This window comes from Prorops nasuta, unplaced genomic scaffold (genome assembly GCF_024137725.1).
Source record: "Prorops nasuta isolate Cenicafe-Biocafe unplaced genomic scaffold, Cenicafe_Pnas_1.2 PNAS00005, whole genome shotgun sequence".
NCBI classification, from domain to species: Eukaryota; Metazoa; Arthropoda; class Insecta; order Hymenoptera; family Bethylidae; genus Prorops; species Prorops nasuta.
The window spans coordinates 2179071-2251159 of record NW_027116802.1 but is presented as its reverse complement, the minus strand read 5'-3'; the positions used below and the strand labels follow the sequence as shown (position 1 = coordinate 2251159).

Sequence of the window (72089 nt, the reverse complement as noted above, 5' to 3'; positions counted from 1 at the left end):
TTTTTGTTTTGAGGTTCTCCTTTGTCGGCATCTCCCTCGCGTGTTCGTTCGCGTCTCGAGGCGTTTACCGCGCATTTGTACAAAAATTCATACATCTTCTCAAGATCAGGATATTCGTCTCGGTTTAGCAACGATTCCCATTGCCTTAATGTCCCTTTTGGTAATCGCGATTCTAAAATACACACTGCTATTTCCGGTGTCATTTTAACCTCTAATGTTTCTAACGACGCGATGTGCTGCTGCATCTCATCAGCCAACGTCGTAAACCCTTGAGTGGATTCCTTTTCTAAATGAGGTGAATTCAATATTAAAGACAAATGCTTAGAAATCAACACCCTCTTTACCTCGTAAGACCTTTCTAATATTTCCCACGCTTTGTTATAGTCAGTACTGCTAACCGAAAATATTGTTATCTTATTCGCTGCCTCCCCAACTAATGCAGATTTTAAGTACTGCAATTTATCAATATCGGATACGTCCGTGCGAGAACCTATTAAACCTTGGAAGGCATTCTTAAATGTTAAACATTCCTCGAATTTCCCATTAAATACGGGTAGCGTTATTTCTGGTAATTTTATTCTTTGTTTGTCCGACCTTGTTGTTACCGATGATTCTTCGCTACGATTTTCATTAACACTCGCGATGCTTATCTCACTAGAGGTAACGAGAGGATTTATCAAATTTTCTACTCTACTAGCTAAACAATAGAATCTTTCCTGCAAAGCTTCGAAATCTAACTGATACTCTTCTTTTGGTTCTATAATCATTAATTCGTCTAATAAATCTTCAAAACCGTTGTATAATTCTGTTAATCTTTTCATACGAAGTTTTATAACAGTCGTATCTGTTGAGCCGCCATCGAGGATGTTAATCAATGTTGTGATCTGCGCTTTTAATGCGGTCCTTTTTTGTAGGATCAATTTTACACGCTCTGTCATTTTATAAGTTAATCTGATCCAAAGACTTACCCCTTAATTAACTTTGAAATGGTTCACAAGTCCTTGACAACCTCACAGGAGGCACCAAAATGTTATGTGTATTAATTTCGCAATCGTTCTGTTTCTTAATTCCTTTATTTTTGAAACCTTTAATAAAACAATTGGTATGGTACGATGGTCTTGGTAGGTTATGGATCGAGATCCCTGACACAGTCCTTTCTATCGAAAAACTAGACGACAAGTGACTCGATCTATTAGTCCACTCGGCGGCCCACCCCTCGCGAACATTCCCGAATCCTTCGTCACGTGACCGATCCAACCCGATAATTCGACTTCACGCGTCGTGCATCAGAGACCTCTACCATTCCTAAGGTGTATTAAGAGCACGGAGATACATCGATCATAACATCTGTGTCTTTGCTCGTTTTATGTGTGTATTGTACAAAACATTTTCCATGAAGATACGATACTTTAAGGGTATCCATGCAGTATGTACTCTAAATACAAAACTATTCATATACTCCATTGTCATAGATTTATTAAGTAATATTTTAATATATGTTACGTGTAATCGAATAATTTATGATACTTGAGCATACGAATTTATAGTTTTGTATCTAGAGTACTGCATGGATACCCTTAAAATATCGTATCTTCATGCAAAATGTGTGTGCTTCATATTAAAGCCATAATAAATTTAGTGTAATGATGCTGTGGAAATAAATGTATTTATTATTACAGCTGATTCTTGATCGTTTGTGACGAGTTAATGAAGAATTGTAGTCGCTCTTTAAAAGGCTGTTTTGCTTTTGGTACACCAATTGAGCGCTGTAACGCAGACGGTAAGGTGGCCATTTTGTCACGCCACGGGCTCAGGTTCGAGTCTTGACGGAGTTAAAATTTTTTTTTTTTTTTCATTATAAGAGATTTTTATTTAATAGTCATTAATTTATTGGACTCTATAATAAATAAAAAATGCATTTGTTGCAGGATAGTATAAAAACATTGAGTTTATTATACCTCAATTCACATTATTTGTTATAATAAGAACGCATTTTTTGTATTTATTACGAACTCTAATTAATTAATGGCTACATATAAGCATTTTATAAAAATTAAAAACTAATTTAAGAAAAGGATTTTGATTTCCATCGAGTTTTTGGGTAAACGCAGCATCACTTCACACGGATGACACGTGAAAATGTGTTAGCGGTAGTCGCTCTTCCTTTAAAGCCGAAGTCTTCCGAAGTCCAAATCACACCTATGCTGAAAAGGCACCGCTGTGTGTGTATCCCTTTAGCTCAAATTCTCGATAGTGTGACTGACTAACGGCTAACTTCATTTTGGTTGCGAATAGCTGGAATCTGGCATTCCTGATAGGATGGACCTATGCTCCACATGACTTAAATCGCTACCATAGATCATCCCTACCTATTTTTTTTATATTTTAGACAAATGTCATTTTCTGTCTTCTTAAATAAGTCTCTTTTATTTTTTATTGTTATATTGCTGACGGCTTTGTTGAAAGTATAAAGAAAGTAGTAAATCTAATGACTAACATTGATCAAAGGCGGTTAATATCGATCAACGCGATCGAAATAATCCGCGTATGTACGTAAATGATCAAGCTCATTTATAATCACCAATATAAAAATTGTCTACTTTAATGAAAAGTGTAAAACTTACCTTAAATTACGACGTAGCTTAATCTATGGCAATAATTTTATAATGGACTCATTTGCCACACACACAAGTGCACGCCTCATACAATGAAGTATAACTCTTATAAGAAAATCGTACATAAATTTGCTTTCGTTAGGAACGCCCGACTTTTCGACAAAGTCATCCAAAACCTTTATTACTATAAAGCTTCTGCGTTATTAATTCACTCTATCAGGATTATCATATAGCTCAATCCTATTTTGTAAAATTAAGTGATCAATATTAGCCGCTTGATCGATATTCGACTACTTTCCCCTATATCTATATTAATATAAATTAGCTATAATGAAAGAAAATGAATATGGAAGTATATACAATATATTTGTTTTTAATAACCTTACCCTTTAAAAAGAAAAAGTATATATTTATAGTAAGATATATTTATTACAGAAATTAATTTGATAAATATAAAGGAAAAGGTTTTAAAATAAATATATTTTATGCTATATTTAGATGTTTTCATTTATTAGAATTTACGTTTTTATAGTAAAAAATATGAATATCTCATTAAATTTATTTTCTTATTTAAATCAAAGGTAAATATACCTTTGCCTAACAATTATGGAGTTTAAGAATATGTTCTTGAAACAGTGAAAGATGTCTTGTTTAAGATATACAATTATTTGAAGTGAATAATTACGAATTAAATTAAAACGAGAAATTTGAGGGAATCATATAATTTTGTTGTAAACATTTCTATGTCATTTTCATTAACTTATATTATTTCAGATTGACATTTAATTTATTCATTTTTTAATAACCTGAAAAATTAAATATCTTTAATGAGAGATTCCCTATGGCCGAGCTCATTGCAATTGTCTCGAAACTAGCTCAGTAAGCAATCCTATCAAGAGACACGGTAGTGTCTCCACGGTAAGTACATAAACGTAGAAAAAGTCATGCCTATGCCGCCATCGAGGCACTACTGTATCTTATACAGCAAGATTGGCCGTCTCAATTTTTAAATCGATTTTTCTCCGTAAAAGATACACTGCCATGATTTCAGTAAAGCTTTTCTTGAAATAGTTTGGAATAAGCGTTTATTTGAGCCCAAGAACATCAAAATCGGTTCACGCACTCCAAAGACATCATACTCAGTTAGCTATATATATATCCAAAATAAGATTCTTCTTCATAATCTTCTCCAGTCAAAATGTATGTATGTCTCGGGCTGAAGTTGGTCGCTAAGAAAAATGACGTCATTTTCACAACGCTTCCAACATAATATACTCTACGATCAAACTATATGGTTGTGAACTGTCAATTCGGCGACTATATTGAACTGTGTAAATTGTAATGTGAGGTTATTCATCGTGTTGCGATATTGCATCTGTTAATTTCTACAATCACAAATAATTCAATTAACAGTGACTGAAGGATTCGCGAATTAGATAAGTATAACAATATATTTTACAATACAGGATGTAGTATACTTTGTGGTACTTTGTGGTATTTCTTTTTCAGATTAAATTAAGACAGAACATTTTCATATTCATTGATGAGGATAGAGCTGACTGGATTAAATAAGATTAATATTTACAACTCTGTGCCTATGAGAACTATACTTTCAACATTAATGTGCATCGGTCATTATCAGGAGGATATTAATTGAAAGAAATTGTTAAGGTAATCATATGCTAAACTTTCAGGTATTGAAATCATTAATCAAATGCAGGTTTTGCTTTTTGTTTTCTTTAAACTGATATTGATTGTAACTATCCGATAGGTTATATCATATATATACGAACAAATATTTCAGATTAAATTATGGCAATGCTTATTTTAAAGATATGAAACATTCCAAAGAATCTTCATTTACGTAAAATACAAGTTAACCAGTATTTGGATTTGAACAAATTATACGATAGTAGATGTTTACAAAAGATGCGAAGACAACCAAATATTACAGAAGTTAGGTCAACAAGCAATAAAGAAAATGGAGATGGGGCAAAATCAAATACTGGTAAGTAACTGAGATGCTTCATGTTGCTTCAAATATTTATTTTCTTTGAAGATTAAGATTGTTAAATGATGAATTTGATTTCAGGCTTACTCATAGTGTTATCATTTAGTATTTTACAGTCACTGTGGAAGTGTCTTATAGCAAATGGTAATACTTTTGCGTTGACATAAATACATTTGGTACAATAGAGTTAAAAATCCAAGGAAGAAGGTTCGCTCACATACTGACAATTGGAGTTGAATCAACAACTGGGCTTTTCACTCCTGTATTCTGGTACTTGAAACAGGCAAAGATGAAAGCATGGAAAGATTGGCAAAGTAAGAATAAGCCAATATTCAGAAAAACGTCATCAATTGCTCAGCCATAATTTAAGGATGAGACTCATTGGATGAAATTCTGAAAAATTGAGTTAATAACTATTAATTGTTTTCCTCTGTTACCTATGCTAGTATTCTAGGCCAAAGGCAGTATACTGGTCATTGGTATGGATGAAAAAATGCAATGTTTATTCTCAATTGAAAGTCAGTCCAAAAATTAATGGTTTCTACTCCATTTTGTAGCACCAGAAGTCCGACCAGTTTCAACAGTGTATAGAAATTAGCGAAACGAACATCTGAGGACTCTGGCACAGGAAATGTTATAAGGATAGAACATACAGTGAATAAATTTGGGAAAATGAAAGCAGTATATCTAAAATAGAGGCTTCCATTGCATTAATTTGTGTATTTTCGAGTTTATATTGATGAAAAGAAAATACAAATGGCACTATTTTGCTTGAAAAAGAGCCCTGATTCATAGTTGATATTGGGAGTAACAGTTAAGAAAAAGAGATGAATTTCTAACCAAATCCTTAAAAGTGAAGGGCTTGTAGATGATTTTGGGTATACAATTTTGGAATTAAAAATCACATACTTGATGAAAATTATAACAAAATCATGTAGATCTGTAAATATGAAAAGAATTCATGATTGCAATATTTAACATGTGATGGGGGCATACGGTGAATAAATTTAGGAAGCTGAAAACTATATATCTAAAGAAGAGAGGCATCCATCGCAGGAGTTGGTGTATTTCCTAGTGTATATTAATGAAAGGAAAATATAAATGGCATTAATGTGATGGAAAAAGTGCCATAATGCAAAGTTGATATTGAGAGTGACAGCTAAGAAAAAGGTGGAAAAATGAGTCAATTCATAAGAAAATCCTTGAGAGGGAAAAACTTGCAGGTGATTTTGGGCATACAACTTTGGAATTAGAAATCACATAGTTGATGAAAATTATAATAAAATCATGTAGATGTGTAAATATAAAAGTAATGCAGGGTTTCAATATTTCACATGTAATAGAGCATACGATGTGTAACTTCAGGAAACTGAAAGCAGTATACCTAAAAATCATAGGCTTCCATTACATTAACTGGTACATATTTTACAGTTTATATTAATGAAAAGAATATATAAATGTCACTAGTTTATCAGGGAAAGAGCCATAATGCAAAGGTGATAGTGAGAGCAATAACTAAGAAAAAGGTGGATTTAAAGGTAAATTTAGAAATAAATTTTTGAAAGCGAGAGGCTTTAAGGTGATTTTGGTTATAAGATGTTGAAAATATAATTCAAACAGTCATTGAATCCTATGTTAAATGCATCTAAAAGTGTAATTATGATAAGAACTCATCATTGTAATATTTTGTATTTTACTTATTAGATTAATAAATTAATATCTCGAATTGAAGCGTTACATTATGGAACGATCACAACATTGGAAAATGTTTTGTAAGATTGAATTAGTTAAAACAATTTTTTAGTTTTAATTCCTATATTCTTACAAAACGTTATAAGATCCCACAAAAAACAAGCTTCGCTTGTAAAAAATGGACGGCAAGTACATAAGTCGTACCTAGCATGATTAATATATAATAATATAAAATATTTTAATTAAAAAAAATAGTGAAACCAAATGTTAGGCAAGTATAAATTTTTACCATGGCGAAAATTGAAATTTGGAAAAAAGTAAATAGCAATACAAAAATTACTTGCCGGGCCCGTAATATCCATGTGTAAGTCGTTATCTTGCTATATAAGCTTTGCTTCTCGTAAGTTATAAATGTGGCTATTTAATACGACTGCACACAACGGGCCCGGCAAGTAATTTTTGTATTGCTATTTACTTTTTTCCAAATTTCAATTTTCGCCATGGTAAAAATTTATACTTGCCTAACATTTGGATTTCACTATTTTTTTTAATTAAAATATTTTATATTATTATATATTAATCATGCTAGATACGACTTATGTACTTGCCGTCCATTTTTTACAAGCGAAGCTTGTTTTTTGTGGGATCGATATATACTAACTATGCAAGACCCATTAACCAAATACAGCCTCGCCATTCCTCTATCCAGAGCTACCGCTGACGATATAGCCAACGCAGTATTGGAACATTTAATCCTCAAGTTTGGCTGCCCAAAGATTATCCTAACCGATCAAGGTACAAATTTTGTAGGGAAAATCATGAAAAGCATGACAAAATCCTTGCAAATTGAACAAATCAGGACCACGGCCTTTCACCCTCAATCAAACGGATGTCTCGAAAGGAGTCACCAAGTATTGGTTGACTACCTCAAGAGCTACACCAACAGGAAAGACTGGGACAAGTGGATAACCACTGCCGTGTTCAATTACAATACCAGTAAGCACGAAGCCACTGGATATACTCCCATTGAGTTAGCCTTTGGTAAACCTGCACGAATCCCTTCCAAATTTCCTTCCTTGGATAATGCAATTACAGTGGACGAGTATACGCAAAATCGAAAAAACCGTTATCTTGAAATGCTAAACGGCGCTCGTACGCGCCTCGAGAGGTCTAAATTAAAATCGAAAGAAAGGTATGACAAAAAAGTAAACCCCGTCGTATTCGAACCGGGACAGCACGTCTACCTTACAAACAATATCAAGCATGGAAAACTGGATGATAATTATAAGGAACCTTATCTCACAACTAGAGTCATTCCTGAATGTAATAATTTAGAATTAGAAATATCTGGGAATAAGAAAAAAATCGTTCATTGCGATAGAGTTAAGTTAGCCTTTACTAAGTAGCATGACATTTTCAGATAACAATGTACAACGCAGTTCTCGTCACGCTGACGCTGTGTGCGATAAGATCATGCTCAGGTTTCATCGCCTTCGACTGTGGAACGCCAATTACGGAAATAAGTAATTTCAATGCAATAGAATTAGAAGAATGTGTCGAACCTATTCCGAAACCCAAAGTCACCCAAACTAAAATCCAACTCCTACAGTCCCAAAATTTCCATTCGATACCTGTCAAACAATGCAAAATCGAAGAAAAAAGATTAATTTATCATTGTGGAATGCACTCCCATATTTCTATGGTAAATTTAGAACTCGTGGAATATATAGAGGATACCTCTCGCGAAGCTTGTCTAAAAATATTTCATACCAACATATATAACGGGAAAAACATTATTTTCAACCAAATACCAATTAACGGAACTACTTCTCGTGCCGTGACGTTCGCTGGATCTATAACTAACGAAGGCACTTGCCAAGGCGAAAGATATTCGGATTACTGTGGGTCTTGGAATAACGTCATCGTCACCGGAGTAATTAAATTCACGATATTAGAATATCATGCTCAGATTAATTTATTGTCGAATCAAATCATACTGCGCTCTGGAGTTCGTTGCATCTATCTCGAAGGTCACTGCCTGGATACAGAAGGTGGTAATACATATTGGGAAGTAATTAACCCGATCAATGTAAGTTCTCCTATTATAATGTACTCTATGAGGGTCCCGCGGAAAATATCAAAGGAGATACTTTAGAAAAATTGGGTCAAGAAATCTATTCAGTAGCTATAGATGACACTTCCTTCGCCTTAGCTGTCAGCACCTATCAGATGGTGTGTGAGTACAAAATTCAGAAAACTGAACATCCCACTTTATTTATAATCGACGATAAAGATGGGAAATTTTTCTCCAGAAAAACCTCATTAGCTGCACGAGATATGGATATCCTATCATACGTAAATTCCAAGATAGTCTATATCGAGAAAAAGATGAGAAACCAAATTGCTAAATTATACAATTTACTGATGTTAGAACAATGTAAAATTAAGAATGAACTTCTTAAAACTCAATTAGGCTATCAATATCAGGACCCTGCTTATTTCGCATATTTATACATGGGCAAATTTGGATATACATCTATTAGAACCGGAGACACTATTCGCGAAATCAAATGTTTACCGGTGGAAGTAAACTTACGAGAAACCGTCGAATGCTATAATCAATTACCAGTTTTTAAGGGCAATGACAGTTATTTTATGACCCCCATAACAAAAATACTAGTACAAAATGGAGATCACACCGAATGCAATAAAATCCTCGCGCCTACTTACTTAATCAATAACACGTGGCTTGAATTTACGCCGCAGGTCAGTAGAGCAATTCCTCCTTCGAAACTAACTGCATCACCTTCTCCAAAATTCACATATGAGTCGCCTCACAATTTAGCCCCGTGCGGAATCTATTCCAATCAAGATATTCAAAAACTTCATGAAAACATTATGTTTCCAATGGAAAAGCCCGCCATAATTCACACTATCTCTAGCGAAGCTACAGGGCATAATGACGGTAATCATAACTTATGAATTAATAGCCTGTTAGATGAAGCAACACTCCAGAGTCAAGTACAAAAATCGTGGGACAAGTTCTTCAATTTTATACACTCATTTGGGACTTATAGCGCTGCGCTACTAGGGATCTTTTCGATAGTTATGACTATAAAGTTTGCATTGAAGTACACTTATCAACGGCTACGCTATCCATTCAGTAGTGGGTTGGAGTATTTGGTTACTCGCCGCCAAATGGGACTCTTTAGCTAATTTTGTGGTATATTTCAAATCAAGAAGAGCTAGAAACGACGAGGAAAATCTTGCGGAAAACGTTCGGGGAAATATAATATACACTTCTCCAACTTCCCCCTCCGTCGAACCGAGACGAAGCAACGAATCCTATAATTTAATTCGGGAAGACCAATCTCAACCAATTCCTCGTCATGAACGTCCTCACCTTAACCCACCTATTTCTCAAGACCTATACCCTAGATTACAAATTTAAGCGCATCATAAACATTTTGTATAAATGTAAGCAAACCAAAGCGAGTCTTCGCTTCTAGCCTACTATATGTAAGCTTAATAACTATTAAGTTACTCGACACAAATCGACATACCAATACATTATAATCAAACCATGTAATCATTCTAGAATTAAGTTATGGACTGCAGCATTGTGGCTTATGGGATTAACATCTTAAACAAACGATCGAGGACGATCTATCTTTAAGGAGGGAAGTGTTACGTCCCTAACCAATCAATTCCGAAAAACTAAAATTATTTTATTAAAAGAAATAAGATAGTTGACTGTAATCCCATATGCCAGAATCTGCAGCCATCGTCGCCGGGACCTTATCTTTGCCTACGTTTGCATCTTGCATCGTGCGACTGTAAGTCCGTGAGAGAATTATACCTCCCACTCACTCTAAAATGCTTTAATTCTTATTGGTCAAAGATAGGATAAATTCATTTTAAAAATGTTTTGATTGGCTTAGCCATCTCCCTGGATCACGATCCAGGACCCGGCGTCGACTAATTCGATTAGCTCTTAAAGTAGTGCTAATTGTACCTTCAACTAGAACAGTCTTGGAAGACTCTCTTATATTTGTTACGGTTAATAAATAAAAAAAACCATTAAAAATCATTGAAGTCTGCTCAAATAAGTGTTATCCCTCAATACAAGAATCCTCCATCGAATTTCCTACAACTACTACCAGCTGGTAGGCAGCGGACACTGGAGCCCACAACAAAAACTGTTCCTGAGTTTACAACACAATTCAGGACATAACACCATCTATGTTACGTAACGAATGAACAGAAAGTTATATAACAAATACATAAATGTTACATTACAATAATATAACAGTACGCTGTATCCGATACATATCAGAGCTATGTAATTTAGCTAACATAGAGCCATTACCAACATATAACATTAAATGTTCATGTTATATTACATGTAACATTATTGCTTATGCTCGTAATGTAACATATACAGATATGTTACATAACGCGGTTTGCTGGGAAATATTACAGCTTTGTATCGATTTGTTCTTGGAATATTTAAATGTAACAAAATAATGTCCATGAAAAATACATTTAACGAAAATTGCTGTGCGGGATGACCATAATTAATGTTGAGACTTGCTCTAATTGTTAAGAATATTTATAATATAGTACTTACATTTTTCAGAGTAGATTATTCTTTAATCAATATCCAAATAATAAAATGATTAATTTAAAAACCATAAGCTAATTCTTTTACAGCTTACTTGAAATAGATTTAGGATAAACAAAATTGGTTCCTCCATAATTTTCATAATATATGATAAACGAATAAAAACTATTGACGCCATGGACGCAATCGACGAATTAAACTGGTTACTTTTTATACCGTAACCGCATATAGAGCACTGCGATCGACATTTGACGTAACTAATATGGTATATTTCTGAGGGATCATATAGTCACATATTTTGTAAGGTTTATTAAACAGTCCAATGGAATATTTCTGAAATGTAGAAAATGAAACGTTATGTAAAATTAACAATGCAATATTTCGATCTGAAATATGAATGAGCCTACTGTGCTGTACGGGTAGCTCGTCTTATATACTATAATCGAAAAATAGTTTAGTTTTTGTTCTAGGTCAATAATTGTATGCACAGCGTTTCCGCCCGTGTACCTCTGCAACTAAAACACGTCAAAGAAGTGCTCTAATGTCATTATTATTATATTTTTGGCTTTGAATAAATTATGTCTTATAGTTCATTAATGTCATAATAAGGAACCATTTTTAAACTTTTGATTTGTTTCATTTTTTCGTTAAAAAAAATCCGTAAATATATAGATATTTTCTTGCTCTAGAGTGGCCTAACCCCTTAATTAAAAAATCTCTCTATATTTTATGTGTATTTACTTGTTTGTGTTCTCAAACAATTCATTATATCCTGCTTTAAACCAATACAACGTAACTTTAAAGGAAATTGATAGAAAATAAGATATAATAGTTTACAATTTTCATTGTTTTATTTTTTTCATTTCTACAAAAATAAGCTTTATTAGGCTAAAGCGTAGTTAAACAAGTGTTTGCTTGCCTTAAAAAAGTTCATATTTCAAGTATTTTAAAAGATTTTCTTCATTAATATAGTTCGTAAATTATCTCCAGAATATGCTCTTTCCTTTTTACTAGCATTACAAAGCAAAAGTCGAAAGGCATTGTAAGCGCTACTAGTTATATTTCAAAGTTATTACAGTATTTTAATGATGTGAAATATTCCTTTTCTAGTATAATCCTCATATTTTTTTAAAACGAACAAATTTTTAAAATAATTTCTTTATAATAAACACATTTTTTTAAAAGTCTGACTATTTTACTAGAAGAAACAATTCCTGATATCACAAACATGCAGAAAAATTTTTAAATTAGTCTACAAATAACCAAGTATCGTTGACATATTTTTGCTCTGTATAGGTGATATAGGGAATACATCTCCTTTAATAATAAAGATGGTTTCTGTCTTAGGTTTATTGTGAAGTTTATGTTACATTTTTGACAGAATATAGAATTTTGATCGCATTCATGTGCATAGTTCGTATATTACAATTCGTAACTAATATCCGAATTGAATAACATATTTATATAATTATAAATAATAATTTTATAAATCAAGACAAACAATTTATCACACATCATAAAATAATGACGCTAAGGGGTAGCGAATGACGAAAGCCAAAAGACTACAGTATACCTAATAAAAATTATTATGTTAAATCATCAATATATTAAAGTTTTATAAAATAAATTTTTACCTGAATTAATATCAGAATATATGTAAGAGTAGATTCTTTTGTAGGCCCCATGATAATTAATACAAGATTAATTAAAGTTAAATTGTTACACATAATCATTTCATTATCTTCTTCTAATCTGATGATTTTAAAAAATGCAAAAATCTGCATTATGAATTTACCTAATGAAATATTTTTAATAAAATTGAAAAATAATTGGATTCATTATTTCCATGATCATTCTAAAATAAGGATTAAAAAGCTTACCAAGCATATTCAGATCACGTTTATTAAACACTGTAACGCTTAAGTCAAGTTTGTCAGTTGTACTGTTATACCTGAAACAAGGAATAGCTATTTAAAACTAATTCAAGTATTTACAAAAAAATTGACAACTTACTTTGGTAATCTATGCCTTGGACATGGAACTAAGTGGAGGAGCTGTGGCATACTATATATAAAGTTAAATATTTGTGGAATAAAAAAGAGCAAAGTTGTTTTACTGAAATGGCCAATAATTCCAACGACCGCAAATGTCATTCCCGAGAAATAACAAAATGTATCACCGACAAATACCCTTGATGGATACCTAAATAAAAAAAATTATAAAGTTAAATTGGTTTCGTTAATTAGAATGATTTTTAAAATAATTTGAGCTAGAGATTTTAATGATATATTGAAAATCTTTGCTGCAATAAAATATTAATTAAATTAAAACAACAATCAAGAAGCATTTTTCAAAATGTAAAGTAAATCAGGGCGAGTTGTCACACGTGGCATATTGTCACATTGGTATTTATTCAGAAATTACATATTAGAAAGCATTGTCCATCAAATATAGGAGGTATACGTTTATTGTAGAAACGCTTGGTGTATTTATGGTAGTATGACTGAAACGGCCATACTCATAAGAAACTAAGTTGATTGTTTTATTCTACGGTAAGGCAACTTTTACTAATTTGGTATATATATCATAGATGTAAAGCATCTCCTTCAAAAGGATTTACTATTATATTACGTTAATAGTGTGCTTTTACAAAATACACAATCCATTTATTTAGTCCATGAAAATTATTTCTTTTCTTAAAAATATTGTAAGTTGGCATTTTATGAGGGGATAATTTTTGGACGGGCGTCATGCTAATGGGAAAAAAGTTTGCGGTCAGTTTGTACATGGGCAAATCTGTTTAACATTAAACGTACCGAGGATTTTTTATACACGTGTGTTTACATTTAAAAAGGGTCATTTAACCCAACTTGTTACGTTTAGTGTTAAGAAATGAAAGAAACTACAAAAAACAGATTTTTTGGGCTTATATTTCTAAAATCATTTTACAGTTGGGAAAGAATAAAAAATATACAGTTATAAACACTGCAAACACCTACAAAACAAGATCACTTACGTTAAAATACATCTATTAGTTTTGTAGTAAAAAAATCAAAAGCACCAATTTAGGCTGTTTTGTCAATGTTAAATAACTAATAAGTTTTTTTTCAAATGAACGCTAATGCAGCTTAAAATGAAGGCTTCTATTTCCTTTAAGTGTGGTATAAATTTCTTTATTCAATCTCTTTTATTTACTGAATTAATGCATTTGTTGCTAAAAAATGTCTTCTATTGAAATTTAATTTCTCCATTGCAGATGTATTGTAGAGGGCTGTTTGGAGGTTTCATTCTCTTCATGAAGAGTTATGCTATGACATACCGTAAAAATAAAGGGGATTTTCAACCAGTAAATAATTTTAAAATAGGTTAGAAAATCATGCAGTATCCCAGATAGCCTTATCCGATTGTGCAAAAGTAAACGAAATTCTGCTACAAAATCCAGTCAACAAAATGACACCATATTGGAAACAGAACCTGACTTGTCAGTTTCTGCTAACAGATTAACAACAATATGATATCGCTTTCTCTGGCAGAGCCTGTGGCAGATTAGCACCTAAAACGCAACAGAACCTGTGTCAGAGCCTGCAGCATATCTGCAGCAGAAACGCAGCAGACTCTGCGTACCTGAACTTAAATGTCTTACGCTGTTTGACGCATGCGCAGAACGATAAACATGACGCCGTCTTTTAGAACAACGTTAAAGCCACTAGGTGGTACATCGTTTAAAATTGTATTAATTATAATATCTGAAAATTTTTAAACATATAATGATAAATATCCAGAAGAAATAACGTTTAATTGACGTTGAGGGAACAACGTATTTACCCATAACCAATTCGAAACGGTTGAAAACAAGGCATCTTTCTAACATTTTTTAAACGTACATTGTATTCTCCAAGAGAAATAACGTTTAACTTCCGTTGATGAAGCAACGTTTTTCTCCACAACTAATATGAAACGGTAGAATTGATGGAATCTTTCTAATGTATTTTAAATATTGATTTTTTCTATAGATGCAACGATTAAATGATGTTAGCACAACGTTTTCTTCGTGAACTGAAATTATGTCAAGGAAACAGTTCAAATATTGTTTTTAGTAATATTTATTCAAATGATTAAAAAATTGTAATTTATAAAAATATTTAACAACAAAGATTTTTAGGATTTAATTCGAAATAAAAAATAATGTAAGGTGATTTTCAATAACAGTTGCATATTCATCAAAATTGTAACGATATATCATATGCTAACGTAGCTTAGTGGTTAAGGTGCGCGCCATGTTAGAAATTCTTTCAGCTATTTTACGATTGGTAGCCAATTCCAGGAGAAAGGAGACTCGAAGGATCGTCCGCTGTGCTTCTAGGATGCAGATTATTATAGTGTGTAAGATTCGATGATTGATAGAAATCAATATAAGACAATTAATTCATATAGATTACGTGTAGGAGGAAAAACCTGCTGCACGCAGGTTCGCGTCCTGCCATCTCCTAATATTTTTTCTTTTTTTTTTTTAGTAAAAATTGATTGTATAATGATAACTTATAATATTTTGTGATTTTAATGCAAATTTAAGTGTTAAATTATTCACGCGATTCAATTTATTCATCCTAAAATTTTTTCAAGCGGACAGAAACGTTAAATTAACCGTTGTGTAAACGTTAAATCAACCGTTGATAGAAACGTGGATTTTGGCGACATAGGGCACGTTGTTTCAACTATAGATAACGCGTTAAGAAATTACGTTGATTCAACATTTTTGGTTTTATTGGGTAACATTTTAAAGAGCGTACATAGAGTAACAAATCCTGCTTTGTTTTTGTTTTTAATCTGCCTTCAGAGACTGTACTGCAGACTCTGTCGCAAATCTGCTATAAATCTGCGCTCAGGTTGTGTATAGATTCCGTTTTGTTTTTGGCGTCATTCTGCTAGAAGGCTAGTATGTGCCGGTTCTGACGGCAAATACCAAGTCAAATGTTTCTATAGTTGATAGCAATCTGACAACAAAATTTGAGCATTTCTGTTAGCAATCTGCTGCCAATCTGCACACAAAATGTTATCTGGGATAACAAGTGATTTTTAAATGACTAATAATTTTTTATACCAATCAAAACATATATCATTCGATTCCTTGAAATTTTCTATTAATTTTGAATGGTCAAAAATTAATTTATGATACTCCGGAGCAAAAATAATTTTCTTTTTTTCGATTGACATTGTGTTTTTGTTTATCAGTAGTTATTAATGAAATTCACAGGAAATCTGCATTGATGTATATACTTTACTCTTTCCTATACCTTAATAAATTCCAACATTAGTCTTTCCATATTTGTTTACCAATACAGATTATAACGCGTTTTCGTATAACTAGCGTCGCACGAGTTTGAAAGGTGGTGGAGGAAGCCTCTCGCGTGGCCATTGTGCGTAGTCAGCATCAGTCGCGCGCGTTATACTTTAACTTCTTTTAAAAATTATCGTATTCTACGCAACTAATGACGAGATTTTCTTCATTTTTTTAATTTAGTACACCGCAAAAAATTAAGAACATTGGTGAAATTACATTTACTAATACAAAATTATTTATTTACAGAGTTTAGTAGGTTCACATTACATGCCTATTTATCCTTTTAAAAAACGGTGTCTTATAAATATATTCTTATTTGTTTTATAAATTTTAATCTTTTTCTATTAAGCAAATATTTACTACAAAGAATATACTTACATACTGTAACATTTTTCGTTACAAAAGGTGTAAATTCGTAGATATTAAGCCAATGGTCTCAAGGAACCGCACCAACACCGCAATATGGCAAAGTAAAAATATAACCCGATAATAGACTAATACCTGTCCTATCATAATCCGAGTTCAACCGTTTGGTGGAGGGAACCTGGAGTCGGTCACAGCCGGAAGGGAGGGAAGGAAAGAGATCTGATATCGTAGAGAAGGAGAGGGCTGCCGAAAATCATCCGCCAAAATTGATAACGGCTGTCGAAAATCTAGAGCTGACATTCTCATCGCTCCAGTAATAAGGCTGAAAGCCTGTATAAACGAGGAGAATCACCTAACTGCTTGAGAAACGTCAAAACTATCGTTTGACAATCACAGAGGCAAACCAAAGCATTGGCTGTTTTCGTCTGGCTCATCTCATCAACGGCGACTCGAGAGAGCGAGACAGAGGATTGGTATCGCAACCTAGTAGTGCCAAGGCCGAGCTGCAACGCTGGGTACGTCTTACTTAGAGTCGAGATGTAGTGCGCCGCTGATCTGCGCATCAAGCAAATAAAACCCAAGAGTTTCATATTTAAGTCGACTAATTTTGTTAGCCACATGTAAAATATTTTTTATTATTAACAAACAATTTGTTAATAAGTTTTGTCATAAATATAACCGGATCGGCCCCAGAAATATAGGTCTGTGAATTCATATGGGTTGGGGTCTAAATGATTGCCAATCAGACATGATCGATGACGACCGATTGACATGATTTGATTGTCAGGAGTGGGGTGAGAGGAGAGACCGAAACAGGGGCAAGATGTTGAGCCGGGAAGCTTCTATTTCTCTTTCTTTCGAGAGCTTTGGCTGAGGATCACCTACTGTGGGTGGACTGGGTGAATTTTTTAGAAAATAGTTGGCGGTGAGTGCCATGTTTGATTACCGGGCTCTAATTAGTTACCGTGACAAATATGAAAGTCTATAATTATCGATAAGGAGATCGACATGTGATTCCAGTGAGAGGAATATTGTTAATTAATGACAGCTGCCAACGGCTGAAAATTTATATAGAGGAGTTCCCCCGCTGAAGTCAGGCGTTCGACTCGCCGGGATCCCTCACGCCTACTTTATCGACAATTCAAGTCAATAAACAATTAGTTTAATAAAATTCAATTGCGAAGCAAATTGAACAATCGGGCATTTGTTGGACAATGTGCCAGACCTAACGATTCCAACAAGCCCAAAAACATTGAAATCGGTTGAAAAATAGAGCCGTACCATTGTCCCGCGATTCTGAGGTGAATGAAAACCAAAATTTTTAGGAAGGAAGCTAGCCTTCCACCTCTCTCGCGGCTCACGCTAACGTGTTCCCCCACTCCAGCATCGAAACTTACTGCGAAACTTTCCTCTCATATTTACACTATTCCCCTATCTGTAGCTATACATATATAAATACCGCTAAAATAATGTTGCGAACATTTAATTTCGCCGATAGAATGAAATTGCTAAAAATGCATTTATCATTTTGAAATAAAATTGTAGAAAAGGAGATTTCGTAATGCTTGAAATATAAGGCATATGGCGAAACGCGGGACAATGGTACAGGCGTATTTCTCAATAGAATTTGATGAGACTAGTAATAATTAAAGCCATTCTTCATGTAGATTGTCCTAAAGAGCTCGCACTTTCGATAAAGCTTATAGTTTTCTAGTTATGAACGATTGAAGATGGACGTGCGCAACAGTTGATCTACGCGAGAGAAGAAATATGTATTTGTGCGCCGTGCAACTTCAAACGTTCATAGCTGAAAAACTATAAGCTTTATCGAAAATGCCAGCTCTTTAGGACAATCTACATGAAGAATGGCTTTAATTATTACTAGTCTCATCAAATTCTGTTGAAAAATACGACTGTACCATTGTCCCGCGTTTCGCCGTATGCCCTATATTTCAAGCATTACGAAATCTCCTTTTCTACAATTTTATTTCAAAATGATAATTGCATTTTGAGCAATTTCATTATATCGGCGAAATGAAATGTTCTCAACATTATTTTAGCAGTATTTATATGTGTATAGCTACAGACAGGGGAATAGCGTAAATATGAGAAAAGCTTCGCAGTACGTTTCGATGCTGGAGTGGGGGAACACGTTAGCGTGAGCCGCGAGAGGGGTGGAAGCCTAGCTTTCTTCCTAAAAATTTTTGGTTTTCGTCCACCTCAGAAATGCGGGACAATGGCATGGCTCTATTTCTCAACCGATTTCAATGTTTTTCGGCTTGTTGGAATCGTTAGGTCTGGCACCTCGTCATAAAGAAGCCCGATTTTTCGATTTGTTTTGCGATTAAATATTATTAATGCGAATTTTTAAACAATTTGATTTTCTTTTCATTTTTTGGCAAATAAGGTTTTTTTATGATAAGCTGCGAGTCCTAACGGTTCCAACAAGCCCAAAATCATTAAAATCGGTCGAAAAATAACGCTGGACAATTGTCCCTCGTTTTTCGTTCCGTAATGATGGCTACAGAGGGCTTGAGGGATCCCGTTAACGGGATCCCTCACGCGTGCTTTACCGACAGTACAGGTCAGTAAACAATTAGTTTAATAAAATTCAAATGCGAAGCAAATTGCAAAAACGGGCTTCTTTATGACAAGGTGCCGATTCTAACGAGTCAATCGAGCTTAAAAAAACTCAAATCGGATGAAGAATAATGCTGTATCACTGTCCCGCGTTCTTGAAGTGGAAATAACCAAAAGTAACCTCTTTTCAAGAACGCGGCACAATGGTACAGCGTTATTTTTCAACTAATTTGAGTGTTTCTAAGTTCGATTGACTCTTTAGGACTGGCACATTGTCTTACAAACGTCAGATTGTTCAATTTGCTTCGCATTTGAATTTTATTAAACTAATTATTTATTGACTTGAACTGTCGATAAACAATTAGTTTAATAATATTCAAATGCGAAGCAAATTGAACAATCGGGAGTTTGTAGGACAATGTGCCAGTCCTAACGAGTCAAACGAACTTAAAAACACTCAAATTAGTTGAAAAATAACGTTGTACCATTGTGTCGCATTCTTGAAGAGAGGTTACTTTTGGTTATTTCCACTTCAAGAACGCGGGACATTGGTACAGCGTTATTCTTCATTCGATTTGAATTTTTTTAATCTCGATTGACTCGTTAAAATTGGCACCTTGTCATAAAGAAGCCCGTTTTTGCAATTTGCCTCGCATTTGACTTTTATTAAACGAATTGTTTATTCACTTGTACTGTCGGCAAAGCACGCGTGAGGGATCCCGTTAAAGGAGAGGAACATGACAACATTTTTGACGTCTCTTCATTTATGGATATTAAATTTCAATTACTTGCACCAGGTATAGTACTAGTCTTACGAAATTGAAACTTAAGCTTTCATTTAAGACTAAAAACATAATGAATTGTTATTTGATCCGCAGTTATTTGAAAATTAGTCGAGCAGTGCGCGACCATCATTTTATCCGCAAAACATTTGCTCGCTAAGCTCTTAAAACAAATTCAGGTCGGTATAAATTATGGGTGCCAAAAGGGGGAACAACGTTTAACATTTCTTTAATTTGATTAACTACTATTCTACGGTTTCAAATAAATCAATGAAAGCTTAAATACAATTAACATATTTATACTTTTATTGATTCAATTGGAACACTTAGTGTTATTAATAATCGAAATAAAAAAAAATGAAAGTGGTACCCGTTTGGCACTCATAGTTCATACCGACCTGCATTTGTTCTTAGAGCTTAGCGAGCAAATGTTTTGCGGATAAAATGATGGCCGCGCGCTGCTCGACTAATTTTCAAATAACTGCGGATCAAATAAGAATTCATATATGTTTTTGATCTTAAATGAAAGCTTAAGTCTCAAGCTTTCACATACTTAAGTTTCAACTTCGTAAGACTAGTACTATACCCGGTGCAAGTAATTGAAATTTGATATCCATAAATGAAGAGACGTCAAAAATATTGTCATGTTCCTCTCCTTTAACACAGGCACCCATTAGATTTTTTCAGGTCAAATCAATGTAATAGGACGTGGAATTTAAAAGCTTTACGACGATATCCTTAAATTTGTTCTACCTCTTAGGGTTGCCAAACTACACGCACTTAAAGAAGAGCCTGTCTTTTTGACAATTTTACCAAGTGGTCCTAAACTTTTGGCCTGCAGTGTACATGTAAAATTAGATACTTTGCTTGTCGGAAAACTTTAATTTGCTGTCGTGAAGTTGATTTTAGTTCTGCTGTTATTTGCACGAAATTTGTTATACTGCCATGTTAAGAGTAATGTTTTGATTGTATTTGATCTGTATCGAGCCATCCCTATAAATGATTCCATTTTTACCCGTTGTAAACTCGAATGGAGAGGTCTGTGTTGAAATACCTGTTTTGATTGAATATGCGTAGAGTTTTATAGATTGTAAATATTTTCATTGGGAAACCTGAATACTTTAGTTATGTTCTTCAACGAATTTTAGATGATTAATAATTTCCGTTCATCACCATCTATTTTGATTAATAACCCGATTTGATGCGTATTGCGTACACTCTAGGAAATCAAATCGTTCCGAAATGTCGAAAGAAATGAAATAGGCCTAAGTTAGCTAGTGAACAAAACTTTTCCATGTCGCGCGGCTTACCTGTTATAGCACCGAGTCCCAAATAATAAGCAGAGGGCAATAAACCGCCGAAAATGACTAACCCTTATATACCTATACTCGAATGATCAATCAAAAATTCTAATTTTGTTATTATTAATTAAACATCTTCTAAACTGTTATCAATACATTGCTTTTATTTTTAAGACAAAAATGAGCCTAAACACGAGGCTAATCGAACGATTATTTCTGTATTAGATTTACCTTGTAGTTCTCAATTTTTTTAACTCTAATAAAATTTTTATTTTGAGTAATTTAGATAGGAATTTAAAGTATTTAGGCATATCTTTTAATTACATATTTAAATGAAATAAATATTTGTTTACCACATTTAATAATATTTTTGTTACATATTTTTTTTGCTCTTTCTTAAAGGTTGAAACACTCCTATTTTCTTAAACATCGTGTTAATTCTGATAATTGTTAATGGGTCCTTTCTGCTATTTTGTATATATTTTAATTTACTAAGTAAATGATATGCAAAATAAAATAGTCTCATTAGAATTTAATAAAATATGAACTACAGGGTACATCTAATAAAGAAATTATCGTCCGATTAGCCTCGTATTTGTGCTCATGCTCATCTTAAAAATAAAAGCAATGTATTGATAACAATTTTAAAAATGATTAATTCATAATATTAAAATCCCACAAAAAACAATATTCACCTGTATAAAAAGGAGGCAAGTACATAAATCGTCTAGCGTAAATAAAATAGTAACATAAAATATTCCAATCAAAACACTTAGTGAAATCCAAATATTAGGCTAGTATATATTTTTACCTTGGCAAAAGTTATAATACCGAGAAAAAAAATAGTAGCACAAAAAAGTTACTTGCCAGGCCTATAATGTTCATACCTAAGTCCCTATCTTAAAATACAAACATTGCTTCTCATAATCTTAAAATGTGGCTATTTAATGCAATTGCGTACAACGGACTCGGTAAATAACTTTCATCTGCTACTATTTTTTTTTTCGATACTTTAACTTTTGCCACAGTAGAAACATATACTTGCCTAACATTTGGATTTCACTACTTTTTTTGATTGAAATATATTATTTTACTATATTATTTATGGTAGACGATTTATATGTATACTTGCCGCCTTTTTTTTACAGGTGAAGCTTCTTCTTTTGATATAGCTAATATGCCTGTTCTTGTCTCATATATTACTATGCTTTCGCGTCAATAACAAAGTTTTAAATCTGTTCTTTGTTTGTTGAATTGGTTTTAGTAAAAAATCTTTTACAATTTTAGTAATATCAGGTTCTTTTAGGGCTCAAATTATTCATTAAACTCTGGCCCATAGCCGCAAAGACTTACTTTTTCAGTAAATTTAGTAATTTTTTTCACAGAGTAAAATATAATTATTGTTATTTCTAGTTTTTCTTACTTTTGAAAAATTGACTTCTTACCGTTAAAGGGTGGATCTCAACGAATAAGTTTAATCCTTATAAAAATGTTAATATTTCTAAAATTTTACAAAATAATTGGATGTTAAAAAACTCGACCTCAATGGATCACGTCCCTTAACCATTAGATGGCACACTGAGCCAAATTAACCTCAACATTAATTGTTTACTAATATCATTCATCATCTCGCATCTTTCAAAATTCATTACAGGTATTAGAATTCAGTTTTGATACGAAACAGTATACTAAACCTAATTTTAGGTTTTCAATAGTGCTCAAGAGTTTTTTCAATTAGCTTAAGGTTGTTTTTTTTTAATTCATAATCATGCATTTCTTTTAATGACTGAAAGAATTCCAATGTATTACATATGTTTAACGAAGATAATGTGTCACATACAAATTAAATCGTATATATACCAAAAATCATTTAAAATTTGAAGCATGATCTATTATGGCCATATTCAAGTATTAATTATAAATAGTCGGAGTACTGAAATGTTTATAAGGTGTGTGAGTTATATGGACACATTAGAAATGCTAGTACTTATTGTTAATAAACGAACACAGCCAATAAAATGCTCTTTAGGTTTGTTCTAACATAATCTGAGAATGAAAATAAAATTAAAAAACCTCTACCTGCTAATTGCTGATATGTTTAAACATTGTAATAGTTAATAAACTTCAACTTACCAATTAAACTTTAATAATGCAATTGATGTTGCTATGTATGGAAGCAAAAAGTACATTGAAAATTGATGTGCCTTCCAAAGATCTCCTGATAGTTCAACAATATTAAAAATTAATATGCTTATGGCTATTACTAAACTTTGACCAACTTCCAAGCCATTTATTCCAGCTAGTATATTTATTGCGTTTGTACAGAATACTGCCAGCATTCCCATATATACATAATAAAATATCCATAGATTGATAGAAAACCCTATCCAAGGTCGTAATGGTTTTGGTATTATAACTAGTGTTGAGTTAAAATTGACATAGTAAACCATTAAAAGTGGTAAAGATGCAATAGTTGGCAATACCAATTTATGTCGCCAACGAAGATCCAAAACATCATCAGCAAATCCCAAGAGTACCATACAGCAAATTGAAAGCAGAGCAACTAGAAGTTCTACAAACTGTAAAAACAGTTTACTGTAGCATTAAATATAATATAATAATATTTCTTGTCATGAAATTTTAATGATTTAATATTTTATTATTTTAACAGAAAATATATTAATGGTTAATATTAATAATTAAAAAAAAATAAACATTAAATTAAGTAGACTGGATTATTTACCTCATGATGTGGAAAATTTGAACTATCAAATATGTAGTTTGTAAATGGGATTGGTATAAAAAAGAACATTGTTATAAGAAAAGTACATCCTGTAATCACACCAACTGCCTCTGGTCTGTAAAAATAAATTAATTACAAAGCCACAAATATTTTAATAATGAAGGAAAATTTAATTAATATTAGCGCTTTACATTTTTTTATTATCTTTCTTATTTAAATCAATTCCATAGAGCTTGGCTTTAATAAAAGTGTCCCTTAAATTTGAAATTAAATGTACACTTAAAAAATACGCAATTACTGACATTAATGTATTAATAAATAACGGAAACGTAATCGTCCATATCGTTTCATTAACTTTCATTTTATAACAATTAGTTCTTTTAATAAATCACTATCTATTTAAAAAGATTCCGCTTTATGGCTACAGTGTTTGCAATCCGTAGACGTTTACGTTCAGTTACTCGAGTCTCGAGTAACTCGAGTCAAGTCGGGTCATGGATCCAGATTAACTAACGCAGTCAGGCAACCTGTTAAAAAATATCACCAGATTAACCCGAATCTAGTTCCCAGCTTTACGCCAATGGGTGCATCCAGAAGCACAGCTGTTCAGTGAGCGCTTACTGAGCGCTCACAAGTAGCCGATTGGTGAGCGCTAAGCGATATACGGGACGTGTGGACATTACGCTTATTGCTCACTCATACATAAAAGGCACATAATATTACAGCTATAATTTTTATATATATAATAGTCGGATTTCAATGAGCTTTTATCTTTTAACCTTACCATTATTTATTCTTGCATTAATATCCTCCGTTTCTGTAATTGCGTATAATATTTCATTAATATTGTATTGCTGCTCAAATGCCATGTTTTATTTTCTAAAAAGTTAATTAAAGTTTCTTCACTTTTAAAAGAAAATAGGAAATTTTTTACAACGAAACGGTATTCCAGACTACTTGCAACCATTTCAAATTTATTTTACTGATCTAGGGATGTTAAGTAACTTTTAAATTTCGCGCGAAAACTTCAGAGTGAGCAGAAAGTGAGGCTGAGTGAGCGACTGAAAATTAAGCTCACGAAAATGGCGGGCGCTCACTCTGAGCAGCTTAATGAGCAGTTTCATCCAGTAATTTTGTCTAGGGGATTTGGCGAGAGCTCACCGAACGCTCACTGAGCGGTTGTGCTTCTGGATGCACCCAATGTGGTAACCGGACATTTCGCCGAAAAAATTTGTAGCATGGAGTATACTTTCTACATATCGCATAAATATGACTAAAGTTTGCGCATATCCCTACAGCTCACCTAGCGGAGAAAGTTGGCGAAAATTCCCCTAGGCAGTTGACACTTGACAGAAAGAGGCCGTTTACGAGCGGTGATCTAGACTCTAAATTTCGACAAATTATCGCAGTCATGCAAACTTAGCTCACAACCCAGTAAAAAATTCCCTAGTTTAATCTATTTCTTTCCGTGGATGATATCTGGATCTGGATCTTTTGGATAGGAATATTAGGAAGGTGACCAAGTGGAAACGTCAAGATTTAAATTATTTTAAAATAACCGTGGGCTAATTGGTAAGTAATTGTATATATATTAAATAATTATTAACTGTTTACTTAATTTATATGTTATAATGTAAGGGCTTATTTTTTTTGTTTTAGGTTTATGAATTATTGACATTTTTAAATATGTCTGTTGAAGAAAATGAGGATGTTCTTGCAGAAGGGCTGGGTATTTACGTACTAATATTAAAATAATTAAAAATTTAATTTATTTGCATGTGAATAAATATATACATTTGGTCTTGATTGTATATAGATTTCTCAAAATTTCATTGGAATTATAATGCAACCAAGTTACTGTTAGATGAAGTTCGAAAAAGGTGGAAAGATTTAAATGAGAAAAAAGTATTAACAAAATACATATGGAAAGATATTTCATCAAGTTTTATTGCCAGTGGGTATTCAATAACTGATGAGCAGTGTTGTACAAAATGGAAGAACTTAAAAAAAAAATACAAAACCATAAAGGACAATAATAACCAAACTGGAGCTGGTCGTCAAAGCTGGATATTCTTTGATGAAATTGACAATATTTTAGGTGCTATGCCTGAAATGCGGCCTATATCTTTAGCATCTAGCACCGAAGGCTTTAGGGTTTTAAATGAGAGAAATGAATTTAAAGAAAGTGTAAGCAATTGCTGTAAGGAACCCTTAGTCAGAAATGTCAATAAACGTGATACAAAAAGAAAAATAAGTTTAACAGATATTTTTATACAACGCGAAAAGCACCACAAAGAGAACATAGAGATGAAAAAAAAAATCCTTAAACTTATAGAAAACAATAAATCACATGAACTGCTGAAGAACTGATTGAAAGAGATATACAATATTACAAAAAGTTTTTTCTCAGTCTTTAATTATTTTGTGTATTATGGAAATTCTATGACTTGTTTAACTCTTGTTTTGTCTTTAAAATACAATTTTTATTTTTGTAATGTTTAACAAGCTGCCTTACTGAATGACTTTTTCAACTATTTTATTATATATTTTATAATAACCAAATATTTGCAGAAATCTAGGCTGTTATAGTCCAAATTAATTTAGCTAAAGAGTTATTTAAGGGTAGTGATTAAGGAGTGTAGCCATGTAAAGGTAAATTGAAATACAATTCAGCATTATTGCTCTTATAATTATATTTTGAATTAATATAGTGATTTTTGCAGTAGTAAAGCATCCATCTCACTAAGCACTGTCAACGTTATTTGAGGTTAACTGCACCATGTATTTAATATGTTGTATATTTATGCGTAATAAGGATTAATCACTGTCTGCCAGGCATCGATACAATTATTCATTTGCATTCAGCACTTTCACACAGCTTACGTAGAAGTTCTCTACAAAAATTGGTGAAAAAGTTAAGTACAAGATCAATTGTATCTTGGGTAAAATTTTCATCTCATTACTGCAAAGTCATTTACGTATCAATGTAAAACTCAATAAGTTTGTTTGATAAACCTAATTTTTGTTTAATATTTGGCAGAACATTCTAAAATACAGGTATTGTGACATGAAATTACTCTGTTTATGTATGGTATTAATAGCATTTTAATACTGTAAAATAATACTGTATAATAATGGAATTTATTATAGTTAAAAAGCATCAATATAAATTGTAGGAAATAAATGCAGATTATGTATTTATTAGATTAGCAATAATGTCTCTTTTTTCCTCTCCAGTTGAAAATGTATTGTCATCTAACTCATATATATTGCCATCATAGTCATTCTCTTCATCAACAACAATTACATTATCGTCAAATGACTCTTCTTCGTTGTCAATGCAAATATTATGTAGCACACAACACGCTGAAACTATAAGGGGAATCATATCTACATTGTACATGTAAATATATTTCAATTTTCTCCATCTACATTTTAATAGACCAAAAGTTCGCTCTATTATCATTCTAGTAGCACTTAATTTTCTATTATAATTAGTTTTAACCAAACTTAGGTGGCCGTTATCCTTGTACGGTGTAAGTAAAAATTTTGATAAAGGATAAGCTGAATCCCCAAGTAAATGTGTATTCCTTGGAAAATATTGCTGGCTGTTATTATCCATCAGTGTTTTAATATGACTATTCTGCCAAATTCGAGCATCATGGACGCTACCGCAATACCCGACAAACACATCTATAAATTTTCTATTATAATCACAGATCCCTTGTAAAACTAATGAATGAAAACCTTTGCGGTTGACATAACTATTGGGATTTTCAACAGGAGTGCTTATAGGGATATGACATCCATCAATAACCCCCACAACACCTGGAAAATTACTTATTCCTGCAAAGGTATTAGCATTTTGCATTAACTGATAATATCCTGGCCATTTAATATGCTCTTTAATATGATTTTGAAGTACATATGATACATTGATAACACATTTCCAAATAGTATCCTTACTTAAGCCAAATCTGTCAGAAACAGATCTAAAACAGAAGAAATAATTTTTTAAATGTTATTACATCTGTGTAAAATTTAATAATTATATATAAACACATATATACTATATGCTCTCAGCATTTAAACTTTGAAAAGGTAAAACAACTTAATAAACAATGATTATGTTGCATAATACTACTATTTATTTGTATATGAAAATAAATGGACCAAATCATAAAAACAATAGTTTACCTATAAACTTCTTGATTTCCTAGTATCCATAATGTTACAGTAAGTTGTTTGCATGGCTGTACTTTAGGGCTATTTGCTTGTCGTAGGAAACATGGACCAAATTTCTGAATTAGGAGCTCAAAAGTAGGTTTTGAAAGGCGAAAATGTGATTTAAAATCTAGAAAGAACATTATTATACTCTGGCCTATATTGATTTTATTTTTAAAAAATTGATAATAAGGATGTTTTAGACAATGAAGTTTCTCTATTTTTAATCTCCGAAGCAATTAATGAAAGTCAAAATACATAAAATTATATATATAGTCTATAAAACAAAAGGTAGTTTCATTGCATATTAAAAAATAATGAAAGTATTTATAAATTACAAATATTTTATTGTTTAGAGCAGTATTCAAAAATCATATAAAATACATATATCCATTATGAAAATAAAGTATTATATTACCTGACAAAGAATAATTACATACAACAGTTTCATAATAACTATTAATTCTAAGATGCTGTTCCCTGTTTAGAACGAGAAATTCATCAGTTGAATCATCTTCATCAGAAAGTAATATGTCGTACATATTTGACAAATCCATTATGAAGTGTTCTGTAAAATATTATTTTCATTATTAATGCTACTTAATAAATAATTGATTATGAAAGTACATACATTTAATGAAACAATTTACGTAATGTAATTTTATTCTAAAGTCGGAAAATCCACTAAACATTTCTGACTGTATAAATATTTCTAAAAACAAGAAGTATTTCAAATTTGTTGACATTAATTTTCAAAAATGCATATGATTCAGTTAACCTAAAACAAGAAATTGCGCCTTGGATTATTATAATAAATAAATTAATATTGAGCAAATAAGATAATTTACTATACAGACACTACCTGTCAATTAGCTGTCTGTTAGTTTAAATGATTTAAATCCTGACGTTCGCACAATCCTTTCCCCTTCATCACTAATTCAATCCAGATCCAGATTATCTTCCACGGAAAGATATGGACAAAACTAGGGAATTTTTTCGGCTGTTTTAGAAGAGGTTGCATGACTGTGACAATTTTTCGGGATTTAAAATCTAGATCACCGCTCGTAAACGGCCAGATTGGTTAATTTCAGATAAATAATAGTTGAATAAGTTAGGCCCGGTGTCACAAGCCTTGATTAACTTAAGTTGTTGATTAAGAAGTGCTGACAATCGCTACAAAATTAAAATAAGATACACCGAGACATCAGTTTAAGTTGTCGGTACTGAGGTGTGAATTGTTAGAGAGTGGTTGGAACGAAGGAATACTGTGGAATATTGGAACAGTTAGGAGAAGGAAAAAGTAAATTGCAACAATTTAAATATAAATTTAATATTGAATTGCATGATATAAAGGTAAGCTTAGTTGTAAATATAAATTGAATTTTTTAAATAATAAACATTATATATATTTGCATTAAATTTATTTTTATCAAGAGTATTGAATTTTTACAAATTTTTATATTTTATAATATAAATGATAACTTAAAGAACATAGATAAACAAGAAAAAATTTGTGGAGTATATTTACAAGTAAATTTGAAGAAACATTTCGCACAATTATAATGTCAATTAAATACATGATATATATTTATTTGGCTACACAGTGTATTTTATGACGAAGTTTTTTTTGAAAAATATGATTCTCCACGACAAATTAATTTTTGTATATGACATTTAACAAGCAGAAGAAACATTAAGTAGTAATTTTGATATTGCTTCTTTTTATTGATACTTATTAATTTTGAAGATTATCATGAACAACAGTCTGACAGAGTTTATTTTGGAATGGATGGAAGATGAAGAAGAGGAAGATGAACAAGTGAACTTATATATTCAAGCTCAAAAAGAAGAAACACGAACTTTTAGACAACAAAAGAATTGGTTTGATATATTAAATAATGATGATTTTAGAGAAAGATTTCGTCTTACCAAAAATGAATTTATAATGGTTCTAAGAAAAATATATGGAGGTTTAATATACCAAAATGGAACAAGGTTAGTTTAATCCAATATTTTTGTTTTTAATTATACTATTATAGCTAGACTTTCAAAGTAAAACTTGTATGATGTAAAGGATGACAGATAATAATGTCATTAATTCATTGTGTAAATTAGTTTAAAGTTTACTTGAAATTTACCCTGAATAAATTTTCAAATATCTTATAGTTCATTCTGGAATAAAATATATTTTCTTTAATTTAATTTATTGTACTAATGCAATAGTCTATAATAAAATTATCTATAGCCAACAACCTCAATTTGAAAGATGTTTACTAAAATGTTCTTCTTACAAAATAAAGCTACACATAATTTTTTAAAGCAAGATTATTTATACCCTATTTTATTGCAGATCAACTAATATATTACCCATTAATCAATTACTTGCCTGCTTACGCTTTTATGCTACTGGATGTTATATGGTAACTTGTGCAGATTTTTGCGGCTTCAGTAAAAAATCTGCTCAGAGAATAATACACAGAGTTTCTCCACTTATTGCAAATATGCATTCTGAATTTATAAAATTCCCCGTAAATAATGATGAAATTTTGGGGATGCAGCAAGGAAATTTCCAAAAATCAGGATTTATAAGGGTTATAGGCGCTATTGATTGTACACATGTAAAAATTGAATCATATGGTAAGATGCATTTGTCAAATATTTTGTTCCAAAAAAAAAGTTGAGATTTTCTATCATTAACCAATGTTAATGAAACAGGTGGGGATGATTCTGAACTGTACCGAAACAGGAAAAGTATTTTTTCAATAAATGTACAGGTCATTGCAAACTCTAAATTAGAAATAATAGATTTTGTAGCACGTTGGCCTGGATCAGCACACGATTCGACTATATTTAATCACTCTACAATAAAAGCGCGATTTGAAGCTGGACAATTTGGGAACGCTCTATTGCTAGGAGATGCTGGTTACCCAAACTTACCGTACTTGATGACACCTTTGCAAAATCCTGTAACGCATGCTGAAAATTTATACAATGAATCACAAATTAGAACTCGTTCTATGGTAGAGCGTTGTTTTGGAACTTGGAAAAGAAGTTTTCCTGTTTTATCTATCGGAACACGTTTTAAAACAGTGCAAAGAACTCTTGCAGTTATAGGAGCTACAGCTGTTTTACATAATATATTAAGACATACATTAGATGTTGAAGATTTTGATCCTAATTTATATAATGCCATAATACAAGAACAAGGAAATGAATTTCTGCATAACGATGAAAGAAGATATTTAATAGATCACTATTTTCAAAATATTTAATGTTTTGCTTTAAGGAAATCCGAGGAGTTTGCTTTTAGACGTTAGTAAATAATATAATAACTGTAAAGTTAAATGGATATATAAATATAAAAAATATTGTAATTAGATAAATACGTCGCCTTAAAATTTTAGAACTGAACTGTTATGGTAAAGCTAAGGATAAACAATACGTTTTTAACGTATGATGTAAGAATTAAATTCATTTTATTAAACTTTTTAATTAAAACAAAAATATATTTCTTTTATTTCTCTATGATCTTAAACATAGCTAAATAATATTTTGTAATTAACACATTGGTACTATAAACTGGTTACAATACATATGTAAATCATATATCACATTGCACATATCACATTGATATAAATTAAAACAAAAATTATGTAATAACCCCGCTATACTATATTAATAAACTTTATATACTTCTTAATAAAATCTAAAATTTCTGAACTTTTGTTGTTTTCAAACTTTTATTGGGATTTCAGTTTGATAAGTCACTTGAAGCGAAGTCTTCCTCCTGTTGATTTAATTTCTTTAGCTCTGCTTTTAACAATCTTCCTTTTAACTTTTCATTTCGTAATTGCTCCTTTATGACATTTTTTTCTATTGCTTGTTTATGAATTAAATTCTCCTTCATCAAATTTGTTAATTCAATTTTAGAATTCAATAATATGTTTTGAGTTTCGGTCAGCATTTTGTGGTTATTCTTTTTTTTCACACCAGTTATAGAATCTCCCTTAACAATCATTTTTAAAGGATTACTAATAGGCTGTGATAACTTTCTTGGATTCCAATCTTTCCATTCATTAATTTCATTGTCCTTTAAAAGATACTGTTAATAAAAATAATATACTTAATAGAGAATGTGTAATCAAAACGATTATACAAAAGAAACAAGTTCAAGTATTTTACCTGATAAATTTCTTTTGGATCATCTGGATCATCGTTTTCATCTTTATGTACATTCATAATATTCCACACTGTGCCTGTACCTTCTATTGCATCAGAATCAAAACTATTGTTTTAAACCGAAAACACTTGAATGCCCAATTATATTTAATACTTTTTCAAATATGATATTTGGTTTCACATTTGAACGTCCACCACCTATAATTTTAAATTGATTTTAATATGTTAAATGGTCTTTGAAACAAACCATTTAAGAAAATCACCACTTAATGTCCACTTTAAATAAATTAGTTATGCATATTATTTTTTATAATATATATGTAGTTACCTGTAAGATTTGTTTGCCTTTTTAATTCTGCAAAATGCTTTTTTGTGTTTGCTTTTAAATTAGTCCATAAATTTTTAATGGCTCTTTCATCTCTATTCTCTAAGTTCGAGATGCTGTTATATTCTGCTGCTATTTTCTTCCATGTTTTTGCTTTTTCTATTGGTTTAACTTCATCAGTTTTTTTATTTTCTACTATGCTAGCATATTTATCCACCAAATCTATTAAGGCTAATTTTTCAACGTTATTAAAATTTGTTTGTCTCTTAAAGACAGCCATGATATATAATATAAAACACAATCTGTGAAAACACAATACTCTTGATATAAATAAATTTAATACAAATATATATAATATATTTATTATTTAAAAAATTCAATTTATATTTACAACTAGGCTTACCGTTATATCATGCAATTCAATATTAAATTTATATTTAAATTGTTGCAATTTACTTTTTCCTTCTCCTAACTATTCCAATATTCCACAGTATTCCTTCGTTCCAACCACTCTCTAACAATTCACACCTCAGTACCGACAACTTAAACTGATGTCTCGGTGTATCTTATTTTAATTTTGTAGCGATTGTCAGCACTTCTTAATCAACAACTTAAGGGCCAATGTAACAGTCCAAAAGCAGGCAAGTCTCATGTACAACTTGGCGGACAAAAATCTGAATGCGGAAATTTAAGTTGGTAGCGGCCAAACGTGACGTTATTTTTGAAAGAGTAAGTTTTGGTAAAACGGGTAGTACAATGCGACTTTGACAGGTCTCCGTGCCAACTTCCAGCCGTGCTTTGTTGAAATGAGTGTAAAATTATAACAATAACCTTAAACAATGTGTTGTAATGTGCGGCTATAAATTAATAAATAAGGAAAAAAGTATTAAAAAAGAAAGTTATGTGAAATAAATTTATCTACTTTATTATAGTGTTGAATATATATGTATATTTTAAATCTGATACATTTAGAGCATGAATAATCTCTTATGCATATTATATATATATGTATCTCATTTTATTCTGATTACAACAGTAATATAACACGTCTATGATCTGTGAACAGAATAAAAGTGTTAACTATATATAGAAGAATTTAAATAAAACGCGTCTGCTTAAATTTAAAACGAAAAGTTTTTTCACCTGAATCTCTTTAAATTTTTAAGTTTTTCTTCGGCAATTTCAATTTTTAATTTGTATAATCGAATTTTTATTTCTTGCGCTTCAATTTGCTTCTCTATTAGAATATTATATTTCGCTCCCGTTTGATCTACATCCCTTCTAGCTTGTGTATTATTTTCATTTAGCGCTTCTCTTCCTTGGCTCATAAAATTTTGCAGTGATGCATTTATTGGCTGCCTTAAAAGATTTGGACCCTCGCCATGTCCCCAGTTGGAAATGTTTCCCTCGTTTACCAGATTCTAAAATGGAATACGAGATTTAAATATTTTACGGGAACATATGTACCTATATGAATTAGGATGTATTATTAATACATCAATAATAGGTTGAGGGTCATCTACATCCTCTTGATTTATCTCAGTCTCTAACAGCTGCCCTACAGTAGAATATATGGCCGTCGATGGAAGACAATCGCTATCACGGCTGTGTGATATACCCACCGCAGATTTGCCTAATAGCGAGCTTATTTTTTCTAAAAATTCGTCTACTACTGGAGCTTCAGATATGCCACCTCCTGAATAGAAATTATTATTTTACAAACAAATAATATGAAAAATAGTAAATACATAGTATATTTTATTACCAGTTTTATAAAGCTCTGACATTCGCTTTGATTTATACTTCCTCGCCTTTGCTTTAAAATTTTTCCATGCGCTTTGAGGGCACAATTTGGACCATTTTGTTAGAAGTAAATTGTTTAATTCCTTCTTTATTTTAATCCACGCTTTTTCTTTATCTGCACGAGTGGTTCCATCAGTTCTTTTATTTTCTATCGTCTTAAAATATTTCATTATCACGTTTAAAAATATTTCACGCTCGTCTCTGTTCATTTTGAAACAACGATGGCCTTTTTTTGAATATCGTGCAACATAACCCAATGATAGCGAGGTGAGAATGAATAACACAATCTATGTTAGGAAAACTAAATTTGAAAGTTTATAAAAATTAATTATAGATAGCACCAGTGCTGAAAATACACATATACATTATACAAACTTTTGCTTCGTTTTTGTTATGGTGTACACGGTGTCCATAAATAAGGATTTTAAGTTTTTCAATTTTATTACGTTGGTTCTGAAACTTTCAAGCGCCGTGATATAATTTATATTGCAGTTAAAACCCTTGAGAAATATGGACGAAGATAGAATGGCAAATAATGAAATTGCGAGACGAAGACTTTACCGTGTGTATATACGACATAATCATTTGTTATTTTTAAATGATGAAGAGTTTCGATATCGTTTTCGTCTAAACAAGACTCAATTCCAAGAAGTTTTGCTTCAAATTGAATCGAAAATTGTTCAAAGAGAATTGTAATCTGTTTTTATTTCTCGTATATTTGTTTCGACAATGATAAAAGTAAACGTATTTATTTTTTCTTTCTAGAAATAATGCTGTTCCACCTGTAATACAACTACTAGCCACATTACGATTTTACGCAACAGGCTGCTTTTTACAAATGATAGGTGATTTTTCTGGCATGTGTACGAAAACAGCACAAACTATAGTGCATCGCGTATCATTTGCAATAGCAGACCTGTTAAAAAGATATGTTAAGTTACCTCAAAGCGATTTGGAAATAATGGAAAATGCAAAAAACAATTTTTATATTTCCGGAATGATACGGGTTGCAGGAGCTATCGACTGCGTGCACATTTGTATAGAATCATATGGTAATAATATAAAGTTTGAATTTTTAAAAAGTTATATTCAGTATCATTACATTTTGTATTTATTTATTCATGTTGTCTATATATAGGAGGTGATGACGCCGAACTTTGGCGTAATAGAAAGGGATTTTTTAGTATCAACACGCAGTGTTTAGTTAATAGCGATTTAGAAATCCTAGATATCGTTGTTAGGTGGCCGGGATCTACCCATGATTCCACAATTTTTGAACACAGTCGTTTGAAGCAACGCTTAGATAATATGGAATTAAAAAATTGTGTAATCTTGGGAGATCGTGGTTACCCTAACGGAAAATATCTGATAACACCTTTGGCTAACCCGACAACACCGGCAGAAATACTTTACAATGAGGCTCATATTAGAACTCGTTGTATGGTAAATATATAATAAATGTAACAATACAAACACACATACAAATATTTTATTTTCTCATTAGAATTGTTATGATTAGTGCACTTTTGATTTTTAGGTGGAGAGATGTTTCGGAATTTGGGGCCGTATGTTCTCAGTGCTCACCATTGGATCGCGATTTAAAACACCTGTGCGAACAATTAATGTTATTATAGCGACTGCTATTTTATATAACATCACACGCCGAGATAAAAAGAAAAGTAAAAATGGTATGCAAAGATACATCGATATTGAAGAGGTCTACGCATCTCCAACCGACGATGACCGTAAATTTTTAATCGAAAATGTATTTTCAAGGTAAAAACATACAACTTACATATACGATGTATATATATGTGCAATATATATCAATTAATACATATGCATTATTGTCTTCAGATTGGTATAAGTAAAGTACGGTGATCTTCGTTTTATATGTCGTTCATATTTAAATTATTTAACTGACATTAGGTCATTATTATAATTTTATCATTCTTTACCAAAAAGAAGAGGTATAATATAATTACATTGTATTTTCTTCAACTACTACATACAATATGCAATCAATATTATTTCTCTTACAGATATTTTGTTCAAGTTGCTGATTTGGCTTTTTCTGCGTTGATATTGTTATGTTGCGCAACGCGCCTATATGTTGAGCAGTCTACTGCATGACTTGGACACTTATAGATTAAAGTTTAAACATTGTTTAAAATAATTTTTTTATGCTAAATGTGTTTTTAATATTCTTAGAAGAAGTGGACTTGTCGTTTGGTAAACTTATGCTATTTTCATTTTATATTAGTATTTTTTTGCTAAATTACTAAAATATTTTAAAAGGGATCCTACTATTTATTTTACTAATATTGTTTCATTAATTGCAGTAATTTCTTTGGATCAGAAGAGACTTATTATGTACAAGAAAAGCATAAGGACCTATGAAGAAGCTTGGAAAAAGCTTTGTGAGATACTACAGTTAACACTGACTGTTGAAGAAATAGAAAAATTACTTGTAATATATACTGTGTAGGTTAAAACTATTATTACAAATAGATATGCACATATAAAGTAATGCTATCTATGCAGCTCTGAAACATTAAAATATCCAATTCCTGAGTTTTATGCCTTTGCGAATTTGTTATTAAGAGTATTGGTGTATATTTGATGGCAGTGATAGTTTTTGTGCAGAAGGTTTATGGAGAAACATGTAGCAATATGGTTATATGTGCAAGAAGTTTCTGAAACACAGTTGCATTAGTCGTAACCTTAAAATCGATAAGATCAGTTTTCCCTTTCACTGGTGTATATATAGTAACTATTGTAAAACTTATATCTGTCTATATAATTAATTATTAAGGATCTGATATCTTCAGAGAAATTAGTTTTTTCCTGCTTTATATTGAACGACTTATAAAGTGCAATATCTAATTGTCATTGTATTCATAATTGATGGAAAAGATATTCTTTTCAATATGTAGCTAGAATTGTTTGTGGCCCAAACAACACTTATAATACAAATGTCGTTGAGTTTACACTAAGAGCAAGAACTGAGTGGGTTAAATAATCCATTGAATTTACGCTATTAAAAAGATTATAATACTAGGTTGATATAATATTAAAATTTATTTTTTACAATATATACATGTAGTATAAATCTGTCAGATGGTAAAATACACATACATATATATATATATATATATATTCAACACTATAATAAAGTAAATAAATTTATTTCATATACCTTTCTTTTATAATACTTTTTTCCTTATTTATTAATTTATAACCGCACATTACAACACATTGTTTAAGGTTATTGTTATAATTTTACACTCATTTCAACAAAGCACGGCTGGAAGTTGGCACGGAGACCTGTCAAAGTCGCATTGTACTACCCGTTTTACCAAAACTTACTCTTTCAAAAATAACGTCACGTTTGGCCGCTACCAACTTAAATTTCCGCATTCAGATTTTTGTCCGCCAAGTTGTACATGAGACTTGCCTGCTTTTGGACTGTTACATTGGCCCTAAGTTAATCAAGGCTTGTGACACCGGGCCTTAATGATGAATTTTCTCTTCCATATTCCCTATTCACTCTCTAACTTGCTCCCGGACACAGAATTACTAGACGGAGTGAATAGGGAATTCTAGGGAAAGCTCCGTCGGAGTGAAAAGAGTTTAATTCCGAACTCAACTTTATGAAGACTACGGAGTAAATAATCTTTTATTAGTATCCTGGTCAAATGAATATTAAATTATTGTACTAAAGAAATATGACTAACTTAAATGAATTTAAAGATATTTTTTCCCGTATGGAATATGCTTTTCCTATTCTTAGTGGAAAGGTAGGAATAAGATAATGATATATATTCTTATATTTAGTTCTAGATAAAAGATATTCTATTTTTTAGGACAATAATGATTGCACAGACGAACAATTTGAAAGTATATGTTCTGAAATAAGAAACTTGGAATTATGTAATCATGTGGAAGCTGTAGTTATAATTTCTATAGAACAATTTATCCGTCAACATGTTACTCCATCATTTTGGAGTAAATTTGATAATAATGCCTATGAGCAGAAGAGTTTTGAGCTCTTTAAAAGTGCTGTTGATGAGTTGTATGCAAGTTTAACTGATTTCATACCTATATTAAAAAAACTTAGGTTACTTGTAAAAAATGTGAAAAACTCTCAATTTAATGAGCAATATGCTTTAATAGAGCTTAAATTTATTGTGCGGTCAACATTATTAAGTCAATTGCCATTAAATCATGAATACATTATAGAGCAATTTTATAAAATTGCTTTTAATGTGTTTTGTAATGCTGATAATTCTGAACATAGTATGTGTTAAAAACTTTGTTTAGTAACATATATTTTTATTTTAATTCTAGATAAAATGCATCAATATTATATTTTAATTAATAATGTAGATTCTTCCAGTAATGATGGAAATCAATGTACAGGGTGTAATCAAACATTGGATAAATGCCAATGCCAAATGATAGTTTATATGTTTCATGAAACAAATCGAAAACTTATTGAATTAGAACTATTAGAAAGACTAGTAGGAAATGTACTTACATCTCTGATAAATGCTCGTATTGAAGCCCATGTCAACAAAATTTGTGAAAAATCATTTGACACATCACAATTAATTCCTTTAGAAAATGTAAAACAAAAAACTCATTCAGAAAAATTATTTATTCAATTGTAGTTATAATGCTTTATGTATGGTGTTTCTATTTTAGTGGCTGGAAACTGTTGTGATGAGCTGGTTAATAAGAATATATTCTGGTGGCTTTTCAAAATCAGTAGTACTGAGTGGAAAAATTCGTGATGCTATAAATAAATTTAAACAAAAACTATCTCATTTTTTATACGAGATTTATACTAAAAATAGGATTGAACAACTTTTTAAAATTATAATAGGTGAAGAAAAGTTTTTTATTTCATATATTTATTGAATACTGTAATAATTATTATTCCTACAAACAGAATATCCAGACTCACAACCTGCAGTAGATGATCTTCGTATTTGCTTAGAAAGAACTGATATGCGAAAACAATTAGTACAATCTTTACAAAACACGTTGAAGCCAAGACTTTTACATCCAGGTGTAAATACGACAGACATACTAACAGCATATATAGCAGCAATTAAAGCTTTAAGACAGTTAGACCCTACAGGTGTTCTACTAGAAACTGTTACAGACCCAATTAAGTAAGGAAAAAATACATCTTAAGCTAATAGCATATAGTACTTAATTGTTTATTGTATTAATTAAGTATTCTGTGGAATATGCTTTATTTTTTAAAGAATATTGCAAATTTACAATAAGTGTAATATTATTATATTGTGTTTAGAGCTTATCTCAGAAGTAGAGAAGATACTGTACGTTGTGTAGTTAGTGGCTTGCTTGATGACTCGCCTGGTGATTTGGCAGACGAACTGGTCAAAGGAGAATCATTTCAGTTAAATGATGGTTCTATTGATGAAGAAAATGATGATTGGGAAAAATGGATGCCAGATCCTGTTGATGCAGATCCTGGTAAAAGAAAAATTGCATCCATTTAAAAATCTAATTATTATTCACACGAATCCTTTCTATTTTACAGCAAAGTCGACAGAACGCAAAGTGTCTGATATAATATCAATGTTAGTTAACATTTATGGCAGTCAAGATCTGTTTGTCAATGAATATCGAACACTATTAGCAGATAGACTACTTTCACAATTAAATTACCATGCAGAAAGAGAAATTCAACATCTAGAATTATTAAAAAGGCGGTTTGGAGAAAATCAGTTACATTACTGTGAAGTAATGTTGAAAGATGTGTATGATTCTAAACGAATTGACACCAATATACAATCAGATGCCAGTTACTGCTTTGAACAAGCACATTTTACAACATCTGCTTTAATATTGTCAGCCCAATTTTGGCCTCCGTTTAAAGAAGATTGGAAATTAGAGCTACCAAGGATTGTTCAAGAACAGTTAGAAAAGTATGTAAAAACCTTTGAAGCTTTGAAAGGAAACAGAACTTTGTGCTGGAAGCCACATTTAGGAAATGTACATTTAGAAATTGAGTTAAAAGATAGAAAATTAGATATTAATGTAACACCTATACATGCAACAATTATTCTACATTTCCAAGATAAAAGTAAGTGAATAATATCTATTTTCCTACTTTAATAGCCCCAATAACAATATTTTATTGTTATTTATATTTACTCTATACTTAAGTTAATATTGATATTCTGTAGCAAAAAAAAAAGTTAACAATTAAAATTGCAGATGAATGGAAGCTAGAAAATCTTGCAGAGGTTATGCATGCTCCACCCACAGTATTGAGGCGAAAGATAATATTTTGGATATCGCAAGGCCTTCTGAAAGAAGTCTCTACTGATGTATTCATTTTACAAGAGGAAAGTTCAATAAAGAACAGACCATGTACAGAGATTGTCGAAGAAGAAGAGATTGAAAGTGCAATGGCATCTGCTAGTGATCAGAGAGAAGAGGAATTGCAAGTTTTTTGGTCATATATAGTAGGAATGTTAACCAATTTGGACTCCATGCCATTGGAAAGAATTCATCAAATGCTTAAAATGTTTGCATCTCAGGGTCCTGGTGCTCTAGAGTGTGGATTACCAGAATTAAGGCAATTTCTTGATGGAAAAGTCAGAGAGCATCAATTATTATTTTCTGGAGGTCTTTACCGGTTACCAAAGCCATAATTATAAATTACTTTTATTACAGAACATGACTTGTTCTTGCTGTGAAAAATAAATTAATGCTATAAATCTCTTGTATCTCCTTTACAATAATTTTAAATTTTCATCACTAGCCTGGCTGGAATTCATATATAGTTATTACCAATGCTGTTACTTATACAGGATTGTTTTCTAACAGCAAAGCACAGGATCCTATCATGATTGAACCATTTATACTTATGTATGTACATACACTGTACAGTGACCGGCGTATATGGATACCAAATTTACTTTTGTGTTTAGGAACAGCATCCCTAGCGAATTCGAATTCATTAATTTTATATTGAAAGAACACAGCGTTTAGGTGTATTTGTGAAACATTTAAACCTGCGACGTACTTTTGAGCGTGAGAGTAGCTGGACTGAGCCGGACCAGTGAAGCCAGATCGAGGACGGATTTTCTAGCCGGCCTGCGCGCGCAGGTCTCACACATAGAGAGCTGCTAGCGTCCGTGAGTGGAGGCTTCATTGCTCTTCCAGTCGTAGCACGCACACTCTTTCACCGGTACATAGGTGTATCGGTCTCCTTCGACAAGCTTCGGTAGATCTCGGAAGCGAGAAGGAACGTTGTTGATTCTCGGACCTCTCTCTTATTCAATTGTGCGTACCAAACGACTCGAAGCAAAACAAAATCCTTTTCCAAATGCTTCGGTAAAAGTTAAAGTACCGAAGGTCCCACCTTGAAATAAAAATCAACCAAAATTAGTTTGTAATTATTACAAAATACTTATAATAAAGCCATTAACTTATTGGATTTGATAATAAATACAAAAAATGCGTTCTTAATATCAAATAATAAGTTGATGTATAATAAATTCAATGTTTATGCATCAATCTGTTAAGAAAAGCATTTTTTTATTTATTATCAAGCCCAATAAGTTACTGGTTATTAAAAAAAAAAATCTTGCACAGAAAAAAAATGAAAAAAAAACTAATCCCCGCTAAGGATCGAACCCGAGCCCGCTGCGTAAGAGACGGCAGCCTTACCGCCTGAGCCACAGAGCTTACTTGTCATTTTAGAAGCGAAATAGCCTTTTAAATGCGTACTATAATTCTTTTATTAACTCGTTGTAAACAATCAAGAATTAGCTGCATTAATAAATATATTTATTTAAAAAGTATTATTGCTCATGATTTATTGTATTTTTCATTTGAAGCATACATTTTGCATGAAGATACGATAGTTTAAGGGTATCCATGCAGTACTTTAAATACGAAGCTCTTTTCATATGCTCCGTTAACACAAATTAATCGATTACACGTGACATATAATATTGCTTAATTTACAATTCGTAATCGATTTATTTCTGTACAGTTGATGTACCGAAATTCGGTCGATAGCTCTTTAAAAGTAAACACAGACGATAGACCGAGTAAAGGCGACCAGTCAAAACAATACGTTTTTAAGACTAAGAAACCACATGCTACATAACAGGTGATCAAAACGTCTGCCTTTTATATATCAAATAAATGAGAAACAACATTTGTCGCGCAACGAAAAGCTAAAACAGCGTGTGCGAGAGAGAGCGCACGAAGATTATAGCGCGGGAAAAGGATAGCGCTATATAAACACACAATGTTTAGCCTCGCACAGAAAAACTAAAGGCCATTGAACTCACAGAAATTTCGTACAGTCGAACAGCTGTGATCGATCTAATAGATCGAAAAGTAGAAAATATCTATCGCTTAAAGAAGGCTTTTGCAATTAAAGATAATTAATTATTGTTGAAAATAGTTTATCCTATATAATGGAGGTAAGAAATTTGTATAACGGCTATGTATTTAATAGATTCATTTGTTAACATGATCCATCAGCATTTTCGACGTTTTCATGTGGTTTTAATTTTATGGAGCTGCTGTGTACACCGTTTTTTCGTTATACACTTTTGCACTCAACATTTTCAATGGACAATTTGTGAAATTTTGAATTGTCTTCAATATATTTCAAGAAATATTTCAATTTTACAGACGAAAGAAGAACTATGTACAAACATTCAAGAAGGATATGGACTGTTAGGGATTGAATTTTTTTTTTTTTTTTTTTTTAAGAGGTTAAAATGCTTTTGCGCACACCAACCAGTAAATTCATCCTTCCAATTAATTATGGTAGGAATTTGTCCGCTGGTTGATAGTGTGGGACTCATGGCCCCCAGGAATCACCTTTGTGTCGGGAATTACACGTTAGCTCAAACTCCCTGGATCTTTAAGGCCCAAACTCTACCCACTAAACAATCCTCTGTATCTGAACAAGTATAATTTCAACAAATATTCATATTTTTGCCTCGCAAAGTAAACGCCAAGAAGACACTTAAGAATTTAAAAGATTTATCAGGCATCGTTTGAATAGTTTCCAAAGAGCAACTCGATGGCAGATTCGATTTCACCTTGAGGTCATCGGTGGAGGTGCTGCGAAGGTCAACCTTGGATTTTCCAATGGGAACGTATTAAGGTTCAATGATTAAATAAACGTAATTTACATTTTTTAATTTATTGATAATTAATATAAAAATTTTTTATAATACATCCTTGTCCTCTTCCTCCTCCACCCCTTCCCCTTCCTCTTCCGAACCATCCTCGTCCTCTTCCAACCCATCCTCGTCCTCTTCCACCCCATCCCCTTTCTCTTTCACCTCAACCCCCTCCCCTTCCTCCTCGTCCTCGTCCTCGCATTCTCCCATCCCATGTGCCTCCTCCTCTACTTCCTACTTCTCCGCACATGTTCCAATGGCGTCTGGCCTTTCCGCCATTGCTGGTACCTGCGATATAATAAATGCTATTGATTAATTTTCCTTCTTATACATTGGGTAGTGTTCAAGGTTTTTGAGATATGAATACTTACGGCAATTAGGTGCCGATTGCGCTTCGTCGCTCCCACCCGCTATAACAGGCGGCTGGGCGGCCGCATTTTCCCGCCCCTCCTCTCCTTCTTCAGCAATTTGTTGCTGTTGTTGATGCTGCTGCTGTTGTTGTTGCTGCTGCTGCGGTTGTTGGTGCTGCTCTTTTTCCAGCAGCCTCCGCACCGTCTCCTCCAGCTCTGCGATTTTCCGCCTCTGAATAATGACCTCATTTTCATCTGTAGAAAAAAATTGTGTTAATAGGCTGTTAGGACGCATTAAATATATAATTATTTTTGGAACAATGAAAATTTACTCACATTTAATGTCTGCCTCGTCGCACGACATTCTGAAAAATAAATTAGAGCGGAATTATAAACGGATAATATAGATTATTCGAGTAGCGACTCACTTCTATCGACACAATACTTTATTAAAATTTAAAATTGCAACACTCAAAGGAAAATATTATTATTCCTTTTAATAAATTTAAAATTTTTGAGAAATAATTGTATTAGAAGCTACAGTAATTACAGTTACTTACTCTTGTATTTGACGGGTCACCTGCTCCATCGATACTGACTGTCACTTTCCAGCAATGATAACATAAGACTATTCTATTTAAAATTTCTAAATATAGCTTGTCACGAAATTGGGGAAGAAAGGCTTGTTGTGAATACTTAAGATTGATGGTCTAAATAAATCGCACCTGTCTCTGAATCCAAGATGTAAACAATGACAGGGCTTTCCAGCAAAGATCTATGTTTATCGTTCAGTCGGTTTCAATCGATTAAATTGAACGACTTTAAATTAAATACGCGATTAAAGTTTTGGAAATTCTAACAATTTATTAAGCGTATTTTTCTAATAAATTTAAAAAATTTTCACGTCAATATCAGAAGTGAATTTTGGATTTAGTGTAGTTTGTGTGAAAAGTGATTTTTTTTTTACTGAGGATCTACCCGATTTGATTTATAGAGGATTAAACACACATAATTGTGAGTACAATATATTTAATAAAGAAAACATTGTAGAAAAATGAACGTTGAAGTAAAAGGAAAAAAGAGTTCAGCGAAAAAATTCCAAATTGATTGGTACGATGATAATCCATCTTGGGAAAACTGGCTGCTGAGAGTGACCGGTAGAGACGATTTATTTGTTTGTCTTGCATGCGAACAGATATATTCTAGCGGTCTTACACAAATTAAAAGGCACGCAGTCCAGAAAAAGCATATAAGAAATATGATAATGAAGGAAATTCCATTAGATGACGAAATAGCAAATCCCACTACTTCTAATAATGATCAATTTCGATTTAATGATAGAGTAAAAGCAGCTGAACTTAAAGTTGCAGCGTTTTTCGCAGAGCACCAAATTCCATTTCAATATAGCAAAGAATTACTTTCATTATTTCAAGATATTGGTAAAGAGCCGGATGTTCTGCAATCAATGACTTTGGGAAAGACAAAAATACAAAATATTATTACTAAAGTCTTAAGTCCCTATGAAACGGAACAAATAAGGGAAGATTTGAAGCGTCATAGGTTTTCTGTTTTTGTAGATGAAACAACAGACAGTACGAATGAGAAAAAAATGACACTTATAACAAGACATGTAGACAGTAAATCATTGCGCACACAAGATAATTTACTGCATTTAATTAATTTAGACGCAAAAGATTGTTCTGCAGACAAAATATTTAATGCGTTCAATAATGAACTTAATAGAAGAGAAATACCTATATCTAACGTCATTGGATTAAGCTGTGATAATGCATCAGTTATGATTGGAAGACATGATTCTTTTAAAACAAGACTTTTAAACGTTTGTCCGCAGTTGGTAACAATGCCATGCATTTGTCATTCCTCAGCATTAACAGCCTCTAGTGCATGTAAAACATTGCCAAATGAATGCACAATATTCATTAAAAAAATAGTGTCTTTCATAAACGGAAGTACAAAAAGATATGCTATATTTAAAGAGTTTCAGGAATCTTTTGATAAAAACTCTAAAAATTTAATAAAATATGGAGAAACACGTTGGCTTTCGCGTCACAAATGTATTGAACGCATTCTGGAAAAATGGGATACTATACAAAAGTTTTTAGTTGAACAGCAACTTGAAAAAATAAAAGAAGCAGAGGAATTGCTAATTATAATGGAAAATAGCGAAACAAAAGCTTATTTATATTTTTTGGAAACTGTTTTAAAAAAGTTTAATACTTTTAACGCTCTTTTTCAAAGTAAAGAAACAAAAATTCATATAATTAATAGATGTTCAAGAAATTTTCTTTTATTTTTCTTACAAAAATTTATTAAACCAGTACTATTGAAGCAAGATGTATTTTTGCCTTTTGTACGCAATGAAACATTTTTAAACAATGAAAACTTTCTCCCTGTAGAGACCATTAACATAGGTTCTGATTGTGCTGGTTATTTAGAAAAAATGTTGGAAGAAAAAAAAATTACTGAAGCACAAGTGAAATCAATTCGACAGAATTGTTTAGCTTTCTTCATAAAAGCAAGCAAAGAAATTCGTGATCGTTTCCCAATATTTAACAGCTTTTTAGAAAATTTGGATATTTTTGAAAAGGATAAGGCATTATTTGATGAGGATCGAGAAGCCAGCAGCTTTAAATTACTTCAAATATGCCGTCGATTAGGAAATTTCAATGAAAATGCAATTAAAAAAGAATGGGAATTTCTATATGCAAAAGAAAGCAGTGTTATAAAGAAATATTGGTCAAAATTAGAATTTGATGACATGTGGATAGCAATATGTTCTGCCGAGAAAGAAAAGAATGAATTGAGATATCCAGAATTGCGAAAATTATTAAGCTTAGTGAGATCTCTTCCTCACTCAAACGCTGAGGCAGAAAGATGTTTTTCTATGCTACCTGACATTAAAACTAAGAAAAGAAATAGACTTGTGCATGATACACTTAATGCTACGTGTGTCATCAAATATGCACTTAGAACAAGAAATGAAACACCGATCTCAATGATTATCACAAGAAAGCACTTAGAAATAATGAAAACTAATATGTACGAGTCGCATGATGCTAAACCAGAAAGTAGTTTAAAAGTATATGCTTATAATGAGAGTGACGATGATATAGATTATGAATGAAATTCTAGTCTGTTTCGGCGACTACTTTGCAAAGCATAAAATCTTAAATTCTAGTCTGTTTCGGCGACTACTTTGCAAAGCATAAAATCTTAAATTCTAGTCTGTTTCGGCGACTACTTTGCAAAGCTTAAAATCTTAAATTCTAGTCTGTTTCGGCGACTACTTTGCAAAGCATAAAATCTTAAATTCTAGTCTGTTTCGGCGACTACTTTGCAAAGCTTAAAATCTTAAATTCTAGTCTGTTTCGGCGACTACTTTGCAAAGCTTAAAATCTTAAATTCTAGTCTGTTTCGGCGACTACTTTGCAAAGCATAAAATCTTAAATTCTAGTCTGTTTCGGCGACTACTTTGCAAAGCATAAAATCTTAAATTCTAGTCTGTTTCGGCGACTACCTCGCAAAGCTTTGAAATTTTAAGTCTGTTCTTGGTGACTACTTTGCGAGGCAAAAATATGAATATTTGTTGAAATTATACTTGTTCAGATACAGAGGATTGTTTAGTGGGTAGAGTTTGGGCCTTAAAGATCCAGGGAGTTTGAGCTAACGTGTAATTCCCGACACAAAGGTGATTCCTGGGGGCCATGAGTCCCACACTATCAACCAGCGGACAAATTCCTACCATAATTAATTGGAAGGATGAATTTACTGTTTGGTGTGCGCAAAAGCATTTTAACCTCTTAAAAAGAAAGAAAAAAAAAATCAATCCCTAACAGTCCATATCCTTCTTGAATGTTTGTACATAGTTCTTCTTTCGTCTGTAAAATTGAAATATTTCTTGAAATATATTGAAGACAATTCAAAATTTCACAAATTGTCCATTGAAAATGTTGAGTGCAAAAGTGTATAACGAAAAAACGGTGTACACAGCAGCTCCATAAAATTAAAACCACATGAAAACGTCGAAAATGCTGATGGATCATGTTAACAAATGAATCTATTAAATACATAGCCGTTATACAAATTTCTTACCTCCATTATATAGGATAAACTATTTTCAACAATAATTAATTATCTTTAATTGCAAAAGCCTTCTTTAAGCGATAGATATTTTCTACTTTTCGATCTATTAGATCGATCACAGCTGTTCGACTGTACGAAATTTCTGTGAGTTCAATGGCCTTTAGTTTTTCTGTGCGAGGCTAAACATTGTGTGTTTATATAGCGCTATCCTTTTCCCGCGCTATAATCTTCGTGCGCTCTCTCTCGCACACGCTGTTTTAGCTTTTCGTTGCGCGACAAATGTTGTTTCTCATTTATTTGATATATAAAAGGCAGACGTTTTGATCACCTGTTATGTAGCATGTGGTTTCTTAGTCTTAAAAACGTATTGTTTTGACTGGTCGCCTTTACTCGGTCTATCGTCTGTGTTTACTTTTAAAGAGCTATCGACCGAATTTCGGTACATCAACTGTACAGAAATAAATCGATTACGAATTGTAAATTAAGCAATATTATATGTCACGTGTAATCGATTAATTTGTGTTAACGGAGCATATGAAAAGAGCTTCGTATTTAAAGTACTGCATGGATACCCTTAAACTATCGTATCTTCATGCAAAATGTATGCTTCAAATGAAAAATACAATAAATCATGAGCAATAATACTTTTTAAATAAATATATTTATTAATGCAGCTAATTCTTGATTGTTTACAACGAGTTAATAAAAGAATTATAGTACGCATTTAAAAGGCTATTTCGCTTCTAAAATGACAAGTAAGCTCTGTGGCTCAGGCGGTAAGGCTGCCGTCTCTTACGCAGCGGGCTCGGGTTCGATCCTTAGCGGGGATTAGTTTTTTTTTCATTTTTTTTCTGTGCAAGATTTTTTTTTTTAATAACCAGTAACTTATTGGGCTTGATAATAAATAAAAAAATGCTTTTCTTAACAGATTGATGCATAAACATTGAATTTATTATACATCAACTTATTATTTGATATTAAGAACGCATTTTTTGTATTTATTATCAAATCCAATAAGTTAATGGCTTTATTATAAGTATTTTGTAATAATTACAAACTAATTTTGGTTGATTTTTATTTCAAGGTGGGACCTTCGGTACTTTAACTTTTACCGAAGCATTTGGAAAAGGATTTTGTTTTGCTTCGAGTCGTTTGGTACGCACAATTGAATAAGAGAGAGGTCCGAGAATCAACAACGTTCCTTCTCGCTTCCGAGATCTACCGAAGCTTGTCGAAGGAGACCGATACCAGAGATGAAACGGGAGATTGCTCATGCGAGGTCCCGAGGCAATCCCTACCGGTAGGCGGCGCTGGTGTTGGCAAACGCGTGTCTCAGGTCCATCTAACCCGTAACGCCATCTATCGGAAGAGACCACGAAGCACGAGCGTTAAGCTTAGAATAGGGTAAAACATATATGCATTGTTGCCAGAAAGCGGAATAAAGAGAGAGCGGAGATATTTTCTCGGACCTCTCTGTCTTTCTCGCTGTTAGCTTCTAGCAGAAGAGTCGAGGCAAAATCTTTCCGTTTCGCTTTGCCGAAAATCTACCAATATTCGATGTCATTTATATTTGCAGGCCAATGCCTTTATACATGATTTTTTCAGCATATTTATTTATCAGCATTGACTTATTTAAATCAATAATAAATTAAGGAAATGCGTATTTGATATATAATAATTATTTTAACTATAATTTCATCGTTATATTTCGCTTATTTCCGTAAAATCTGAATTTCTTTAGTTTATTATTGATTATTGTAAGTCAATGGCCATTAAAAAAAATTTAATCTTAAAAAAAAAAAGAAAAGTACCGTTCAGGAATCGAACCCGGACCCACAAATCGCCACGCTATTACCTTACTGCCTAGACCACGAGGCTTCTTCAGTGCACCGTAAACAGATAGTCTTTTTAAGGGCTTGAAATCTTCTTTTAAACCATATAAATAAACGAAGAACCGACATCTTTATTCATTATTATTCTATCATAATGGTACACAAATTAAAGAATAATTATATAATGTAGATTTTCAAAATCTTTTCCAATAACCAAGAACGGAAACTGCGAGCGTTGATTATTTATCTTCGTTCTTGGCTATTGGAAAAGCTTTTGAAAACTATTCAAAATATAATTATTCCTTAATTTGTGTACCATTATGACAGAATAATAATGAATAAAGCTGTCGGTTGCTCGTTTATTTATATGGTTTAAAAGAAGATTTCAAGCCCTTAAAAAGACTATCTGTTTACGGTGCACTGAAGAAGCCTCGTGGTCTAGGCGGTAAGGTAATAGCGTGGCGATTTGTGGGTCCGGGTTCGATTCCTGAACGGTACTTTTCTTTTTTTTTTTAAGATTAAATTTTTTTTAATGGCCATTGACTTACAATAATCAATAATAAACTAAAGAAATTCAGATTTTACGGAAATAAGCGAAATATAACGATGAAATTATAGTTAAAATAATTATTATATATCAAATACGCATTTCCTTAATTTATTATTGATTTAAATAAGTCAATGCTGATAAATAAATATGCTGAAAAAATCATGTATAAAGGCATTGGCCTGCAAATATAAATGACATCGAATATTGGTAGATTTTCGGCAAAGCGAAACGGAAAGATTTTGCCTCGACTCTTCTGCTAGAAGCTAACAGCGAGAAAGACAGAGAGGTCCGAGAAAATATCTCCGCTCTCTCTTTATTCCGCTTTCTGGCAACAATGCATATATGTTTTACCCTATTCTAAGCTTAACGCTCGTGCTTCGTGGTCTCTTCCGATAGATGGCGTTAGGGGTTAGATGGACCTGAGACACGCGTTTGCCAACACCAGCGCCGCCTACCGGTAGGGATTGCCTCGGGACCTCGCATGAGCAATCTCCCGTTTCATCTCTGCCGATACACCTATGTACCGGTGAAAGAGTGTGCGTGCTACGACTGGAAGAGCAATGAAGCCTCCACTCACGGACGCTAGCAGCTCTCTATGTGTGAGACCTGCGCGCGCAGGCCGGCTAGAAAATCCGTCCTCGATCTGGCTTCACTGAGCCGGACCAAGCACTCAGCAGTGATGATAGAAAGCGGGTATTCGTTCCTCCCACTATGCAACCATAGGCTCACTACGACTCCGAAAGCCTTCTGGAAATTCTGGCATGCGTGAGACGTCCCCACTTGTGTCCCTTCTCGCTGATCACATATACCATCACAGCGATGCATAGTGTCTCGACTTCCGTCGCTTGACTTCGGCAAGCTTCATTGAACGTAAGTACGAAAGAGAGCGGTATACTTTTCTCGGACCTCTCTTTCTCGCGCTCGATCTTCGTTCGTTTAGCCAACGAGCAAAGCCGTGCTAGCCGAAGCAAATTAAGAAATGTCTTTTCTGGCAGCTATGATAAAAGAGTCGGCGACATTTTTCCGAAAAGAGTTTGGGAATTTTTTCCTTAGGGTTAACAATACTGAAATTTCTAGGGGCTCCAAGGTCCAAGAGGGTTCTGAAGCGCCATCTGAAAGAAGAAGTCGTAACTGCTAATTGGTTTTGCAAGTGTGTGTGAGAAATGTTTACTGTTTGTAGGATGGACGTAATATGAGGGTTAGAAAGCTAAGGAAGCTTTGTAAATACTAATTATCATTTACATCGGTGTTAAATATGTAAGTATTTAAATGTCATTATTAGATAATAGTTCATTGTTCGAATTGTAGACTGATAAAAGAATTATAATTAAATTAAACTAACTATTTCTTTTAAGATTTGTTAAGTGTCAACAGGGTTATAAACTCTTCCCATTCTTACTCATAATGATTTATAGTTATTACTTTGTTGATCTTACCTTATGTTTTATTTAAATAGGTGGAATTATAGCAGATGGATGTAATTAATCATTTCCTGGCTTGACGTGCTACTTGCCAAAAAAGGGTGGACTTAACATGATTGAACGCTGCAAAGCAGACACATGAAATCATCAGATAAGTGAAATTTATTTTGCTTTGCTTCATTATTAAACAAAGCAACAAATGTCTTTGTGAATTCTTTATTTCTTTTTATAGATTATATGATATGACTAGTGGCTGTAAGTGTATATTCTGCACATGTATCCATGCAACCTCTTTTGCAACGTGCTTATTTCTATGGTAAGAGTTATTTTAGTGATTAATAAATTTTACATGTTAAAGGAACTAGAAAAACTTGTAGTTTTGATACATATAGTTAACGCTGCTACCAGAAAATGGATATCAGTTATCTGAATTTTCAATGTCTTCTATGAATCCGTTATCATTTTTTAAATAATTTGTGATTCACTCTCGTTTTCACAGTTAGGTAAAGAAAGTACTGCTTTTTCTCTAGATATAATTAAAAATGGTTAAACTTTCGTTTCTATTTTAGGAATGTATGCCAACAAAATTTTCATAATTTCAAAAAGAAGCAAAGCAAGTTTTATTTTACTGCCTATAAGTAATTGTAAGATATTGTAATGGTTCTCGAAACCTAGGCGTCTATTAACTATTTACAATGTTAGTATTGTGTTAATAAATTTTATTTCTCTACAGCTGTATGCAATTATTTTTTATTCGACTATTGGTGCTCTTTTATTTAATTAAATTTAGGAAGAAAACGTAATATTTGTTTTTTAACATCCTCAGTTAAATCAATATAATTGAATTTGACAAAAAGTTTATTAATGTAATAACATTATATTTTCGTGTAGTTGTATAAAATGCGTTAGGTTTTTGTCTCGTGTTCCGAGAAGAAGGGGCGGTTGTAAACAAACGAATATCGCATACATTGGTTAGTCTAGAATTTAGTATCAGTATTTTAAAAGCTATTGAATTGTACGAAAGGAAATAAAATAACTTTAAACGATTTCAATAAATTATAAAAATGAAAGAAATAGACGGTCATTTTTATTATATAAACAAAAAATACAAGAATATTGAGTATGTAAAATGTATTAAATATAAATTCTATAACATTCATACTTTGATGTAGAGAAATGTCCGATTTTCAATTACTTTATAAAATATGTCATGTTTTTATAATATTTCTATTTTTGTTCTTCAGTTATCTTAATTGCAAAGAGAAGGATTGTCAAGCAAGAGGTATAATAGAAAACGAGATATTTTCGTTACGGAAAAATCATAATCATGGAACTAAAAACTTGAGGAAAAAAGATTTTTTACAATGCTTACAAGATTTAAGTAAGATTTCGGAAATGGAACCCAAACAAATTTATGCAGCAGCGATATCTAAGTATATATTTTAATATCTATCTTATGACTTTTATCACCATATATACATTTTATATGTAAAAATTGCAAAGCAGCAAACATTGATGTTTGATTGTAGGTATCCTGATATTGCAAAAACTGTTAATTACGTGTCATGCAGAAGATTTATACAAAGGTATAAAAGAAAAAATAATGTAATGCACATTAATATAAAGACCAAATCCTTCAATAGTTTTATACAATATTTTGAGAAACAAAGGTAATAAATATTTAAAGATATCAGAGGAATGAAATTTTACAGTGGAAGTAATAAAAACGACATACTCAAAACATATTATCATTTTTGATGAACAATTTATTAAATCTTTCTTGCAAAAAAATAATATATTTGTTGATGCAACATATAGCGCGATTCCAAAATTTAAAGATAAAAACATTCAATTATTAACGATTTTTATAAAAATTAAAAATAGCGTCCTATCTGTAGTAAGTCCCATAGTTTATTCCATTTAAAATTTTATTATTTATGTATAAAACAGTTTAATTAATAAAAACATAGGCAGTTCCTTCTATTTGGGTTATAATGAATAACAAAACAGAAGACAATTATTATCAAATTTTTTCGTTTATAAAAGATAAATTTCCAAATTTTTCTCCCATTACAATTACGACGGATTATGAAGTAGCTATTTCTAATGCTTTAAAAGATATATTCCCAAATATTAAGTCCAATTTCTGTTATTTCCATTATGCACAAGTAAGTAATTTGCATTTTTAACTTTAAGATAAGTAGTAATTATTGTTAAACATTTTCAATGGTTTTCAGGCGATTATACATAATGCAGAAAGAATAAATATTATTATTAGAAGAAAAAGTAAATGCAATTACCTAGAACGATTTATAGTTTAAAAAAAATTAATTTATTTAGCATTATTGCCTCATCATTATATTAGAAAAATATTTGAAATGATTAAACAAGAAACAGAAGAAGAATTTGGAGATTTTTTTAATCCATTATTAACATACTACGAGAGACAATGGCTAAATAAAGTGGGGCCACAAAAGTTTTCTGTTTTTAATCAAGAAGACAGAACAAACAATTATGTGGAAAGCTACCACCGAACGTTAAATAAGAAATTGGGTAAACACCCACATTACAATTTATTCTTCAGTAAGTTTTCTCTTCAGTAAGTTTTCTCTTCATCTAGTATGTACAAAATAAGCATTAAATTACAAATAATCAGGAACATTCAACTCAGCATGATATTTCTACTTAAATTACAAATGATGAGATAGTTGTTACTAAGTAATAATTCAATGTTCATTTAGTCATTTATTCATCATTTTGCACCTTGCAAATAAAACACGATTTCAACATATTCTTCAATCAATTCTAAAAATTATTATTATTAATATGAGATTATGGCTTTTGTAGATACACTTAAAATGATTTCAGTTGAAATCAAAGATGTGAAGGAGAAGATGGAAGCAGGTACTTACAAAACCAGAGAAAAAAAAAATAAAACGATAAAAACAAGTCTTGAAATTAATAAATTTTATGAAAAACTAAAAATTATTGAATCAACTAAAGATAACGTTGAAATTTCAATATTTAGTTTAATTAATAATTTTAGTGAAATATATATACTTAAGGAACAGGAGAAAGAACAAATGCGCAAGTATCTGGAAAATATTAAACTATCTTCTGTTACTCACAACGCAAATATTAATTTACCTACAATCATTATTGAGCAACACAATAATGATGAAATTATTAATAAATTAATTTTGTTGAAAAAAAAGTATTTGCACCATAACGAAAATTTTGCATTTACGATTTCACACAAATAATGTAAATTTTATTATGAAAATAGAGCCGAAAGATTATCTTAACATACTATGTTTTCCACTTTCTTCACAGACCTTTCTATCATATTCACTTTGTTTAGATTTTATTCTATACTAAAAAGATAAAATCATATGTTCCTTGCCCTCAATCTGAAATAAAATGTTTCAACCATATGTAGTAGATAAACTAAATTAATTTGAAAACAGCGTAATAAAATACTCACTTTCGTATAAGGTAAATCTTTAATTGGCTGAAACGTTAGTCCACTTTCATAACGGTTAATTGACGCCTAGGTGTCGAGAACCATTACAATATCTTACAATTACTTATAGGCAGTAAAATAAAACTTGCTTTGCTTCTTTTTGAAATTATGAAAATTTTGTTGGCATACATTCCTAAAATAGAAACGAAAGTTTAACCATTTTTAATTATATCTAGAGAAAAAGCAGTACTTTCTTTACCTAACTGTGAAAACGAGAGTGAATCACAAATTATTTAAAAAATGATAACGGATTCATAGAAGACATTGAAAATTCAGATAACTGATATCCATTTTCTGGTAGCAGCGTTAACTATATGTATCAAAACTACAAGTTTTTCTAGTTCCTTTAACATGTAAAATTTATTAATCACTAAAATAACTCTTACCATAGAAATAAGCACGTTGCAAAAGAGGTTGCATGGATACATGTGCAGAATATACAGGGCGTTTTTCTAACGGCGGCATATAGGAGATTCGTGTTAGTTGACTGTAGCACTCAGTTTGATCGAATCCTAAAGCATTGATTGGTCAGTTTCGCGTAGTGCCAACCTAAAATTAGTTGTCGCCAACACAGTAATAACATAACTGAGACGAGCCACCATTTTGGTGTGTAATAATTTCACACGTGTGTTTCGCAAGTAGAAAGATGATAGAATGAAAGAAATGTCAAAAGGAAATGTCAAAAATAGTAAGGTTAATGACGATCAAAATGAAAAGGTGAGAATAATATGAAAATAAATATTGTACACATAATTAAATAACGATGTTTAAATATTAAATGTTATGTTGTTTATATTCACATTAGATTCGGTGGATAAAGCAACAAGAAATAACGTATAGGTTATCTTAAGATGTAGTGAAGGTGGAGGATTTTAAGGATTTCAAGAGGTATAAAATTATAATGAAATATTTTTAATAAATACCAAATTTATTTAATTTTCGTTTTTACTTTTTTGTAAAATACTTCTTTCCTTCGCAGATCATGGACCATATAGTTAAACTGGAATAGTCGCAGCTTGAGAGTGCTTATACTATGTACGATAGATAAGACATTTGAAGTTCCAACAATGTACGTAATAAGTGTAGCATATGCCTAGCTGCTTGATAGATATCATTAGATTCAGACAAATGGAGGAAGCTGTGAAGGCGTGAACTTTCTACTGCTCGTGGACAGAAAGGATCAAACAAACATATCCAGATGAGTAATTTTTTAGTACAAAATAGATGTGAAATGCTATGAGGTAGATTCTTTGTGGTTTGTTTTTTATTATAGGTACTTATAATATTGGACAAATTTAAGAAACGACGTCATGAATGTGCAGCTTGGATTAATAAAATATATAAGTATCGATGGAAATTGACCAGTGGAATATAGGAATAGATTAGTCTGAAAATTGGTTTAAAAATTACAGAAAAAATGTCTCGCAATCTCAATATAAATTATAGGTAAGAGCACCAAAATACCTGCACTTTAACTAATAATAATAATCAATATATAGGTAAAAAAATACAAATAATATGTATTCTTAAATAGGTATTGTTAAAGCTAGAATGTTTGGTCATCACATATTTTTTCATCGATTGAAGACAGTTTGGGACTTACATACATTTTCTAATGTAATTATTTTTTATGAAAATGTCTTTGCCATGATTTTGAAGCTTAGGTCAACAGGACTGCATACCTCTGTTGATTAGGATATAAATCTAAATATGCCAATCGCAACTATCTTGCCTGAAGTTCTGGGCCACATATTTTGGTAAAAATGAAAAATATTTTAAGGAAGGATGAACGTCGAGGGTTATTATGAAGATAAGATGAATTTATTAATATCATTGCAAACTAATCTTTTTCAAATAGAATAAGTGACTAATTTGTTTCTATTTCAGGCTGTGAAATTGAGAGGACAATTTGTAGAGCATCAGATCCATTAGAAATTTATTCAATTTCACAACATGCTGAGGAACTTTGATCGCGTTTCAATCTATTATAGTATAATCGATTGAAATGGTTAAAGATATTACTACGACGAATAATAGTTAAAACCTAAAAAAAATGGTTAATTGGAGCATTGTTTTTGTAATTTCTAGTTTAATTAGCAGTATATAATCGCATTAAATCCTGTAATAGTAATGTTAGTAGATATTTCTGCATATATTATTTGTACGAAATATTTTTGAAATTACTGTATGCAATTATTGCCTTCTTCGTTTAATTTGGAGAGCGCGAGAAATATAATGATGAAATTATCGAATATTTACATTTTAGTTTATATAATATCGATGTTATTTGGATATTGAGATGAAATATATGAGAATTTTTAAAATGTGCAATGTATCCTACGAATATTTGAATTTCAAAGAGGTCTTAGTTATATTAACACTTTATGTAATAAAAATTAGCTCATATTTTTTAGTTGTAGGAAACTAATTATTAATGCTATTATTGGAAGTTTGGATAATTCCTTAATTAATAAAAATTATATTTTACAATTTAAACATCTTTTATTCTAAATAAAATTTGATATTAATGTCAACGCTTACAAATTATAATACATATATATTTCAAAAATATATTTTAATTATAAATAGAGCTCAAAATGACCTCCACCAACTGCATAACACATCTCTATTCGTTTACTGAAGCTGTTCAATACGTTTTGCAGGTGCTGAGGTGTTAATCTCTCGCATTCTCCAATTATTAAATCTCGTAGATCTTCCAGGCTTTCGATCTCCATTCCATTGTAGATCCTATTTTTGATATGCCCCCAGATCCCAAAGTCGAGAGGAGCAAGATCGGGCGATCTTGGGGGCCACTCAATAGGGCCGTATTTCCCAATCCACCTTCCAGGATATTTGGCATGCAAATACTCGACCACAAATCTTGCCGTGTGCGGTGGAGCCCCATCTTGCTGAAATACTATGCGTCCCTAAAACATGTACCAAGATTATTTTTCAAATTAACTTTCTATATATTTCATAATTGTTTTTAAAGATTATTGAAAAGTTACATTATCAGCAGCCACTCTTTGAACTCTTGACTGAACATCATTCATCAGCAGATTTAAATACTTTTCGGCATTTAAATTGCCGTCGATAAATATTGGCCCGATGACATTTTCTCCCCATATTCCCAACCAGACATTTAGCTTCTCCTGATATTGGGTGTGAGATTCTATGGATTCGCGTGGGTTATCTTTTGACCAAAATCGAGTATTTTGCTTATTTGGCGAGTGTGTTAAGACGAACGTCGATTCGTCGGTAAATAAAATATTATTTAGGAGAGCTCCATCATCATCTATTTTATCCATCATTATTTTGCAAAACTGTAGTCTTTTTTCATAGTCCACTTCTTTGAGTTGTTGGCAGGTGTTGATTTTATATGCATAAAATTTGGCTTTTTTCAATATTCCGTGGACCGTTGATTTTGAGATACCATGCTGCCTACTGATGTCCATCAGCGATTGTCTTGCGTTACTCTCGGCGCAAGTTATGACAGCTTCTTTAATATTTTGTTGTACAGCCCTATTTGGACGATTTTTTTTAATATGGCTTGCGTCTAAACATCCGGTAGCCTCGAATTTTTTTATCAGACGGAAAACCGAACTGGTAGAGGGGTGGGGGGAATCATTATATTCTCTTGTAAATAATTCTATAATTTTTTTTATAGAGTTACCGCTGTAGTACCATTTTACTATCTGTATTTTTTGTTTGGTATCCATTTTTAATTAAACTGAAACAATTAATACAACGTTCTGTAATATATCAAGTTAACCAGAAATTGTCTTAATCTTTAGATACTACATATTTTAAACAAACAAATTTGATACTCACATTGTATATTTAATCTTTAATTAGTCAAATTCTTCGGTATAGCCACTGCTAATTCGCTGGTTCAATTTCTTCAAAAGAGACGTTGCAGCAATTGTTTAAAACGTCTCTTTTGAAGAAATTGAACCAGCGAATTAGCAGTGGCTATACCGAAGAATTTGACTAATTAAAGATTAAATATACAATGTGAGTATCAAATTTGTTTGTTTAAAATATGTAGTATCTAAAGATTAAGACAATTTCTGGTTAACTTGATATATTACAGAACGTTGTATTAATTGTTTCAGTTTAATTAAAAATGGATACCAAACAAAAAATACAGATAGTAAAATGGTACTACAGCGGTAACTCTATAAAAAAAATTATAGAATTATTTACAAGAGAATATAATGATTCCCCCCACCCCTCTACCAGTTCGGTTTTCCGTCTGATAAAAAAATTCGAGGCTACCGGATGTTTAGACGCAAGCCATATTAAAAAAAATCGTCCAAATAGGGCTGTACAACAAAATATTAAAGAAGCTGTCATAACTTGCGCCGAGAGTAACGCAAGACAATCGCTGATGGACATCAGTAGGCAGCATGGTATCTCAAAATCAACGGTCCACGGAATATTGAAAAAAGCCAAATTTTATGCATATAAAATCAACACCTGCCAACAACTCAAAGAAGTGGACTATGAAAAAAGACTACAGTTTTGCAAAATAATGATGGATAAAATAGATGATGATGGAGCTCTCCTAAATAATATTTTATTTACCGACGAATCGACGTTCGTCTTAACACACTCGCCAAATAAGCAAAATACTCGATTTTGGTCAAAAGATAACCCACGCGAATCCATAGAATCTCACACCCAATATCAGGAGAAGCTAAATGTCTGGTTGGGAATATGGGGAGAAAATGTCATCGGGCCAATATTTATCGACGGCAATTTAAATGCCGAAAAGTATTTAAATCTGCTGATGAATGATGTTCAGTCAAGAGTTCAAAGAGTGGCTGCTGATAATGTAACTTTTCAATAATCTTTAAAAACAATTATGAAATATATAGAAAGTTAATTTGAAAAATAATCTTGGTACATGTTTTAGGGACGCATAGTATTTCAGCAAGATGGGGCTCCACCGCACACGGCAAGATTTGTGGTCGAGTATTTGCATGCCAAATATCCTGGAAGGTGGATTGGGAAATACGGCCCTATTGAGTGGCCCCCAAGATCGCCCGATCTTGCTCCTCTCGACTTTGGGATCTGGGGGCATATCAAAAATAGGATCTACAATGGAATGGAGATCGAAAGCCTGGAAGATCTACGAGATTTAATAATTGGAGAATGCGAGAGATTAACACCTCAGCACCTGCAAAACGTATTGAACAGCTTCAGTAAACGAATAGAGATGTGTTATGCAGTTGGTGGAGGTCATTTTGAGCTCTATTTATAATTAAAATATATTTTTGAAATATATATGTATTATAATTTGTAAGCGTTGACATTAATATCAAATTTTATTTAGAATAAAAGATGTTTAAATTGTAAAATATAATTTTTATTAATTAAGGAATTATCCAAACTTCCAATAATAGCATTAATAATTAGTTTCCTACAACTAAAAAATATGAGCTAATTTTTATTACATAAAGTGTTAATATAACTAAGACCTCTTTGAAATTCAAATATTCGTAGGATACATTGCACATTTTAAAAATTCTCATATATTTCATCTCAATATCCAAATAACATCGATATTATATAAACTAAAATGTAAATATTCGATAATTTCATCATTATATTTCTCGCGCTCTCCAAATTAAACGAAGAAGGCAATAATTGCATACAGTAATTTCAAAAATATTTCGTACAAATAATATATGCAGAAATATCTACTAACATTACTATTACAGGATTTAATGCGATTATATACTGCTAATTAAACTAGAAATTACAAAAACAATGCTCCAATTAACCATTTATTTTAGGTTTTAACTATTATTCGTCGTAGTAATATCTTTAACCATTTCAATCGATTATACTATAATAGATTGAAACGCGATCAAAGTTCCTCAGCATGTTGTGAAATTGAATAAATTTCTAATGGATCTGATGCTCTACAAATTGTCCTCTCAATTTCACAGCCTGAAATAGAAACAAATTAGTCACTTATTCTATTTGAAAAAGATTAGTTTGCAATGATATTAATAAATTCATCTTATCTTCATAATAACCCTCGACGTTCATCCTTCCTTAAAATATTTTTCATTTTTACCAAAATATGTGGCCCAGAACTTCAGGCAAGATAGTTGCGATTGGCATATTTAGATTTATATCCTAATCAACAGAGGTATGCAGTCCTGTTGACCTAAGCTTCAAAATCATGGCAAAGACATTTTCATAAAAAATAATTACATTAGAAAATGTATGTAAGTCCCAAACTGTCTTCAATCGATGAAAAAATATGTGATGACCAAACATTCTAGCTTTAACAATACCTATTTAAGAATACATATTATTTGTATTTTTTTACCTATATATTGATTATTATTATTAGTTAAAGTGCAGGTATTTTGGTGCTCTTACCTATAATTTATATTGAGATTGCGAGACATTTTTTCTGTAATTTTTAAACCAATTTTCAGACTAATCTATTCCTATATTCCACTGGTCAATTTCCATCGATACTTATATATTTTATTAATCCAAGCTGCACATTCATGACGTCGTTTCTTAAATTTGTCCAATATTATAAGTACCTATAATAAAAAACAAACCACAAAGAATCTACCTCATAGCATTTCACATCTATTTTGTACTAAAAAATTACTCATCTGGATATGTTTGTTTGATCCTTTCTGTCCACGAGCAGTAGAAAGTTCACGCCTTCACAGCTTCCTCCATTTGTCTGAATCTAATGATATCTATCAAGCAGCTAGGCATATGCTACACTTATTACGTACATTGTTGGAACTTCAAATGTCTTATCTATCGTACATAGTATAAGCACTCTCAAGCTGCGACTATTCCAGTTTAACTATATGGTCCATGATCTGCGAAGGAAAGAAGTATTTTACAAAAAAGTAAAAACGAAAATTAAATAAATTTGGTATTTATTAAAAATATTTCATTATAATTTTATACCTCTTGAAATCCTTAAAATCCTCCACCTTCACTACATCTTAAGATAACCTATACGTTATTTCTTGTTGCTTTATCCACCGAATCTAATGTGAATATAAACAACATAACATTTAATATTTAAACATCGTTATTTAATTATGTGTACAATATTTATTTTCATATTATTCTCACCTTTTCATTTTGATCGTCATTAACCTTACTATTTTTGACATTTCCTTTTGACATTTCTTTCATTCTATCATCTTTCTACTTGCGAAACACACGTGTGAAATTATTACACACCAAAATGGTGGCTCGTCTCAGTTATGTTATTACTGTGTTGGCGACAACTAATTTTAGGTTGGCACTACGCGAAACTGACCAATCAATGCTTTAGGATTCGATCAAACTGAGTGCTACAGTCAACTAACACGAATCTCCTATATGCCGCCGTTAGAAAAACGCCCTGTACACTTACAGCCACTAGTCATATCATATAATCTATAAAAAGAAATAAAGAATTCACAAAGACATTTGTTGCTTTGTTTAATAATGAAGCAAAGCAAAATAAATTTCACTTATCTGATGATTTCATGTGTCTGCTTTGCAGCGTTCAATCATGTTAGGTCCACCCTTTTTTGGCAAGTAGCACGTCAAGCCAGGAAATGATTAATTACATCCATCTGCTATAATTCCACCTATTTAAATAAAACATAAGGTAAGATCAACAAAGTAATAACTATAAATCATTATGACTAAGAATGGGAAGAGTTTATAACCCTGTTGACACTTAACAAATCTTAAAAGAAATAGTTAGTTTAATTTAATTATAATTCTTTTATCAGTCTACAATTCGAACAATGAACTATTATCTAATAATGACATTTAAATACTTACATATTTAACACCGATGTAAATGATAATTAGTATTTACAAAGCTTCCTTAGCTTTCTAACCCTCATATTACGTCCATCCTATAAACAGTAAACATTTCTCACACACACTTGCAAAACCAATTAGCAGTTACGACTGCTTCATTCAGATGGCGCTTCAGAGCCCTCTTGGAGCCCCTAGAAATTTCAGTATTGTTAACCCTAAGGAAAAAATTCCCAAACTCTTTTCGGAAAAATGTCGCCGACTCGCTAACTAAGCACCTTTAAATTGTGTTTACATTTTGGAACGATTCGATTTCCCAGAGTGTACTTATCGACGCCTTGCGAAAAATTATTTTTGGCCAGGTATGTTCAAAGACGTGAAGTCATACGTCAGCCATTGCAACGAATGCCAACGCTGCAAAGTAGAACAACAAGCTCCCGTCGGCTTCATGGGTCGCCGAATTGTTGAACAACCGTGGACTGTAATATCGGCAGATATTATGGGTGCACTGACGCCAAGTAAACAAGGGTTCTCGTATGTATTGGTCATTCAAGACCTTTACACGAAATGGATCGAGATCGCTCCACTTCGTAAAGCTACCGGCAAGAAAATTGCAGAAGCTATTGAAAACTTGGTGATACACAGATGGGGTACACCGAAAGTCTTAGTGACCGACAACGGTACTGAGTTTGTAAACAAAGATATAAACTCTTTGTTACAACTAACGGGTATGAGGCAAACAATAACACCTCCTTACCACCCTCAGGCAAACCCAACAGAAAGGGTTAATAGAAGCCTGAAAATGATGATACGGTCCTTTCTCGATTCTGATCATCGAGAGTGGGATCGTCATTTGAGTGCATTCCAATTTGCATTCAATACGGCCCACCACAATTCATTGTAAGCTACACCGGCTTTTGCGAATTTTGGGAGAGAACTAGAAGCAGCAAGGTCGATGAAGCGTGAATTGGAAGGCGATACCGAAATCTTTCCGCAGCCTACCGAACAGTGGCTAGCGAGAATGAAACGCTTAGAAACCTTAAGTTTAGTTTTCAAGCATGCTCTCGACGAAGCTCACGAACGACAGGCTAAGCCTTACAACTTACGCCGTCGCGAAAAGCAATACGAGGTTGGCGAATTAGTTCTAATTCGAAACCGACAGCTATCGAATGCAGCAAAGCATATATCGGCCGCGCTGAATAAACCATTCACCGGACCGTTCATGATTGCTAAAAAGTTATTGCAGACAGTGGTTGAACTGTCAGATCTGGCAGGCAAGATGGTTGGAAAAATGTCAACAGTTGACATCAAGCCTTACAAGCCAGAATTACCGCCAAAAGTAGACCCTTAACAAGGATAGAGCGAACTAGGTTCGAAAGTATCGGTTTCGGGTCGAAACCTCCGTTACGGAGGGGGGTATGTAACGAGGTCCTCTCGTTACGTATCAAGATACCGGATTTAATAAAGAAATTAAAGAAAAAGCTAACGATTAGTAGTGGTTATTTCAAACTCTACATTACCGACTCGGTGCATAGGTTTCCGAGTGGACAAGAAGTACCGTCTAGGAACATCTCTGTGGACCGTCAGAAGACCGGATGAAAAGACCGGCGCTCCAATTAAAAGTCCAAGCCGACCAAGCGAGCAAGGCAGGGCTGTGCCAAGTAACTTGGTGGCTTGAGACGAGGAGAAGTGAGCACAGGGACCCCTGCGAAAGGCGATCTCTCTAGTCCCCTGAGGAGGGGGAAATAAGAGAGTGAGTCGGGCCTGGGGCGTCGCGCGAGGCGGACATACACCACACCGGCTCAACGATGAGTGTGTCCGTGTGGGTGAGGTGAGCTTGCTCCCTACGCAACGAACACACTGTATGCTATCGATGAATAAGGGACCCAGCGTTGCCAAGTGTAGTATAATTATACTACCGTAGTATAATTTTCCTATAGCATAGTATCCTTAGGATACTACGCTATAGTTTCTGTTCACTGCGGGATCCTACGCTACAGTTTCTGTCCTTGCGGGATACTACGTTTTGGCCATTAATCTTGAGTTTTGACGAGGGGAAGTTAGAATCAGAGGGGCGAGTGGATTTTTAGGGAGTTTGTCCGTAGCTGTCAAATGGCGTGATTAACCCTCAATTTTATATCATCAACAAAAATAATATTTTCGGAAAACGATTGTGGAAAAGAAGGAAGGATTTTAATAAATAACAGAGAAGACAAAATATATCAGATGAGTATAAATTAATAAAAAAAATGAAAATTATTGTGAATTTTTAAGAAAATATACTTTGTGGTTATTTTATTTTTGTTACAGTTGAAATCCGGTTATGATGACTTTCAATTAAGGAAAAAAGTAATTATAGACTAATAAATGAAAAAGTATTAAAACATGAAGCACTTCTCTGTATGGCCCAGTCATTTCAATAATTGTGACTTAATGTTATAATAGTGAATGTGTAAGCGATTAGTGCATATACAACAAACTCTTATTGTAAATTTAATAATCTTGTATGACAATGTTTTCATTGCTATTATTTTAAATTAAAGCTAGTTTAATTAACATATTTTTATTTCATCCCTTTCTCAAAATTCTAAACACATGGTAATTACCTATTCTTGTAGTAGTCATATATTCGTTAAATTACATACAAAATTACAACTGTTTTATATTTGTAAAGCATAGCTGTTTGTTGCAATGATTTTTATTATTCAATGTGAGACAAATCGCATTTTGTTTAGGTAAATGTCTTATTTATCCGCCATATCCTTCCATATCTTATGCGACATTTATTTGGCTCCGTTGCACTATTTTCTTCCAGTCTATATCATATAACATTAATTTTTTAATCATTTATACATACACACAGATCTAATAATACTGCTGATCTGCAATTATTTTTGTAATTGTTGAAATGATTGTTAAACCATTATCTTGTTTAATTTGTAAAATGAACATTTGAATGATGCTATTAAAATTTGGCAACTTTTCTGCGAGATATGTTCTGATAATATTTGTGAAGATAAAGTTCTTTAAAAGGTATATGTATACTGCTGAGTTCATCTTGTTTTCAGCTTTAAATAGTTTTCCAACTACACGCATGGATATCTATTTTGAATATAGAATACATATTTCATTACATCTATTATGATATTGTTAAGATTGATAGAAAGATATCAATTCTTTGAAAATGATATATTATATATCTAGTAACTGGATTAATTAAGGTTTTAGAACAGATAAATTTCACAAACAAATAGGACTAACAAAATACGTATTATATATTGAGGAAGGATATCCAAATGTGAATTATTTGAAGCTAAAAGCAAGATAAATTCAGCAGTATCCTTAAATGTATTGGAGAACAACATCCTCTCAAATTTAAAGGGAAGATATCCTATGGAAGAGATGCCAAACATTATAAGTAAAATAATTCAAGTGTCCATTCTTCAACTTTAATAGAACAATGGTTTACCAATCATCTTGACATTTATAAGATTAATTAGTCAATAGAATAGCTATATCTAAGTGTATATAAAAATAGCAAAAAATTAATCGTATATTTTGAAAACTAAAAGAAAGAACTAACAAGGCAAATAAATGTTACATAAGATATGGAAGGATGTGGCGGATAAATAAGACATTTGCCTAAACAAAATGCGATTTGTCTCACATTGAATAATAAAAATCATTGCAACAAACAGCTATGCTTTACAAATATAAAACAGTTGTAATTTTGTATGTAATTTAACGAATATATGACTACTACAAGAATAGGTAATTACCATGTGTGTTTAGAATTTTGAGAAAGGGATGAAATAAAAATATGTTAATTAAACCAGCTTTAATTTAAAATAATAGCAATTAAAACATTGTCATACAAGATTATTAAATTTACAATAAGAGTTTGTTGTATATGCACTAATCGCTTACACATTCACTATTATAACATTAAGTCACAATTATTGAAATGACTTGGCCATACAGAGAAGTGCTTCCTGTTTTAATACTTTTTCATTTATTAGTCTATAATTACTTTTTTCCTTAATTGAAAGTCATCATAACCGGATTTCAACTGTAACAAAAATAAAATAACCACAAAGTATATTTTCTTAAAAATTCACAATAATTTTCATTTTTTTTATTAATTTATACTCATCTGATATATTTTGTCTTCTCTGTTATTTATTAAAATCCTTCCTTCTTTTCCACAATCGTTTTCCGAAAATATTATTTTTGTTGATGATATAAAATTGAGGGTTAATCGCGCCATTTAACAGCTACGTACAAACTCCCTAGAAATCCCCTCGCCCCTCTGATTCTAACTACACAACACCGCGACGCAAGATTAATGGCCAAAAAAAACACGTCCGAAAGCACTGAGAGCTTATTATACCTAAAACACTATACTTCGTTTCTTCTCTGTGAATCACACTTACTATACATTTTGCGTGGTATATTCAATTCTCGCCAACAAACTATACAGCGTAGTATCTTCCAACATGGCGGACTTGGCAACGCTGAAGGGGCCTGTGCAGGTATGGTAGGTTTCTGCCGCATGCCGGGTGCCGCCGCTAAGTCCATGGCAACGCGCATGGCACCGCGGACTTGGGCATTGCGGGGATGCACCACCCTGACAGTCCCCTATGAGAAAAGATATCGATAAAATGTTCTCGTCTCCTCACCTCCCCTCACATGTGTGAGTGAGTGGGTGGGAGAGTGTGTCTATTGTCGCGAGGCTCGGGCTAACTGTAAGGGACCCTCCCCTCTCTCCACGACCTAGCACATTAAGCAAACCAGGCTTCCGTACCTTCCTCTATGCACTACCAATCAGCCCATTGGAAAATGCATACGATTGGAATGGCGGGGTAAGACCCCTATGTTAACGCTGGGTTGTTGGTCACGCACATGACCAACTGGCGCCCTGAAAATACCGAATGTAAGGACGGCCGAAGATAATAGGAAGATAGCTATCACGATCAGCTCATCGTGGTAGAAGAACCCATTACAACAGGAACTCCATGATGACGCGGCTAATCGTCTTTCGTCGTTGCAAAATCTAGGCGAACCCGTACAGTACTCGGACACGTTGATTGTTTACACGATTGCCTCTAAACTGGATCCACGAACGCGATCGGACTGGGAGGAAAGGCATGCCAAGATAGGGTCACCAAATTGGTCGGATTTTTCTAGTTTTATGACGGAACAATGCTGTCTCATAAAATCCAGAAATTAATGCCAAGCATCGACAAATAATAATCATAAGCAAGGGGGGAAAACAAACATGAAGTCCATGGGTACCGTGGCGAGTCATGTAGCAACCACAAAACAATCGTGCGTCTGCTGCAAGGAAGCACACGCTATCCATGCATGCGAGCAATTTTCTAAGCTTCCGATAGCTGGGAGATTGAAACTGATCAGGGAGTCTAAAGGATGCTTTAATTGTTTGAGAACTGGGCATACAAGCAAACAGTATAAGGCGGGCAACTGCCGAAAATGTGGCAAGCATCATAACACGATGCTACATCTGGAAACGACGGATTTCGCAGACCAGTCACAAGGTCAGGCCAAAGGACAGTTCTTAATAGATCAACGCAAGCAGGAAGAATCGTCAGAGGCGGCGGTCATATCCTCAAAATGTTCGTATAAGAGGGGATCGCATGTTTTCTTGTCCACTGCAATTGTACACGCCGCTAGCTCGACAGGCGGCCAATTGGAGCGCAGACTGTTACTGGATAATGGATCCCAACCCAATTTTATTACGCAAACGACATGCGAGAGACTAAAACTGTGTGAAAACAACCAAGGTGCAAGTACCTGTGACGGGGATTGCAAGACTATCAACAGACATTCAATATCAGGCAGAGGTCAAGAAAAAATCCCGTACGGGGAGCATTGAGACAGCCATTGAATGCTTAATTATTCCGGAAATCACCGACGAGCTCCCAAGTATTCCAGTTGGAAACGATATGTTAAGGATACTCGATGACATCGTTCTGGCCGATCCAGAATTCTATGAGGCAAGGAGAGTGGATATATTACTTGGAGGAGCACTGTTTTGGGACATTATGTGCGTAGGACAAATTTGACTGCTGCACGGCCAGCCAATACTCCAAAAAACGAGATTAGGATGGATAGTAGTGGGTAGACTGGACCCTAGTACTATGATGCATCGCGAAGCCTTAAGAAGCCACGTCATAGTGGAAACTAAGATAGAATCGTACATTCGACGATACTGGGAATTAGAACAAGGAATTTTTGACGTAAAGGGAACTTGGTCTGAGCAGGAGCGTGCATGTGAGGAATTGTTCACTCGAACTACATACCGAAACAAAGAAGGTAGGCTTGTAGTTAGAATACCTGTGAGGGAGAATCTTGAGCAGCTGGGTAGCACATACGCGACAGCGGAAAAAAGATTCAGAGTCCTGAAATCAAGGTTCAAGAAGGACGCTACTCTAGATACACAATACACGGCGTTAATGACTGAGTACGAAGCTTTGGGCCATATGACATCTGTACGCAATCTCGACCCACAGATAGGATGTCAATATCATTACTTACCTCACCACGCAGTGAGAAGGGAAAGCAGCACTACGACCAAGTTAAGGGTCGTCTTTGATGCGTCGTGCAAATCGGATAGCGGGATATCGCTGAATGATGTGCAAATGGTCGGCCCTACAGTCCAGCAGGATTTAGTTACAATAATGTGCCGCTTTCGGAAGCACCAGTTTGTTATCACGGCTGATTTTGCCAAAATGTATCGCCAGATCCTAATCGCGGAGGATCAGCGACACTTACAGGGTATATTATGGGACAATGCAAACAAGGGAAATTGATACGTATGTCTTGAACACCGTTACATACGGAACCGCATCAGCATCATTTTTAGCGACACGATGTCTGAAGGAAATAGGAATACGGAGCACGTAAACATCACGAATCATCGAGGGTAATTCAGGAGGGTTTTTATATGGATGATCTGTTAACGGGAGCAAACACCAGACAAGAGGTGAACGAGATTGCCCAACAAGTCTCGGCACTGCTAAGCAGCTATGGGTTTGAACTAAGAAAATGGGTGACTAATTACCCTATGGTTTTGCCTCAGGTAGCGGATGTTTCAGAAAAACAATTGGGAATGGAAGACCATAAGGCATTAGGTATATATTGGATTGGCACGGTAAAATTACAAAGAAAAAATAAAATCTTATCTTTAAAAGCAGTCAACTCTTCAATCAAGGTGAATAACAATACTGAAGTAATTAATCCTACTTTAATTTTTCAGAGACTAACATTAAATATTGAATCCAAAAATGATATGAACCAATTTTTAACATATGAACTAGCACCTTATCCGCTTTCTTTATTTGATGAGAATGAAATGCGAAAAACAAGAAAATCGATTTTTTATTATAATTTTAATACGATCCCTGCGATTCCGGCTGATAATGTATATTATGTGATTGACGGTGGCTTTCTTCTTCACCGAGTATCGTGGCATATAAATGAAGTCGTAAATGCAATTTTACAACAATATGTCTCATACATATTAAAATATTATTCGCAAAATTGCTGTGTGGTCTTTGACGGATATGAGAAAACAGGAACAAAAACAGCTGAGCGATTACGTAGACAAATAACAAATCCAGGAACGGAATTAAATTTAGATTACAACACAAAAATAACATTTTCACAGGAAAAAGTTTTATCTAATAGCAAAAACAAAACAAATTTGATTAAATTATTATGCACAGAATTGAATAAAGTAGGCTGCCAAACAAAAGTAGCAGAAGAAGATGCTGATTCGCTCATTATAAAAACAGATATTGATTATAAAAATAATAACAACAACATAGTAATTGTAGGTGAAGATATTGATCTTTTAGTTTTACTGACACAATTAACGCCATTAGATACGAATATTTATTTTTTAAAACCAAATAAAGGAAAAACTGCACTGCAAATGTATTGCAATAATTCATTTAAATAGACTGAATTAAAAAAATTTATTTTATTTTTACACGCATTTACAGGATGTGATACAACATCCTGTTTCTATAAACAAGGCAAAAATAAGTTAATCAAAGTACTCTTAAATGATAATAGTTTACAAAAGCTTGTTGAAAAGTTCTACGACGTTAATGCGAGTCAGTCGGAGGTCAAAGATTGTGCTGATAAAATAACAGCTGCTTTATACAGTACAAAAAAAGAACGAAAAATATTTACAAGACTTACGATTTCTTCATTTTCAAAAATCAACTTTAAAAAAAATCTGTAAATTAGAATCATTACCTCCTACTGCAGGAGCTGCGAAACAACACGCTTTAAGAACATATTTTCAAATTCAAGCATGGTTAGGTAATAAGATTGATGCTCAGCAGTGGGGATGGAAAATGACAGATCAAGGATTGATGCCGGTTTTTACAGATCAGCCGTTAATACCTGATGAATTGTTACTGTCAATTACATGCAGATGCGAAACTGGATGTAAAAATATAAACTGCAGCTGTAGAAAGCATGGTTTATCATGTTCGCATCTTTGGTCAGGTTGTCTTGGAGAGACATGTACAAATAAAGAACAAAAAATGGTAGAAGTAACTAGTAATATCGATACAAACCTCGAGGCGGAAGAGGATGATATTTTAGAATTATTACCTAATATTAATATTAATTTTAATAGCGAAACTGATCATGGTGAGAATGATTGCGATAGTGACGACAAT

The 72089-nt window shown here is 32.6% G+C and overlaps 9 protein-coding genes and 1 long non-coding RNA gene across 12 annotated transcripts in view; 6 read left to right on the top strand and 4 right to left on the bottom strand.

Annotated features, from left to right (window-relative positions):
• LOC136773791 (uncharacterized) overlaps window positions 1-938 on the bottom strand; it is a 1248-nt gene extending 310 nt beyond the window's left edge. The window contains exon 1 of the mRNA XM_066727702.1: window positions 1-938. This exon is cut by the window's left edge and continues 310 nt beyond it. Within this exon, the coding sequence (XP_066583799.1) occupies window positions 1-938 (938 nt within the window).
• A 10850-nt stretch (window positions 939-11788) lies between these two features.
• On the bottom strand, window positions 11789-24536 carry Alg7 (Alg7 dolichyl-phosphate N-acetylglucosaminephosphotransferase). Its single transcript, XM_066727044.1, has 7 exons — window positions 24247-24536; window positions 24056-24170; window positions 23446-23891; window positions 12956-13144; window positions 12823-12893; window positions 12577-12737; window positions 11789-12515 (listed from the first exon to the last, which is right to left on the bottom strand). Exons 1-7 carry the CDS (start codon window positions 24414-24416, stop codon window positions 12450-12452), a joined length of 1218 nt encoding a protein of 405 aa, XP_066583141.1. The 5' UTR covers window positions 24417-24536; the 3' UTR covers window positions 11789-12449.
• A 2709-nt stretch (window positions 24537-27245) lies between these two features.
• LOC136773790 (putative nuclease HARBI1) lies at window positions 27246-28836 on the bottom strand. The gene is made up of 3 exons (XM_066727701.1): window positions 28698-28836; window positions 28253-28409; window positions 27246-28047 (listed from the first exon to the last, which is right to left on the bottom strand). Exons 1-3 carry the CDS (start codon window positions 28834-28836, stop codon window positions 27246-27248), a joined length of 1098 nt encoding a protein of 365 aa, XP_066583798.1.
• A 1196-nt stretch (window positions 28837-30032) lies between these two features.
• On the top strand, window positions 30033-31551 carry LOC136773789 (putative nuclease HARBI1). Its single transcript, XM_066727700.1, has 3 exons — window positions 30033-30274; window positions 30630-30916; window positions 30995-31551. Exons 1-3 carry the CDS (start codon window positions 30033-30035, stop codon window positions 31549-31551), a joined length of 1086 nt encoding a protein of 361 aa, XP_066583797.1.
• Window positions 31552-35096: 3545 nt separating this feature from the next.
• LOC136773788 (putative nuclease HARBI1) lies at window positions 35097-37074 on the top strand. The gene is made up of 6 exons (XM_066727698.1): window positions 35097-35278; window positions 35352-35638; window positions 35725-36029; window positions 36124-36331; window positions 36798-36818; window positions 36929-37074. Exons 1-6 carry the CDS (start codon window positions 35097-35099, stop codon window positions 37072-37074), a joined length of 1149 nt encoding a protein of 382 aa, XP_066583795.1.
• Window positions 37075-38187: 1113 nt separating this feature from the next.
• morula (anaphase promoting complex subunit morula) lies at window positions 38188-41408 on the top strand. Of its 2 annotated transcripts, none has more exons than XM_066726917.1 (8): window positions 38188-38386; window positions 38453-38885; window positions 38976-39214; window positions 39294-39474; window positions 39541-39766; window positions 39910-40094; window positions 40162-40707; window positions 40842-41408. In XM_066726917.1, exons 1-8 carry the CDS (start codon window positions 38315-38317, stop codon window positions 41279-41281), a joined length of 2322 nt encoding a protein of 773 aa, XP_066583014.1. In that variant the 5' UTR covers window positions 38188-38314; the 3' UTR covers window positions 41282-41408. The 2 variants fall into 2 exon arrangements, with proteins under 2 accessions (XP_066583014.1, XP_066583015.1); XM_066726918.1 differs by having other exon boundaries at window positions 38217-38386; window positions 38453-38661; window positions 38937-39214.
• Window positions 41409-45187: 3779 nt separating this feature from the next.
• LOC136773787 (protein FAM200A-like) lies at window positions 45188-47278 on the top strand. Its single transcript, XM_066727697.1, has one exon. The coding sequence runs from the start codon at window positions 45188-45190 to the stop codon at window positions 47276-47278; it is 2091 nt and encodes a 696-aa protein (XP_066583794.1).
• A 7313-nt stretch (window positions 47279-54591) lies between these two features.
• Window positions 54592-56051, bottom strand: LOC136773583 (uncharacterized). 2 transcript variants are annotated; one of them, XR_010822649.1, is made up of 4 exons: window positions 55950-56051; window positions 55763-55888; window positions 55525-55696; window positions 54592-55450 (listed from the first exon to the last, which is right to left on the bottom strand). It is a non-coding gene; the product is annotated as an uncharacterized lncRNA (long non-coding RNA). The 2 variants fall into 2 exon arrangements; XR_010822648.1 differs by lacking the exon at window positions 55950-56051 and having other exon boundaries at window positions 55763-55928.
• A 12602-nt stretch (window positions 56052-68653) lies between these two features.
• Window positions 68654-69268, top strand: LOC136773785 (uncharacterized). The gene has a single exon (XM_066727696.1). The coding sequence runs from the start codon at window positions 68654-68656 to the stop codon at window positions 69266-69268; it is 615 nt and encodes a 204-aa protein (XP_066583793.1).
• A 265-nt stretch (window positions 69269-69533) lies between these two features.
• Window positions 69534-70205, top strand: LOC136773784 (uncharacterized). The gene has a single exon (XM_066727695.1). It carries the CDS (start codon window positions 69534-69536, stop codon window positions 70203-70205), a length of 672 nt encoding a protein of 223 aa, XP_066583792.1.
• Window positions 70206-72089: the final 1884 nt, after the last annotated feature.

Coding starts and splice junctions, on each gene's coding strand:
- Alg7 (XM_066727044.1), bottom strand. CDS start 24,416: ATGAAAGTTAATGAAACGATATGGACGATTACGTTTCCGTTATTTATT. Junction 13,145..23,445: donor GCATTATTAAAGTTTAATTG/GTAAGTTGAAGT, acceptor TTTTTTATTTAG/GTATCCATCAAGGGTATTTG. Junction 12,894..12,955: donor CCAAGGCATAGATTACCAAA/GTAAGTTGTCAA, acceptor TCCTTGTTTCAG/GTATAACAGTACAACTGACA.
- LOC136773790 (XM_066727701.1), bottom strand. CDS start 28,836: ATGGATTTGTCAAATATGTACGACATATTACTTTCTGATGAAGATGAT. Junction 28,410..28,697: donor ATGTAATTATTCTTTGTCAG/GTAATATAATAC, acceptor TGTTCTTTCTAG/ATTTTAAATCACATTTTCGC. Junction 28,048..28,252: donor GGAAATCAAGAAGTTTATAG/GTAAACTATTGT, acceptor CTTCTGTTTTAG/ATCTGTTTCTGACAGATTTG.
- LOC136773784 (XM_066727695.1), top strand. CDS start 69,534: ATGATGCATCGCGAAGCCTTAAGAAGCCACGTCATAGTGGAAACTAAG.
- morula (XM_066726917.1), top strand. CDS start 38,315: ATGACTAACTTAAATGAATTTAAAGATATTTTTTCCCGTATGGAATAT. Junction 39,215..39,293: donor AATTAATTCCTTTAGAAAAT/GTAAAACAAAAA, acceptor TTTCTATTTTAG/TGGCTGGAAACTGTTGTGAT. Junction 39,767..39,909: donor ACTGTTACAGACCCAATTAA/GTAAGGAAAAAA, acceptor TATTGTGTTTAG/AGCTTATCTCAGAAGTAGAG.
- LOC136773785 (XM_066727696.1), top strand. CDS start 68,654: ATGAAGTCCATGGGTACCGTGGCGAGTCATGTAGCAACCACAAAACAA.
- LOC136773788 (XM_066727698.1), top strand. CDS start 35,097: ATGGACGAAGATAGAATGGCAAATAATGAAATTGCGAGACGAAGACTT. Junction 36,332..36,797: donor ATCTCCAACCGACGATGACC/GTAAATTTTTAA, acceptor TAATATTCTTAG/AAGAAGTGGACTTGTCGTTT. Junction 36,819..36,928: donor AGAAGTGGACTTGTCGTTTG/GTAAACTTATGC, acceptor CATTAATTGCAG/TAATTTCTTTGGATCAGAAG.
- LOC136773787 (XM_066727697.1), top strand. CDS start 45,188: ATGAACGTTGAAGTAAAAGGAAAAAAGAGTTCAGCGAAAAAATTCCAA.
- LOC136773789 (XM_066727700.1), top strand. CDS start 30,033: ATGAACAACAGTCTGACAGAGTTTATTTTGGAATGGATGGAAGATGAA. Junction 30,275..30,629: donor ATATACCAAAATGGAACAAG/GTTAGTTTAATC, acceptor ATTTTATTGCAG/ATCAACTAATATATTACCCA. Junction 30,917..30,994: donor TGTAAAAATTGAATCATATG/GTAAGATGCATT, acceptor TTAATGAAACAG/GTGGGGATGATTCTGAACTG.